The 72089-nt window shown below is 42.0% G+C and overlaps 1 pseudogene; it reads right to left on the bottom strand.

Moving 5' to 3' along the window:
- Positions 1 to 17801: 17801 nt before the first annotated feature.
- Positions 17802 to 64460, bottom strand: LOC147436760 (uncharacterized; annotated as a pseudogene).
- Positions 64461 to 72089: the final 7629 nt, after the last annotated feature.

The raw sequence follows: 72089 nt of genomic DNA, 5'->3' as shown, positions 1-72089 counted from the left end.
TTTTTATAAGATTCTGATAAGTTTTTGGATAATGAAATACAGCGTGCGCTAACGGCGCTCACTTCTCTCCTTCTCGCGCTTCCTACTCCCTCCCCGGTTGTCACATCGTAGTCGCGTCTAATGTGGCGCAACTGTAGGTAAGAGCTCTATGCATTGATGTAAACATTTCATGATATTTCATAGCTTTTGGCATCGCCGACCCACGGCCTAATTTCATCATAAGTAGGAATCTACACTTCAAATTCAAAAACTAAGTATAGGCGGGATATTGGGGCATCGTTACTAAGCATTTAGATGCATTATGGGTCAAAAACGACTAGGTCAAAAACTCACTTCTATTAATAATCGTGATTTTTGGACTTGACCTAAAGTGAGGTTTGAGACCACAAGCATGTGTGCTTAGGTTTTATAAACATTTTCTAGAAGTTTCGTTACGTTTGGATGTCGTTTGATGCTGTAAAGGATGTGATTTGTTTGCCGAGATGAGCGATTGGCTTTTGGTGATTTCAGTCATTTGAGTGTAGCCTGAGTTAGATGTGAGTTGATTGTTGTTTTCCAAGAGATTGACAACCTCTTGTAGCCTCTATGTACTAGTCGAGTCAGCTTCATCCCATGGATTCACAATTTATTCGTGGTTCTCGCTATGTCTGCAATAAGATAGGAGTGATGTTAGACACCCATCCCACAAACATGCTCACAAAATGTCCATTGCATTGTGCTTCAAGGAAGATCCATTTTTCCTCGTCTGCTTCTTGTACTTGAGGGCTACTTCAACAGGTGCAAAGTGTGGATTCACTCGCACTTTAAAAACAGCCTACAAGCTTTGGCTCATGAACTCTGCAAGGTAATGCAGCGAGCAAAAGGCCAAGAGAAATCTTGCCACATCCATGTTAGGCATATCCTACTATTAGAGTGTTCCAAGCGACAACAATTTGGATACTAAGCTCGGGTCATTGAGAACCTTTTGTAATTGTATAAGGCCAAGTGATTGTAGTTGAGGATGTGCCCTCTTGTTGCATCTACCAGAAACACTTAGATATTCCTCAACCCTTGTTGAGCATGTACTCATATAAGAGCACTCCAAGAGACGTTGTGTGGAAACAAACCCTCACTTTTCATATGGTCCAAACATCACAGCACTTCCTTGCCAGTCACATTGGGCATATCGTACAATCAACATGCTCCAAGAGATGACATTTCTATCAAAACACTCATCAAGGGATTTTTGTGCTTTTGTATTGATGGCACCTTGTTTGGTACCAAAGAATTGCAAATCACATGTTTTTCCAACAACTTGAGTAGCAATCTCGTGGTGAATTCTCTCACCCATGTGAAGGACCTTTGTAACGTCACCGATGGTCACATTTGGAGAAAGGCCGTCCCTTGGCATCTTGCACTTAACATGCTCCAAGAGAGGACATTCCAAAGGCAAAAATTTATGTTCTTTGAGATGAAACCCCATTTTTCATACGGACAACACGAAGCACCAACAAGAACAACAATCTACACATCTCAAGAGACAACATTTCCCATACAAAGCTCATTAAGGACATTTTGCGTTTTGACAAGGGCAAGTGATTGTTGTTGAGAACCTGCCCTCTTCTTTCAACATAGCCATTTTTTTTGGAGGTTTTGGTTGTATCTCATGGGAGGGTCTTACATAAGCCTGCAAGCCTTCAAAGTGCAAGCAACATTTGGCAAAAGGTGTCACGCGGGCACTGCACTTGCGCCACGTGGACAAGATTTTGTTATAGTCTAGTGTTAGTCTCCCAATCTAGCTTAGGATCTAACCTTGCACTTTGTGAGCCTCTCGTAGGATGTGCATGCCCATGCAGGTCATGGTTGCATACCTTGTCTTGCACAGTTCAGTCAGTAGGCGTGAGGGCATGTGAACAATGTGACTTCTTGCATTATTTTCCCATGGTCATGGGGCTAGATTGGTGGTTTCCTGAACAAGCTTGGTTTGGGTAGATAAGGGACTGTTGAGCCAGCAAAGGATCACACCCACATTTTTGCTCACACTCATCATTTTGTAACCATTGATTGTAATAAATGTCTTTCCAACATTAATTTTGATTTGAGCCATTCATTAAGTAACGGGACTCAACTTAGTTTCCAGCTTGTAATCCCGAAGTAATTTCACTTGCTTATGTAATTAGTTAGAGATGTTCTCACCTCCAAGGCTGAGGTATATAAGCCAAAGTTTTTGTAACCTAAGGCAGATAATTAATCAAAGTGAGTTTTTTGAGCGCCGTGGCTGTGTCTGAGAGAGTGAGAGAGAGTGAGAGTCTTATCTACTTGCTACGCGAGCTACGGAGCCGCCATTGGAGAAGCGACACCGCCATTGTGTTAGCAACGGCGAGAGCTACGCACAGATACCAAGAGTGCGCGCTATCGGCTTCTATGTGTGGTAAGTTCCTACGAGCTTCGGTGTGAGTTTTCTTCCAACTCGTGTGTTGGAATGGAGCATGCAGCATATCTATAGAACCACAACGAGTAGAGCTACACATTAGTACCATCGGGGTCAAGTTTCGATCACCTGTATTTTTCGGCCTGTCTTCATACGTGTTTACCGCATGGAGTGGTTATAGGTTGATTTTGCAGTTCAAGTCTTTAGGGTGTTGTTCTTACCTAGTGTATAGACTTCCCCTTGAGTTTGAGATCAATTCAATGATTCTAGATCCTGTTTCGTATAGCATTCGTTCGTAGTACGGATTTCAGTCACTTGCGTATTTTAGAACTTAGATTTGATTTCCTTCGTAGTGATTGTCATTAGAAGGTCGAGTAGGTGATTTGACACCCACCTAGTTGTTTCCATGCGCCTGCGGGTCAAGCTCCGTCCTCGTCTGACAAATTCTGTTGTTGGTTGAGTTCTCGCTATTTAGCTTCCGCTAGCGGCGTAACCGCCTTAACATTTGGCGCCGCTGCTGGGGACGAGAGCCCTAAGTAGGTGACCTTAGATTAATCCTACGAGGTGAGTCATATAAACTACTTTGTATACTTTAGTTAGAAAAGATCTAGGAGTGGTGGACTCCGAAGATCTCGAGAGATACTAGGAAGTGGGGTATTCCTGGGTCTTCCGTGTTGATAGTATTTTTAGTTTAGCTTAGATTTGTTTGTTGTTTTGTTGGTGTTGAGTAGTTGTTGATAGAAGAAGAATTTGCTAGTCCGTGAGTGACAGTGGATCTCTTTAAAATCACAATTACCAAACCCATTTTATGATTAGGAATAGCTTAGGTAGGACTTCATTTGATCCTGATCTGGAGCTAGTAATCATTGGAGTATTTGCTTGATATGGTTGATTGCATGATAGATCACTAAACCGTCGAGTTAGTAGTGAAACTTGCAATAAACAAAAGTCAGAGAAATTTTCTGTGTATCTGGGAGCTGCTGAGCACTTGAGAAATCTTTAGGAAGGATTCTGTGCCAAAAAACTGGAAATCTGCAACTTTAGACATCATACGCGTATGATGTCTAAATGACCAAACAGAGACCAAAACAGAAATTTTGACTTTACCAGAGTGTTCAAAAGGGGGGTTATAACCTAATTTCAACTTAAAACAAGAGCATTAACACTCAAACAGAAATTTTGACTTTACCAGAGTGTTCAAAAGGGGGGTTATAACCTAATTTCAACTTAAAACAAGAGCATTAACACTCAAAGAAACCCAAAAAGACAAGCCGGAGTCCAAGAAACGCAAAGAATAGGAAATTTTGGATTCAGATCTTGTTTTTACATTCAAACCTGACAAAAACACTTGAAACTCAATTATAAACATTGGAGAAGGATTAAAACCAAGAATAGTCAAAATCTGGGACAAAAGACATCATACGCGTATAATGTCTTTTAGCACATCCACTGCTTATTTTTGATATCTGACCTGACAAGATTGTTACAAACACTGTAGAAAGCATAAATATCAAGTCTTGAACCAAATTGATGAAAAAGACATCATACGCGTATGATGTCTTTGACCTAATTTTGGACATATTTGGATACTTTGCCAACACAGATCCATTGTAAAAGCTGTCTAGAGGTTATATTTCAAGTTTCATCCCATTTGGATCACAATTGACCCAAAACAAGTCAAAAGCGGAAAATTGCCAAGAAAAGCCTAAATTAGCCATAACTTGCTCAAACAGAGTTCAAACTGAATTTTGTGAGTGGACAGAGCATAAGGGGGCTACTGAGAGTGAGCATAACCAACATAGTCCAAATCTGTGAAAAAAGACATCATACGCGTATAATGTCTTTTTCAGCATAACTGCAACAAAATTCTCACTTGATGAAACAGAAGTTGTCCAACTGACAAGATTAAACAATTGACCAAGTATCAATCAGTTTGGATCAATTCTGACCACAAAAACTTGGGAAAACAAATTGCCGAGACGGAAAAGTTAAAGTCCTTTAGGGGAATTGATGAATTTGAGATCGGGCAGGAATCTCCAGAATAACCAACCAAAACAAGGGGAACAAGCAAGTGTCATATCAACCGAGGGAAGTGTAAACCAAAGTTGGGTGCAACCATTAGAGCCGATCTTTGAAGGAAGTGTTTCTGATACTTCTTCGGAGAGATCTTACGATATTTTCACTGAACACTTGGGACACTTGAACCTGAACAACAGAGAAAATATGGCAGCAGGACCATCAAACCCTTCCGCCACAATGAAGCTATTGTTCATAAAATACCAGTATGACAATGAGCAAGGTGCCAAGATCTACAAAGATGGAATGGACCGCTATTGTGTAAAGATAGAAGATAGACCTAGTGAGTTCAAGGACTTAGTGCCTGTGAGCTATAGCGAAGATAGATATCTAGATGACGAGGGTACCATGTATTTGGTAGTCCTAAACCCTAACATTGTAGACAAGTGGGGATTGATGGGCACCAAAGCCAAAGTAGATGAAGAAATTGAGGAGAAAGCACCAATAATGAACTTCCCTGATGCGAGGTTAAGAAGAGAGAATGAAACTACAAGGATCAGCACTGATAACATCTATGTGGGGCTATACAAATATAATAATGGGGAGAAAGATCTCTATTATAGATGTGAAGAACCCTACACTGGAGAGTTGACAGACCAAAAAAGACTTTATGTCTTTACCTACATAGAGGGATCAGAAGTGAAAATTGCCGCTTACGACAAGTATGGGAGGCAATACTCAACAATGGGCAAGAAAGAATTAGAAGGATCTACATACTTTGGGGGACCACTACATCAGTATTATGTTACTTCTAGCTCACAAAGACCGCCACCAACAAATGGAGTGCAAAACCCAATGACAACAGGAGGACAAAGAATTCAGGCTGCTGACTCTTTCAGTCAACCTCAGTACTCGAAGCCCGGACCAATGGGATCATTACATTCCAGAGAGTCAATGGATACGAATCGAGGTAGTGCAGTTCCAATCCCCACGTATACCACTCCAGGTCCAAGGTTCGAAGCGGAACCATCACATTTACCTCCTAGTAGTAGACTCAGGGCATGGGAACCGACAAGGGTAACCCATGAAGTCCATGATGCTAGAGAAAGCTTTAGCCGGGACACAGGAGCAATGAGATTGGTAGCAGACCATAGACGTATGAGACCATCTCAAGTAGCCAAGTGTATGCCAAAGAAGTATGGTGGTTCAGGAGATCCGTATGCACATGTGTCACTCTTTAAGCAAGTCTTAAGAGCTGAGCAGATAACAGATTTCCATACACAATACGAGGGATTTGGTCTTACTCTAGAAGGTACGGCATTGACATGGTTTCAACCACTGAACAGAGGGGGATTCCATGACATTGACCATTTGCTAAGAGAGTTTGCTGAGGAATTCTCAAAACAAGGGATTAAGCACAATACGGTCTCACAAATATATGCTTTTAAACAGAGAGAACACGAAAAAGTGAAGGAAGCTTCACTTCGCTTCAAACAATACATTGAGAGATGTCCAGTACGTGAACGACCACAAGATGACAGACTATCTGTTCTCTTTATTGAAGGATTGAGAAACGACACTCTCAAGAAGGACTTGCACTTGAAAGCTTGTACAAGTTTCGAGCAAGTAACGAGAGCAGCATTGTACTTAGTGGATAACTGTACGGTTTATGGAGAGGTGTCAGCGGATACAGATTTTGCATTCAGTAGCTCTTCCTCCATAGCGAGCGAGACTACCACTAAAAAGAATGTTCAAACAACAACCATGCCAAATGTAGAGCAAATGATATTAGATGCTCTAAAAAGGATGGCACTATACCAAAAACCATTGCCAAAACCACTGAAATGGTGTGCTATTGAACAAAAATGGACAAACCATCCAACAGAGGAGTGCTATTACAACAAAGGGTATGTAAGGGGTATGTAAGGGAGCGTCAGTATGCAGCTCCTGCTCAATTAGCACCACCTCAGGTACATCCAGTACCTCGATACCCAACGGGAAATGTACCAGGACCTATGGGGATAGAAAGACCGTAACTGGTATTGGGACAACAACCACCTTTACTAGGAGCAAGACCAGTGGGCATTAGATATGCACCAAACTTAGAGAATCAGGAAGAACAAGCCTTAGTGCCCGTTCAAGCCTATTATGAAGAATCTGGTGCACACATGTCTCCAACTGTGTATTACCCACCAGAAGAACCCAAACAACCAGAACCATGGGGCATGATTGGGAATGTTGGAATACCAATAGTTACAAGTGCTTCTGATGAAGAGAGATACAATTTGGACGCAAGAACATTGATGTTCATAGCTCATGGAGGGTTAACAGGATAAAGACCATCCTATCCACAAAGGACGAATCAAGTGGGACCAAGACCAGCACTAGGACCCTGTTACAAGTGTGGAGGTGACCATCTGATGAATGTTTGTCCACATACGGAAATCATTAGAATTAACGCTTATTGCACTGAGTGTGGGGTTACTCACTTCATTGAGGATTGTTCAAAGAATCCAAACAAAGTGCAAAAGACGACATTGAATATGCTAGAAACTATTCCTACCAGCAGTGGGTCTGAAAATGAAACTCTGATACCAACGCAAGTTGTTACTAGAGCTCAAGCTAAGAAAACCACTAGAGAACCTGAGAATGGAAAGTTAGCGATTGAAGTGGTTAGTCAAGGACCGCGGAGTCAGAGAAACACATGGAAAGCTAGAAAAGCACGCATGAAGTTGAGAAAAGAACGTGAAGACGCTATTCTAGCTGAGGAACTAAAGCGAACTAAAGATAGATTAGAAAAACTTGAGAGTCAAAACGGGAAACGAGAGATGAGCCCAGAAAGAACGAAACAAAAGAGTATCAAAGAAACAACGAGCTTAAGCTCAGGGGGATCAGTGCTAGTCGACAAAGTACACGAACCATTGGACGCACTGATGAGAGCTTACGAAGCTAGGTTAAAGAACAACCAAACACAAGAACAGAGGTGGATGACATACCCAAACGTGGAATTGGAAAAGCAGAGACTTGAAATGTGCCAGAGAATGATCGAGACTGCACAAGCCTTATTAGAACCACCAAGAGAAACAATGAATTGTGGAACGGAACACCCAATTCAGCAAGAGACTATCATTTCACGGGTAGCTGAAAAGACTCCCAGTGCACAAAAGCCTGAAAGTACACACAAGGATGACCGCATAGTATTGAACACAACCGATCAGGAGATAGAGAGTTTTCATCCAGTCATACAGAGGTCTTACGGAAGAGAGGAGGATTACAATGAATTTTGGAAACAAGTGAGAGAGGCAAACTTTGCAAACGAGCTAAGTTGCCAAGCTAATCAGACAAATTGGGAAAAGGACATCAGGAATCCTCCCATAGTGGAATTTGAGGCAGGATCTCAAGTGGACTTGGATCTGCAATCTTACTGGGGAGATGGGGGCTCTGTTAGAACAATGGAGAGAAAACCTCATTCACTGAATACCTTACCTTCATACTTAGGAGAGTATGAAGCAAAATCCGAGATTAGAGCACTTCCCTCACGAAGAATCTCATCAGAAAAAGTCATGGACTCGCAAGGATTGATAGAGATCTTGTCAACACCAGTGACATGCACTATCACTCTAGCTGAGCTTTTGAGGCTAAGACCACATATGTGGACCACTGTAGGAAAATGCTTGGAGAAATTTGGGATAAAAGACCCAACATCGACACTGCAAGAGGGTATACAAGAGCTGAGAAAACCACAAAAGAACGCTAATCCTGTACCCTTAAACAAGGTCGGAGGGTATTGCGAAGGTGAAGAGGGGAATACAACCTTACCAGTTGAATTCCAAGGAATGAACACGATGGCAATACTAGACAGCGGAGCTGGGGTAGCCATTGCTACAAAAGAAATCTGGAAAAAATGGGGGAAACCAGCAATAAGGAAGACTAGGTTGAAACTCCAATTAGCAGATGGACACATGGAGAAACCTATGGGGCTATTAGAGGGAGTCGTAGTAACTTCTTGCGGCATTGAATACGAACATACTTTTGCTATTGTCGATTTTGGCAAGGAGAATAACTATGATATCATACTGGGAAGACCATTCATGAGACAATTGAAAATGGTCCAGGATTGGGGCTATGATCACATATACCTGAGAAATATGGAAACCACTACACGTGTGAACCTGAGAGACCATAGCTACAAAGATGTGAACCGAACACCGGTAGAGGAGTTTGATTCAGCTACTTTGGCGGGATCCGAATTTCCAGCTTGGTTAGGTAAACCCAAGGAGTTATGGATGTGTGGAGCCTCGAAATGTGGAATTCTGAGGCGAGAAGAATATGTTTTAGAAAGGGCTATCGAAGACGAAACTTATATAGGAGAACCCTTTCCAGAGGACACGCTTGAACCATTAGAATGGACACACATTCTAGAAACCCTAGATGTTTGTGCAATTCCGGATGGTCCCACAACGAAATTTTGCGACAAGGACGGGTACGACGTGGTTCCGTACTTCATGCTGAGAACTATACTCGAAAAAGAAACTGATAGAATAGATGACGTGGAAAAGCTAGACGAGCTTCGCCTAAAAGCAGTAGCTTCTATCTACGCTCAAAAAAGGTGACAAAAGGAATTTTTTGATAAGCATGTGCTGACTAAAGAGTTTAAGGTTGGGGACTATGTCCTAGTTTACACTCTGAAACACCATGCTAAGAAGCTTGAAAAGCGAGGGATGGGACCTCTGGTGATTAAAGATCTATCACCAAGTGGAGTCGTCAAGCTTGCTACATTAGACGAAGAAGAAATGCCCAATTGGATTAGTGGATGCAGAGTGAAAAAGTATCTTTTGCCGCTAACCCAAGACATGCTTCTCAAAATACATCAAGAAAAGCTGCGTGTCCAGAAAAAGAAAAAGATTGTGGAAGAAGCGTAAGCCGAGGCAAAGGAAAGAATGGAGAAAAGAAGACTACTACGTCAGAAACAGCGCAATGAAGGAGCAATACGAATAAATGCAGTCAGTATAACAGAAATGGATAATGACAAAGAAGAACCCATCATTGAATGCAAAGTAGGAACCAACCAAATCAAAGTCAGAGCACTATTGGATTCAGGAGCTCAAACTAACCTACTTTCATTCATTTTGTACAGACAATTGACAAATGACACTAAATTACAAACTGCCAAGCAAGAGTTAAAGAGTTACTCTGAGAATTCAATCAAAACTGTTGGATGCACAGTTTTACATATACAGATTAACCAGTATGTGTATCCTCATATGTTTTACGTGGTTGAAGACCAAGCTGCACAACATCCATTATTGCTAGGACAACCATGGCAGAAGCAATACAATGCAATGATTGACTGGAGTTCTAAATCAGTGCTTATCAAAGGAGCAGAGCCAATTCCAAAGGAAGAATCCAAGAACAAAGGTAAACAACAACCAGAGAAAAAGAAGAAGCAATGGCAACCAAAAGTTTCTATACAACTGGATTGCTCTTCGACGAGGAACTCTCAACATTGGATAAGGAAGACAAGCAATAATATAGCAGCTCAACCTTGGGAAAAAACGGAGTCAAAGTTGGTATGGAGACCAAAAAAGGTTGTGCCAGAGAACACAAAGGTGGAAAACAGAGTCTTCAATACCAGACAATAGAGTGATTCCAGACAATCAAGGACAGTGAAACAGATCTGGATTCCAAAGAAGTTCATGACGGCACAAAGCTATAGCAAGCAAATTTGGATCCCAAGGATTTGTAAACAGGAACTCCCTTCAATACAATCCACGGAAACTCCTAGGTATTTCAAGGCGAGGAAATCAACACAAAGAACAAAGCAGGTTTGGGTCGCAAAGAGTTTGTGGCAAGCACAAGCGAAGCGGAAGCAGATTTGGATTGTGAAAAAGAACAACAAGGTAAAGAAGAATCCATCCACTGATTCTACTACCGAAGTGCCAAAACCAACCCAAAACCCGACCACCAATCCTTCAATCAAACAAAGAGCAACTTTATTGGAAAGACTGTTGTATCATCGCTTTACAATTGCATTGGGAACTTATGACCAAAACAACTACAATGCTTCGCCCACAGACACTTCATAGTCGTCCGGGAGGACTCAGACTAGGAGGGGGGGAGGTATACAGGTATACAGGAGCTACAAAGCAGCTACAAGCGACAAAAACAAAGAAAAACAAAAATTATATTACAAGGGCAGTGCCTTACATGATTTTGAATTTTTTATGTTTGATTGCGGATATTGATAATATTTATGCCCTTATATACCTTGTTTTGCAACAAGAAGAGATCAAATGATGAATTTGGGTCTCTAGACGTGTAAATATCACTAAATAAGAGTGTTTTTGGAGATAAAAAGTGGTAATCCAAGTCCAAAAATCACAAATAAGTGTATATTCATATACACAGGGTTACCAGCTATTTATTGTGTATGTTTGGAATTTTTTGGCTTCAATTTGCTATTTTTCTTTATTTTTTATGATTTTCTTAATAAAAGTAAAAGAAAAATAAAAAAAAGGCAGGTGAAATGAGATCGGAAAAAAGAAAAGAATAGACGGTGATGGTCCTAATGACAAGGGCAACCCATGGTAAAAATTGGGTACAATTCTGAAAAAGTTGCGGAAAGTCCGAAACGGCAGAATTTTGGCAAGTGGACGGAATTCTAAGAAAACAGGTCAAACGGAGTCCGATTTGGGAAATTTCAGATCCTAATGCGCATCTCACAACGAGATAGGAGCACATGACAAATTTGGTGGCAAGTGAACCGGGAAGTCCGAAGTTAAGTATTTTTCACATCACTTTCAAGCTCATTCACACTATTACCTTCTTGGAGAAGAGCAGAGAGCCACAAGAGCACAGATCTTCTACGACCTTCTACGACTTCCACGAGAGCTCAGAGGACACCAGACATAAGAGGTAGACTCGTTGCCATAAGCTTTTGATGCTTATCATTAGCTTTTGTCGCGAAAACTGACCAAAACCAAGAAACAAGAGCAGACGGGGAATGCGGTAGAATGCTAGGTAGTGGCACAACCACCTAACCAAACCTTGCAAGAACTTATAGGTGGGTTACCCTAGTATAGAAGATGGGTTTCTAACACTCAAAGCTCGAGAAAGAACGACTGGAAAAACCCTAGGTCAACAGAGCCTGCAAGAGGCAAACAGGAAAAAGTTGTCGAAACGACACAAAACTTCTCAAGAAGCTTAACAACATCGAGGGAAATGCAACCATGGAGTACCACCAAAAGTAGGTCGGAACAACCGATTCGGCTGCGGACACACAAAGCGTCATTTTGGAATAACGGCTGAAATTGACGACCGAATGAAATGAAACTTCACAAGCAGCTTCAAATATACATGGATGACTTATGTTTGCAAGCAAAACCCAAAAGAAAGCTGATTCACTTACCGATGGTGAGAAAGACGCTTTCGAGCAACGAAAAGGAGAAAGATGGAGAACGGGGAGCCAAAGTCAAGTTCAACCAAATAGATGGCTTCACAACATATCCAATGAGCTGGAAATGCAACTCTCGAGAAGAAAAGTTGAAGAAATTCAACTCCAAGGCAAAAAGACGACTTCGGAGACTGAAATGCCTATAAGGGGGCTTTTTAGCTAAACTGATGACTTTTTAAGTTGAAAACTAGTTAGCAGGGCTTAGGGCACTAGCACAAAGCATTCTTTGCACAAAAAGACCAACATTTCAAGAAAAGACATCATACGTGTATGATGTCTCACAGCATGAATTTCACATCCATTTCAACATTTGAGTGCATAGCCTCATTCCACATGTTAATCACATCCTATGAACCAAGTATCATGAGAATTGGAGTTAGAAAACCCAAGGAAAACCAAAAAGACGCAAAGTAGGCCATAAAATTGATTTTTGGTCCTAATTTTGTCAAAATAACTTCAAACTCATTGAAACTTTGTAGGATTGTTGATTAACACATCTACAAGCTATCTGGAACCAAAAAGCACCATTTTGACACAAAAGACATCATACGCGTATGATGTCTATTTGCACTTACAGAGCCAAAACTGCTCATTTGTCATCATACATCCATTATATATATCTAATACATGCTACATATGAAATTTGGAACCATTTGGTCAAGAGGATCACCCCATTAGCCCAATTGAGGGAAAATCCTTCACCTAAAGCCTATTTTTGGCCCAAATCCAACATACTCAAGTCCAAACCAAGATTTAAGTAGAAACAGTCCTTCACTAGTACATGGGGAGTCCACAGAACCAATCCCATGCAAAATTGATGAAAAAGACATCATACGCGTATGATGTCTCCAGAGCCATTTTTAACCCAAAATCTATCCAAACTTCATAAATCCACTGAATAAGCCTATCTAAAGCCAAATCCAAGCTTATAGAGAAATTTGGTCCAAAAATACACTAAAAGACATCATACACGTATGATGTCTCACTATGTGATTTTGGCACCTCAGGGCTTTAACCACCAAACAGAAGTGATCTACATGCCATTTGAAAGTGAACCACCAAGTTTTATCCAATTTGGATCATAAAATCCAATTCCCTTTCAAAATTTTTCCAAGAGCCGGAACTGGACTAAACTGGCCAAAACTTGACCAAATGGGATCCAAACTCAAATCCAAGCATATGATAATCATGTATACACTATCAGCTACAAGCACAACCAATATGAAGTCATTTTGACACAAAAGACATCATACGCGTATGATGTCTCCAGCATGATTTTGAGCCCATTTTGCATATTTTTTTCACCTACCTTGCATCCTTAGGCCCTGAATAGCTCATGTTTCAATTTTCAAGTCATTTGAATAGTTAAAAGCTTCACTTCGGCTTTCAGTACTAAAAAGACGCTAACTTCTGAAATTGGAGTTACAGGATCCATGGATTCCGCCAAGTCATCGGCAACGAAGAGAAAAAGACCGACAATCAAAGATGCTCTCGCAGAAGCGGAACCCTTTGACATTCCAGCAGAAACCCTCCAGCCAACCAAAACTTGGGTGGAGGAAGCAGTATTGGAGAAAGAGGGAATAAAGATCTACTAGGAGACTTTCAGAGATCCTCAAGGGCAAGCGGTGGATGTACCGATGATCCCACAGGAATTGGTAGATTATAGCAGGTCAAAAGACATCAACAGGTACCTGGAAAGGGCAGACTTGCATAGTTTCTTCACCTCGAGACCATCAGGTGTGGATACAAGAAGAGTGTACGAGTTGGCAACATCCATTCAGAAGGATGGAAAAGCCACATTGACAGCCATGGATGGAGAGAAAGTAGAAGTACAGATCACTCCACAGCTCATTGCAGACGCATTGAAGCTGCACAACAAAGGGAGCTTGGTCAGGGAAAGAAGGGAGGCCATAGAGGTCTATGGGCCCAAGAAGCAAAATGCAACCTATGGAGATATGGCGGACCCAAGAGCGGCAACCCTTTGCCGACTGTACAACCAATTTCTTCATGTTTGCAGTAAAAGACCGCAAAAGTATACGACACCACCCCATGCCATTGCGACCACCATCACATGGGCATTAAAGAGCAATATGCCAGAAGAGGTGAATTACGCTCAACACATCCATGAGCAAGTAATTGCCATGCACAACGAGAAGCCAAAGTACATAGGAGGAGCGGAAATTCTGACAAGAATAGCTTATGAAGCTATTGGAGCTAGAGATCAGTGGCCAAAGGTTCCCTCCCAGAATGAGTGGCTTAGAGAAGCCGACGAGGAGGAAGAACAGCCCGAAGTATCCAAGAGGGCATCCAGAAGAGCACGCCGGAAACTAGAAGTAGTTTCAGAACCTGCAGAGGATGTGGACGAGCCGCTTAAGAAGAAAGTAAAGAAGAAGGTTTCTCCCAAGCAAACCAAAAGTCAGAAAGCGGCAAGGATGGAAAGACTAATGGAGCAGTTTAGAGCGGAAAGAGCTCTAAAGGGTGACTTTGAAGAAAAGTGGGTGCCAGACCCCACTAAAGTCGGAACTAGCTCAGCCAGGCCACATATTGATCAATACGATCAATATATTAAAGCTTATGAGGAGTCAGAGGCTATTCTGGAGCAACAACCTGTCGAGCCATACACTGAAGAGGAGGTACAACAATTAAAAGCTGAGCTGAAAAAAGACGACAAGGGGAAAAGGAAAGTAGACGAGTCTACTAAGCCTCAAGAGAAAGATGGGCAAGCCGACAAAGGGAAAGCCAAGGAAGCTGAGGACAGATATCCCTCTATGACTGATGTACCAAGCCCTAAGAAGACGGAAAAAATTGTGGAGGAGACCACAGTAGAGGTGGACACAGATGATTTGGAAAAGCCAGAGGCCGAGACCAAAGAAAAGAAGATAGATCCAGTTCAGCAAAAGAGAAATGATTATGAGGATTGGTAGAGATAGGATACACTGAAGAAGAGGCCCTTGAGGCAGTTTATGGGATCGCCCTACAAAAACAAGATGAACGGAGGAAAAAACAAAGAGTAAAAAAGAAAGTGAAGAGAAACTGGATGAACCGAAAGTACTAGAAGAGCCAAAGCCAGTGGAGGTGGTGGCGGAAAGAGCTTTAGAGTTGACAGATGATGATGAAAAAGACATGCACATGGTGCATGAACTGCTCAGCAAGATAAAAGAAAGGTCCAAGGCAAAGGAAGTAGAGATTGAGACAGCCAAACAAAGGGAAGCGGAGTTGTAGAGAAAATTAGAGAATGCTATGACTGAATCTGAAAGTCATAAAGCATCACTCTATGACACGGAAAACGAGAGAGACGGCTTGATACTCCAGCTAGCCGAGGCTTCAAGAGAAGTAACAAGTGCACAGGAAGCAAGGGAGCGGATAGAGGATGAGTTGGAGGCGGCCAAAGATGAGCTCATTGAGCTAAGGGAGAGAGTCGAGCTCCAAGAAAGAACAATCACTAGACTCAGGACTACCCCTAGAGCTAGCAGAGCAGGAACCGAACAAGAGGGAGCTATCATACCAGCTTTGGAAGACCAGGTCCAAAGCTTACAAAGAGGCTGAGATTAGAGCACGTGCAAAGGTTGCACATTGCGGAGGGATCATTGGCCGCAGAGGAGAGGCTCACATTAGAAAATCAAACACTACGGACAGAGAATGAGGCCCTCCGCAAACAGCTCCAAGATCTACAAGAGCAACAAAGAAGAGAGACAGAGACACCACAAGAAGAATCAGGTGGAGCAGCCATAGAGCTACCAGAAACTGGAGAGGCAACCACAATTGAAGATCCAACCCCAGCTCAAGAGGTGGCCTCGACTTCAAGAATCTCTGAAGAAGAAGAACAAAGGCTCCATGACCAAATAGAAAAGTCAGCAGAGGAGAGTGCCAAGGCGGAAATGGAATGGGAGAGGAGACTCCTAATCTCCATTAGACTTCAGGGACTAGACACAAAAGTGCTCCATGAACAGTGGATGCAACCCAGCCTGCCTTTCCCTTTGATGAAATTTGAAGTGCTAAAGACGAAAAAGAGAATAGAGGAGGAGCAGCATGTCGCTCTTTACGAAGGCGACATCACAAAGGATGAACAATCAAAGAAGATAGTAGATTCACAACCTAGATGGAGGAAAGGTTGGCTGAACAAATACCCAGCCTACCTCATCTACTTGGTGGAGGCACCAAAGGAGATTCGGGAGGATGCAACCTTCTGCTCGGTGCCAAGAGTCAGAAACTGGAAAGAGCATGGCAGGATTGCAGAAAAGAAGCCAAATTGGCTTAATTATCCCAGGATGCCAGGACCAAAGGTAGGAGAGAGAATAGGTAAAGCCTACATGGTGAAAACCCTAATGGGCACCATCAAGCTCTTTACTGGCTCTCTTGACCTTTCATGTCAGATGCTCAAGAAAATCTGCAGGACTCTCTTAGCTTGCATTGAAGTGTTCGCGCCAGATAAAGCCACGACCTCGAGTCTACTATCGACGGCCAACACAATGACTGATATGATGTACGATCTTTCATTGCAGCCTTCTCCAAAAGTGTTACACCTCCTATACAAAAGGATTATGTTTTTGCCTAGCTTCCACATGCAAACATTCGAAGAAGCTTTCTACACCGGCTTTTTCACCCACGAAAGCAAAATATTCGGCCCAACCTTGACCATCAGCAACCTACGATACGAATCACATTTGCAGATGCTCAAGACGACAGGACTTTATTGACCAAGCATAAAATTCATGTCAGGGATGACATGAACTCGGAGGGGGGGAGTGTTGAGCCAGCAGAGGATCACACCCACATTTTTGCTCACACTCATCATTTTGTAACCATTGATTGTAATAAATGTCTTTCCGACATTAATTTTGATTTGAGCCATTCATTAAGTAATGGGACTCAATTGAGTTTCCAGCTTGTAATCCCGAAGTAATTTCACTTGTTGATGTAATTAGTTAGAGATGTTCTCACCTCCAAGGCTGAGGTATATAAGCCAAAGTTTTTGTAACCTAAGGCAGATAATTAATCAAAGTGAGTTTTTTGAGCGCCGTGACTGTGTCTGAGAGAGAGAGAGAGAGAGAGTGAGAGTCTTATCTACTTGCTACGCGAGCTACGGAGCCGCCATTGGAGAAGCGAAACCGCCATTGTGTTAGCAATGGCGAGAGCTACGCACAGATACCAAGAGTGCGCGCTATCGGCTTCTATGTGTGGTAAGTTCCTAGAGCTTCGGTGTGAGTTTTCTTCCAGCTCGTGTGTCGGAATGGAGCGTGCAGCATATCTATAGAACCACAATGAGTAGAGCTACACATTAGTACCATCGGGGTCAAGTTTCGATCACCTGTATTTTTCGGCCTGTCTTCATACGCGTTTACCGCACGGAGTGGTTATAGGTTGATTTTGCAGTTCAAGTCTTTAGGGTGTTGTTCTTACCTAGTGTATAGACTTCCCCCTGAGTTTGAGATCAATTCAATGATTCTAGATCCTGTTTCGTATAGCATTCGTTCGCAGTACGGATTTCAGTCACTTGCGTATTTTAGAACTTAGATTTGATTTCCTTAGTAGTGATTGTCATTAGAAGGTCGAGTAGGTGATTTGACACCCACCTAGTTGTTTCCATGCGCCTGCGGGTCAAGCTCCGTCCTCGTCTGACAAATTTTGTTGTTGCTTGAGTTCTCGCTATTTAGCTTCTGCTAGCGGCGTAACCGCCTTAATAGGGACCTTGAGGGTCACACTTGAAGAAAAAAGAAGCAGAATACAAGTACAACACAAGTAACCCTAGTAACCAAAATTTTTTAGCATCAACAAACCAGCATTTTTAGCATGAACCAACCAACATTTCCATCATCATCAAACCACTATTTTCAGCCTTCAGCCCCAATGATTAGCCCATTAGCATTTTCCAACTTCAGCACCATTGTCTCAGCCCTTATCGTTGGAATTAGCTAGCATTTTTCAGCCATTAACCTCAGCATTTTGTCTTTCACCGTCGTTAGCATTTTCAGCATTTAGCTGTAGCCTCACAATATCAACTACCTGCAGCACAAGTACCCTTCATTGTCGTTGAAGTACCAAGCATCTTCTGTATCAAGTATTGTTAGTACCCAATTCCCATCAGCATGAAGTACTCAACATCAACATTCATCATTTAGCCATTGTATCAGCATTTGTGCAAGTAATAAAAAGCAAATACTTGGTGTGACAACAAAGCAAGGGGACCCTTGAGGGTTGTTGGGACCCGACATGCAGTGTCGTCTCTCTTTTCTCCCCCCCCCCCCCCCCTCTCTCTCTCTCTCTCTCTCTCTCTCTCTCTCTCTCTCTCTCCCCCCCCCCCCCCCCCTTTCATTGTTCCAGTTCAGTTTCTCTTTTTAAGTGAAGTAAAGCAACCTTGTGTTTGTGAGAGTACTAGATCCGAGCTAAATCCTTAAAGCCATCCGCTGCACCTGCCAAAGACCTTCACGTTGCATTCAGCTGAGCAGTCCAAAGCTTCCTTTCCACATCCATGTTGGGAGTATCCTGCAATCGACGCATTCCAAGAGATGAAATTTTTAACAGAAAGCTCATGAAGAACTATGTATGCTAAGCACACCACATTTGACATACATAACGACCAAAGAATTGCCAAACATAGCATGTTTCTTTAACATCCCTTGATCTCATCATGAAATCTGCCACGCATGTGAGGGTCTTGCATATGTGCCTTCAAGGTGCAAGCATACGTGCATCCCAATTGCATCTGTCAAAAGACATTCTCTCCGCATTTGGTACATATTTTACATAGTGCATCGCAATTGCATTTGTCAAAAGACATTCTCTCCGCATTTGGTACATATTTTACATACATGCATCGCAATTGAATTTGTCAAAAGACATTCTCTATGCATTTGGTTAAAGCAACCTAGTGCTTCCTTCCCACAATCATGATGGCCATATTTTACAATTTACAAGTTCCAAGAGACAATATTTTGAACATAAATCTTGTCAAGTAGTTTATGTGAAAAGCATTGCCAGTGTAGCACATTTTTCAAGTAGCTGATTGCATCACAAATTTTGTCACCCATGTGAGGGTCTTGCATAAGGTCACATGCCTTCAAGGTGCAAAGACAAAAGGTCTTTCCTTCACAGTTGCTTAAAACCACCCAGAACTTCCTTTATCGTCGTTTCTACCAACTTATCCATCGGGAACTCCTTTTGTAGAATTGTGCAAACATATGGCTCATCTTCCTTTCTATTAGTTGGAATCTCCAATGATTCTATTTTGAAGCACACAGACCAGGAAAAAAGCAGTATCCAATATTTGAGGTCAACCCCACGACGTCAGATTTTACAAGCGGCATTTTGCCTTGAGCCATCCGAGCACGAGTAGTTGCTCATCAAAAGCATCCATTTACATATTGAAAAAAAAACATTTTGTTGCCTCGTACTTCACCACCAAAACCTCATGCTCCCTCCTGTGTGTGCTTGGTGCCTCTAGTCCTACTCTGGCACTCGATGCAAAGCTAGGCAACAACCTTGTTTATTTGTATGATGTGTCCCTGGTTACTATGTGCGCTATCCGACACTAGTTCCCTTTCCTTTTTGAACAGAAGGGGAATCTTGTAACATTCCGATATATAGTTTTTAATATTTGATATTGAGAATCTTTAGATTCCTCTACATCCTTGGCTTATGAACACTTTCTAAAAGCAGAAGGCAAGAACATGATTTGAACTCTCGCAAGCGCCCCCAAATCTCAGGTTGTTTGCACTAACAATCTTGCATGCAAGACGTTCATGCCCGCACAGAGCACCTCACTCTTTTAAAAAAAACAAGTAAATTCCCCTAGCTCTCAACCACTACCGCCCAGGCTTGTTCTTCCACCCTGGCCCTTATGCGCGTTCATCCTATTTGCATCCAATGCCTGCTCTTTTGTGATGCACATCTTGTTCTTTTGCATAGCCACTGCGTATGTCCGTTGCTTGATCTTTTGTGATTCCCATCTCATCGCTCTCCAGGTGCCTTTGCGACTTGATGCTGCTACTTAATCAAAGCAAGTATCTTTGTAGATTCTCCGTAATGAAGTCCTTTTGCAATGTCATCGTGAAAACATCCTAGTTATGCTCATCTTGATTTGATTAGGCAAAATATTTGTAGATTCCGCTCCAATCCTCAGCCAACCCTAGTGTGGGCACTAGCCCAAAACTCTTGAGCAGGATTTGAACTTGGAGAGACAAATTCAGAACTCTAGTCATGCTATAGTAACCACCTCACCCAACGCGTTTCGGTGCTTTGGAAATGCCCACGTATAATGTTAAAAAAAGAAATCCCTCCCATCTCCCCAAAACGCTCATACCTTTTGCAGCAATTATCTCCTCTATGCACGGCCCTTAATCGTTGCCTGAAACCTTACGTCTCTTCCTCATCTTCTCTCCACCTCCCTAGACGTCTCTACCTTTGCTCGCATCAAGTGAGATTCTCTTTTCTTCAAAAGAAAAATTACAGCTAGCATCCCTTACTAGTAGCTTCGTTGTTTTATTACACACACGAATCTTCCCAAATTTGTTAGGGAAGATTTGTTGGTTGCCTACCATTGGTGCACATAGAGCAACAAAATCAGTCCACACCTTCAGAATCAAACCCAAAAATAGTCTCACTGAAAGTACTTACGCTAACCACCTCAGTGAGGAGCTTTGAATGCTATAATGAATTTAAGCAGCATTGTGTCTTCTGCACTTGTTCCACTAGTCTTTATTCTTTATTGAAGAAAGTAAAAAATCTTGACCCTAAAGATTCAATTTATGTCACTTTACTCAATACAACAAACAAATAAATACATTTTTAAGCCACACTCCCATCACTCGCTCTTACCTGCTGTCGTCGCATTGATTGTTACTATTTGACCATCAAAATTCAAATTACGTGTAAAAGTGTCTTGTTTGAGTAAGTAATAAGTTGAAAGTATAGACAAAGTATAGATGAATTTAATAACATTGAACTCCATTACTTAATCATAGGGTAACACTCACGTAAATAGTCTTTACATAGTTACGCAAGAGAAAAAAATATTATTAAAGCAAGTCCAAATACCTACCTTCAAGGGAGAAGGACACAATTTAGAGTGTGATGCCAAAGCATGGCTAGATGCTATGGAAGACTATATCCTAGCTACGAGAACTGCTCAAGAGAATCAAGCAATATTAGGTATTTTTTGCCTATAGCGGAGATGTCAAACTTTAGTGGAAGGAACACTCCAGAGACAATCCCACCAATAACCCATCTTGGGAAAAGATTAAGCAGGAACTCAAAGAAAACCACCTTTCTCCTGCACACTAGGCCATTGAGATGAATGAGTTCTTTGGCTTACACCAATTAGGACTCTCACTCGAGGAGTATTACACAAAATTTGTGTCCTTAAGACGCTATGCTCCTCAAATGAATATGGAACAATAGATTGCTTGTTTTGTCAAGGCCTCAGCAAACCCTTGAGTACACGCCTTGAAGCCATGAGGCCTACTTCAATTCAAGATGCCCTTCTCAAGGCCAAGCCTCTTGCAACATAAGTAACTATAATAATCTTAATAGTTATAGGGGAAGAGCTAGGGGAAATTTCAACCAAGAAAATCAATGACATACAGTAGCACCTGCAACAACCTTGGACCAACCTTTCCCTGATGTTAGATGTTATGGATGCAACCAGATGGGGCATTATAAACATAGGTGTCCATAAGAAGTAAACCCTAGAACTATGGCCATGCCAAATCGCCAACCTCAAGTAAATCAAGAAAATATACAAAGAGGAGGTAGAAATGGAAAACGTGGCATGGGAAGAGGAAGAGGAGCCCAAGCGTATGCAGCAGTAGGAGAGCCTACCCTAATGAATGAGGAAGATGAAAGAGAAGCACTGTTTCCTGCAATTGACAATCCTAGAGCTCGTAAAAAATATGTGGTCATTCAAACTATTTTGTAAACTGACAAGGTGAAAAGTTTGAGTTATACATAGATTGTGGTAGTACCCATGTTTAAGAAAACTCCAGTTGAATCAAGATCCCATCAAAAAATTGGTAGTAGAGCTAGCAAATGGAAAAGAAGTCCTTTCTCAATATTCAGCTGGGAAAGTAGGATTTGAATTAAGAGAGATTCCCATCTCATCATATTTTTGCACCCTACCTATAGGAATTTATGATGATATCTTGAAAAAGGACTGCTTATCCAAAAATCAAGCTCGTATCCATTGTGTAGAGGGTAGTTTATCCTTTAAAAATGAATTAGAGGAGGAATTATTAGTACAAGGACGTAATGAGAAATTGAGAGCTTATTTAGTGAAGGCTAGCAGACTTATAAAGGGTTTATGTAAAGGGCAAAAAATCTATATGGTCAAACTAAACAAGGTTGAAGATTCAAAGCCCAACCAAATTCCAGAGTGCCTTAAGGAGTTTTGAAATGGATTTCCAGAGGATCTCTCAAATTTACCTCCCCCAAGGGATATAGATCATGAAAAAGAAACCTTTTTGGGAAGTGAATCTATTTCAAATAGGCCCTAGAAAATCCTACCTGAAGCCATAATACTCAAAGAACAGCTTCGTCAACTTATTGAGCAGGCGTTCACTTGACCAAGTATTTCTGCATGAGGAGCACCTGTTTTGTTCTAGACAAAGAAGGATGGATCCTTATGCCTCTACATAGATTATCAAGGTCTCAATTAGGTATCTGTGAAGAAAAAATTTCCTATCCCTCACGTTGACGAACTACTCAATAGATTACACGTGACTGAAATGTTTACAAAAATCTGGATCAAAGAAGTAGACATTTACAACACTGCATTCAACACTTGATACGGGCACTATGAGTTCATAGTCATGTCCTTTGGTCTTACCAATGCTCCAAAAACTTTTAATCGGCTCATCCAAGATATATTTTGGGAATACTTGGATGATTTTGTATTAGTATTCTTTGATGCTATACTAGTTTATTCTAAAGATGCAAAGGAGCATGAGGAACATGTATGCAAAGTATTGAGTCTCCTTTGACAACATTAGTTATGTACCAAGATGAGAAAATGTGTTTTATGTACCCCCAAAGTCAGTTATCTTGGATTTTTCATCTCTTCTAAAGGGATCTCAGTAGATCCTGCAAAGGTTAAGGACATAAAAGAATGGCCGCAACCCAAAACTATCAATGAAATTCGAGGCTTCCTAGGTATTACAAGATGGTGCATAATATTCATCAAGGATTATACACTCATTGCTACACTCTTGATTCAATTACTCAAGCTTACATGGGAGAGAGAGCAAGAAGATTGTTTCCAAAAATTTAAACAATACCTCACCTTTGCCCCCATACTCAAGCTACCTAATTTCACTCAATATTTTGAAGTAGTAACGGATGCAAATGTACTCGTTGTGGGAGGAGTCTTAACTCAAGAAGGCCGACAAGTAGACTTTACTTCCCAAAATTTAAGAATTCATGAGCTGAATCCAACTCACGACATGGAACTTTTGGCTGTTATTCATGTTCTCTATTCATGCTCTCAAGCTATGGAAACATTATCTTTTAAGACATCAGTTTCAGCTAATCACCGATCACCAAAGTCTAGAATGGATCTTCTCCCAACCGACACTCAACATGAGGCATACCAGGTAAGGAAAATGTGGTTGTTGGTACCCTCAACAGAAAAGCCTTCCTTGGGGCCATCTCCATGGCCGACAATCCAATATCTGATAAGGTGAGGGAATGTTCATAAAAGATAAAGCTTATCTTCAGATTTTACATATCCTCAGCCAAAAGGATGCAACGGTAAAGGAAAGAGCACTAGTTAAGGACCATTCTATAGAGGATGGCCTTCTTTACTACAAGCATCGGCTTTACATTCCTAAGGATACCTCCCTAAAGCAATTAATTCTTCGTGAAGGTCATGACACCCTAGTAGCAGGACACCCTGGATATGCAAAAACTCTTAATTCCTTAAGAAAGGGTTAATTCTGGATGGGAATGAAAGGTGATGTACTTCGTTACATAAGACAATGTATTTCTTGTCAAAGAAACAAGGATGAACGAATAATGATGCTAGGAGCGCTACAACCCTTAAACATACCTCAAATGAAGTGAGAGTTCATTAGCATGGATTTCATCTCACTGGTCTCCCCAAGATTCAGGGAGGTTATGAATCCTTGATGGTAGTTGTGGATATGCTCACCAAAGTATCTCACCTAATACCATTAAACCACTTACACATCATCAGATATAAGCTGTCCCTTTGTTAAAGAGATCTTTAGACTTCATGGGCTCCCAAAAAATAATTATTAGTGATAGGGATGCAAAGTTTACTTCCAAGTTTTGGAAGTCTCTATTCGAAGCTTTAAAAGCACAACCATATTTCAGTTCAGCATATCATCCTCAGACAGATGGACAAAGAGAGCGGGCAAGAGATCAAAGATATCCTCCGAGCTTATTGCAATAGAGAACCACACAAGTGGATTTAATTTCTTCCCTTGGTGGAGTTTGCTTATAAATATTCCTTCCATAGAAGCATTGGGATATTGCCTTTCAATGCTCTTTATGGGCATGAATGTATATCACCCTTGGATTTCTATGATCCTACTATAAGGTAAGATGTCTCAAAGATAATGCTAGAGGAAAGGGAAGCCCAAAACAAGGCCATAGGGCAAGATATTTAGGCTTCTAAAGATCGTCAAAAGCATTAAGCGGACCAAAAGCGATCCAATCGAATCTTCAAGCAGGGTGACAAAGTATTTCTTCAAGCCTGTCCAAAAAGAAGCAACCCATCCTTAGGGAAATTCAAAAAGCTCATTCCCAAGTATTGTGGTCCTTACGAGGTAATCAATATATTCAGTGACCAAGATTACAAATTGAAGCTTCCTGAACACATTAAAGTCCATGATGTATTCCACATCAGCCTTCAAAAGCCTTACATTCCAAATCCCAATTATGCCTTGGATGATGGACAGATTGTAATGCAACAGCAAGGCGTGCTTGAACTCCAACCAGATTGTATCCTTTAAACCATAGAAACAGCCCTTAGGAATAGAGTAATAAGAGAACATCTATCAAAATGGAAAAACTATCCCACAAAAGACGCCATTTGAGAAGATGAAACCTCTCTTCTCAGAGACTTTCCTAACTTCGGTTGAGATGAGGACATCTTAAATTCTTAAGTTGGGGTGATTGTAAGGTTCATTTTTTGTAATTAAGAAAAAAATATAAAAAGTCTATTTAAAGAGGCTTGATTCTGAAAATCAATGAGAACTTGCCCAAATATTGCAAAGAATGATCTTTTTGAAATCTTAAGCACGGCAATACTATAGCTAGAAATTTTCAGAACTCAACCCAAACAAAAACCGACCCCGCTATTCCCTCTGAATTTTTACACAGTTACTTTAATTTACAAAGATAGTTGAAAGCTTTTAGTAATCATTAAAGCACAAGACTTTTATCATAACCTACTAGATATTTTGTAGACATTTACCATTAAAGCATAAAATGGGCTTAAAAATTAGCAGATTTGAAAATTAAAGTGGACAAGTGCTAGGAGGGGACATCATGGACTGCTCAGAGCCAATTTTAGTAGCAAGAAGTGCTAGTAGGAGCTAGAGGGCTTCTTGAGGTGCAAGAAACTGCTAAACACAGCCCCTGTGTGCTAGGAAAAACTATAAATAGGCCCTATGCTTCTCATTTAGAGTTAGATTTGGAGACCTTCGCCAGAAATCTCTCGTGCTTAGAGAGATGCTTCCCTAAAATCACAAAGAGAGAAAACCTCTTGTGATTAATCAAGGTAACTAGTGCTAATCTCAATCGATTAGTAAAAGATATATTAATCTATGTCTAATTTTCTTAATTACCTAATTAATTAGGAAAAATTAAATCTCTCTCTGCTATTAATTATATTCTTATATGCTATTAGCATGTTGATTATTTAAATCGTAATGATGATTAGTAATTAAAGTAATTATTAACCTATATTAGGATTGAAATTGATTAATTTTGGTCTTAAGTAGAGAAAATATATCAAGTAAAGTTAATTAATTAACATATAATTTTTAAAGCTGGTGCAAAGTATTAGGAAGTTGTGGAAATTATGTCATAATTTTCTAAATGATCTTACTATATAATTGAGCATAATTTATCTGATTTTTAGACTAAAATTGATAAGAAAATTGGAAATATAATTTAATGAAGCATGAAATAAAGTTTTTCCAGAAATATCTAAATGTTAAAAACTTGTGATAATTAGATCATAATTAGTTAATTAGTTTTAGTAACTATATTGATCTAAAAAGTCTATTTTTGGCCGAAAATTAATCAAGATAATTAGCAAACATGCTTAAAAGTTAGTGAGATGATTATCAAAGAAATATGTAAGTGTTAGAAAGCCATTGTAATTAACACAAAATTAGTTAATTAGCTCTAGTGATTATCTTCGCCTAAAAACTCTATTTTTGATTGAAAATTATTCAAGATAATTATCAAACAAGTTAAAAAGTTAGTGAGATAATTATGAAAGAAAGATCTAAGTGTTAGAAATCCTTGATTATTAGCTCAATTGGTTTTAGTAATTATCTTGGCCTCAAATTTCTATTTTTTGCTAAACTTAATGAGGATAATCAGCAAACATGTTTAAAATTTAGTGAGATAATTATCAAAAAAGAATCTAAGTATTAAAACCCGTGATAATTAGCTCATAATTAGTTAGATAGTTTAGTAATTATCTTAACCTAAAAACTCTATTTTTGGCTAAAAATAATGGGATAAATAGTAAATCCACTTTAGAAGTTTTTGAGATAATTAATAAAGATTAATTACCTTGTTAAAAAGTTCACATAAATATATCTCCATGGGATAATTACTATAATAATTACTAAGCTAATAATAAGTCATTTTTGGATTTAATTAAAAGGGAAAATTTAGAAAAATGACTCAAAAAGTTTTAAGATAATTATTAGAGTGTAGAAATCTTATAAGGAAACTAGGATAAAAATATGTTACACATATAAACAATGGGGAAATTACTATGTCGAGAAATTACTAATTTTGACTACATATTTAAAGGGAAATGCTAGCATATGAATTTCCGAAAAATTATTCATGGATTGTTATGGCTAAATTAAGTCTGCTTACAAGACTAAAAACAATTAAATATCCCATGATTCTAGGAATTAGGTTAAGTCATGGAAGTTATGTTATCGAATTTATATGATAAAGTGAAGTTTTGATAAATTACCTAATGGTCAAACATCCTTTTTATAAGGATAGAAGTCATGGATCCCAAGAGGACCCGAGAAAATCCGCCAATTGAAGAAGATGATAACAATACAAAGAGGGCCAGGGCCTCACATGATCATCACGAGACCGGTCCAAGCAGCAAGCCTACAGACAAGAGTGTTTCGGCCCTCGAGCTTCAGCAGATACCTTTGACCAGTCACAGGTGGGTCTCGTTGTAAATTAATTTCATAAATTCTTTTTAAGTGATAACACTACATCCATTACAGAGTAGATAAGGACGTAGGAAATGATAAAATTGGCCAAAAATCAAAAGGGTATCTTCCAAGAAACCATCATGCAATTGTTTGTAATCGAGGAAATAAATGGTTGAGTTAGCTTGATTGATCTAGGAAAGAAATGGTTGATCATCCTTAAGACAACTTGTCTCAAGACACGTCTTGTTCCTTTAAATATTTTCACTTCGGGCAATGAGTAATGATCCTTTAAATATTTTCACTTCAGGTGAGGAGGAATGATGGATTTCTGCCACGGATGAGTCAGTCACCCCCATGTACGAGGAGTTTTTACCCCGTATGTGTGTATGTTTGTTTACATATCGTAGGATACCGTTTTTATCTTAGGGGAACCACTCGGTTGTATAGGAAAATGGTTTTAATGTATGGGCGCCCAAGAATTTGGGTGATGCTTTTCCACCTCGGACTATGAATAAGGAAGGGTGTCATTTTTCACCCATGTATAGGTGTGTTTGAGACAAGTTGAGTACGGGTGAGGTTTTTCAAGGAATATTATAAGTGACCGTACCTTGTCTTATGTTTAAAGATATTTGTTTGTTAAAAGACTGTTAACCCTCACGGCACACGGACACCGATCACCTACGACGGACGTGTATTATGTATTTGGTAGAGTCAGGTACCGGGCTTGTCGGACCAATAGGGAAAGGTAGAGTGATCGCCGATGAGAGGCGCACTTTAACTTGGACATTCAAGGGATTAGTTGGTTAAGCATGGGCGCCCAAGTGTGAATGGGGTGAGCTCCTATAAAAGCCAACTAAACCTAATTTTTACTCATTCTCTCATTTGTGCAATTGAAGAGTGCTCTTGCTCCATCTCCATCTTCTTCTTCTTCACCTCCTTGTGTGTGTGTGTGTGAGAGAGAGAGAGAGAGGGAGAGTGTGTGTGCGATCGAGCATTGCGAAGGCACGACGACGGCGAAGCGGTTGAGCGCGGCACGACTGCAGCTTCTTCTTCATCGCGGCGAGGAATCCACCACGAAGGCGAGCGTAGAGCGGTGAGTGACACACCCTTTGTTTTCTTGAGCTTGCTAGTTTAGGCTTGTTGTGTGCTTGGAGCCGTTTGTGGCTCGCATACGGTGTATTGGCAAGTCCCTTGCTTCGACAGTGCGGCAAGGAGCGCACATTTTTGGCGCCGCTGCCGGGGATATGCCCTACACTAAGCTCGGTTAGCACTTTACGCTTCCTTGTGGTGCAATCTCTATCATAGGAAAGGCAGGGAAGGAGTGTGTGGAAGGTTTCTGTTTTTTGCGTTTTCTGCAATTGCTGTCAAATTTCAATTTCTGCTATTGTCTGTGTTTTTTCAATTTCTGCAATTTCTGCATTTTCAAGTTCGGCGTTTTCAATTTCTGCAATTTTCTGCAATTTCTGCGTTTTTGCTGCATTTTCTGCGTTTTTTTTGCATTTTCTGTCATTTTCTGCAGTTTCTGCGTTTTTCTGCATTTTTTTCAATTTCTGCATTTTTTTCAATTTCTGCAGTTTCTGCATAAAAGATAGATCGGGATCATTTTCCCAAGCCCAAGCCCAAGCCCAAGCCCAGGCCCAGGCCTCAGTCCTCAGTCTTATGATATATACTAGACTCACTCTTATATATATACCCTACTCCCTCAAGAGAGAATGAGAGCATGTGGGACAAGTCCTCCACTCTCCTCCTTTCTCTTCCCACTTGCACCCTTAGACTTTCTAGTTTGGGCCTAGTTCCCTACTGGAAATTGACAGTTTTAGGGATTTCGAGGGCATAGAGTGACCAAACGGAGGGCTGTAAAGCACGGCACGACCCTCTGACCGATACGCTCGTTTCGAGCTATCACACGGCCCATTCCACGACACGCTCTAAAAAATCTAGCAAAAAAACAAACAAAAAACACGCTAAAAACTAGTCACAAGGCCTCCTAGAGCAGCTTTTTGACACCTTAGGGTATCAAAAGCACATGCACTTACGCTCTGGGCGGGTGCTAGAACACAAGCATATTGAGGGTACCTTTGTTCATACGGACACCCATTACCCATCCACGATAAGCTCTATACCCTCAGCGGGGACACAAGGTAGCACCACCCAAGACCCTAAAATAGCCGCTAGTGATTCCTCCTCCGACTCAGAAATCATGGAAGCATACCCTAACCAAAACACTGAGAGAGAAGGCCATGCACCTCCCGAAGCTCCACAGCCTAGTACTAGTATGTTTAGCCGTTTCATGGAAACATTAGGTAGAGCTACTCGCTCGGAACCTGATGCAAATGAAGCACACGAAGGGGGTGGGGAAGTGGACTCTCCTTTCACATCGCACGTAGACCCCACACCCCCAAAGAGTGTCCATGTGGATATCCTGCCAACTTCTTACCAAGAAGGCCCTGTTGAGCTGCCTCCTTCAGAAGTTCCCTTTAGAGTACCGTTGGTGACAAGTAAAACCACGGGGAGCAACATTGCTTCTACCTCACAAGAAACCGTTAACACGTCGACTCTAGAAGGATTGTTCATTAATGATCATTGGACATACGACCGCCACACTGAGGTGTTGACGGATCTACACTCTGGCCACGCCTACCATGTAGGATGGATAGAGATTGTACAATCCACTTCTAGTGCCACGAGCATCGAAGATCAACAGAAAATGATCTGTAATGTTATCCATGGCATTATTCAATCAGAAAGGCAAAACCGAGGGGTAAATATACTCTCTAATGGCCCCATGAGATTTCTGGATACGAGCAAGGCTCAACAGCCTACTCTATCACAAATGGAGACTCCTCTACTGAGCCCCATGGACCCATCTTACGTCATTTCACCTGGGGTCTCTATGCAATCTGAGCCTCCGAGCGAAAACTTTAGCTTCCCTAACTTGGCTCAACCCTCTATCAAGGAAAACACAGTGCTCACTCCAGGGATAAGCCTAACAGAGAATGTACCGATGACATCTACGGTTAGCGCAGTGCCACTACCTAGTGTCGTAGTACCTAATATGGGGCCTCGACCATATGTGCCTCTAGCCCCTTATGCACACATGGCCCCCACACCTCCAATTGTACCACTTGCTTATGCTCCTCGAGTGCCGCTCCCTAGCTCTTATCCGAGTGGACCTATGCCCGGTTATGTTCCATATCCTGCATCATCTACACATATGCCAAGACCGGTACCCGTCCCTCTCCCACATATGATTCCAAGAGTACCTCCACCGGCCCTGCCTCCTCACATAGGTGACTTGGCAGCGTTTGCTCAAACCATAGGTCGATCTATCGCGGAAAATATGCGTCATGCATCTGATAGAGAGCCTAGAAGTAAGGCAGTACAAATTGCCAAACTCACGCAAAAATTCAATGGGGATGAAGATGCTAGGAAACACATTGAAGTGTTTGAACAAGTATGTGATTCCTTAGGGGAACGCAACGAACTACATAAGTGCAATGCCTTAAGCTTGACATTAAGTGGGAAGGCTGGAGATTGGTATAGGACCCTAAGGGTGGACGAGAAAACAATCTACCCTACCCTTCGAAGGTTGTTTCTAAAGGAGTACATACGAGAAGGTGTGCTTTGGGGTGTAGCATCTCAGCTACAGAAGGCCGAACGTAAGGAAGGAGAGTCAGTAAGGGACTTCATTAGTCGTCTAAAGCACTTAAACTCTCGCTGCCCTGTAAATGAGCGCTTCAACAATAACCAACTGCTTGATCGATTCATTCGAGGGTTGAGGAATGAAGGAATCTATAATGGACTAGTGATTAGAGGTATCACAACCTGGGAAGATGTCACTGCCAATGCAATCCATTAGAGGACAACTTGATGATAGCAGGCATGAGGGTGTCTACTGACACGAGATCCACTAGCTCACAAGCCATTGAGTATGAACCCATGACTGCAAAGCCCATTGCCAATGAGCCAAAGGTATTTGAGACATTCTTGACAGACCTCACCAAGGCAATCCAAGAGTCTCTTAAGGATAATCGACCCCCTCAAAATAGTCACATGTATCCAAGAAGGGAGCAACAATGGTGTTCCATTTGCTTAGGTCCACATAGCACTAGTGAGTGCCCTACGTTTAGAGTAAAATTTAATGGAACTTGCAACGCATGTGGTAGGTATGGTCACCAAGCTAAGGATTGTTTAATGATCAAACGTATGATGGCAAATAGACCACCTGTAGCCTGGACGGATGCGCCTCGAGCTCCTGTATTGATGCCTACTCCACCCGTTGAGCAACTACCGCAACACATGGTCCCTAGATCTCAAAATGTTGTACAAGCTACACCGCTACCACCTCCTGTGCTAGGACCGCAGCCCCCGCATCCAAGAGTCGCCCCTATGAACCAAGTGGGTTGCGAGCCATCAAATGCTTATGCAGATGGTTGTGAGGAGGAAATAGACACTAGTATTGCCTACGGACTTGATACATTGGAAGAGTGTCCTATATACTACATGGAAGATTGTTGGGGACAAGTCAAGCCGGTTTATCAAGCTGCTGCTCTCGCATCCAGAGGTCAAAATATCAACACCCAGGCTAGGAGGCCACCTCTTCAATGCTACGAATGTGGGGGACCACATCGAGTAGCGGAGTGCCCTATTAGGCTGCAAAAGAATGCTGCACAGATGCAAGTGAATCAAGGGAGCACGTCTGCAATGCCAATACTCACATGTAATCGTTGTGGCATAGATCACTTGATTGCCCAATGCCCCTATAACCCAAATGCACCTAAAATCACACCCCTGAATTTGGTCGAAATTGCTAGTGTGACGTCGCCAATACCACCCATCGCACCCGCTTATGCGATTACACGGTCCATGCTTCAAGGGCCAGGACATATCCTCGAAGAGAGAGATACCGCGTCAGTTATCCAAGCAAAGAAAAAGAAGACACGAAGGAAGAAGTCGCAGAATACGGAAAATTCAAAGCCAAGTTCCAAAACAAACATAGGAACAGGAGATGACCCCGTGTATATGAATGACCTCGAGGATGATTCAGATTCAGTCGAGACAATGGAGACTAGAACCAATACCACAAAGGGAAAGACCGACAAAGAAAACCGTAACATGGAACCAAATGAAAACCGAATAAGAGAAAATCATAAAGAGCCTCTGAAAACACCACAAGTGTTTCCAAATCCAATCCAAGACCCCCAAGATAAACCGCAGGGGCAAAAAGGAAAAAATCGTAAAAAGAAGATTGGGACGTATCCAAACCCAGTAGACGAGATTGAGCAGGTGAAACATCTAAGAGGTTTAGTGGAGGAGACTCAAAGGAAACTAGAACCAGAACCCATGCAGGTCAAAATTCATGACACAGTGTTTCCCACGCAAGTTCATCCACCCCACATGAACCATAGACCGTTAGCCATATCTAGTATCATCCAAGAAGGGAGTGAGGACAGGACATCAGAAAGTGAGCATACACCCTTCTTGTTGGAAAGGATGTTTAACGAAGGAATACCTGATCCCATTGAGGAATATGAGATTCCATCCTCACCAGTTCCTAGTCAAGGACCTACACCCTGCAAAACGCCAATGAATGTTGCCAAACTAGTGGACTTCATGTCTTCTGAGGTCCGAACCACGATCATAGCAAAGCTGTATGGAGATCCTGAGTTATTCCTTGCACTTCGAGCATTCCTTAACGGAGAGCTACGAACGGGATTACCGCAGTTTGCGCAACCAAATAGGCCTGACTCGATTATGATTGATGAGGAAAATCATGTGCAATCACTTGACTTAGATGGACACGAGTCTGTGATCGAGGTACCCATTAACGAATTAGGGCAGTATTTTGAAGGCGACGAGTCTAATGCGACCCTACCCATCACTACCAAGGGATTAACTATAAAGGGAATTCTTGATGGTGGTGCGGGAGTTAGCATCGTTACAAAAGATTGTTGGGAATCCATGGGAAAACCCCGCCTCAGTGTTACTAACATTGTGGTAAAGATGGCAAATGGTACCATAGCCAAACCTATGGGGATGCTCAAGGATCTTAAGATCAAAGTTCTAGGACACAAGGTACGACATACGTTCATTGTAATGGATTTCTCTAAACACCTTATGTCATATGAAATGATTTTAGGACGACCATTCATGAGGGAAGCACAAATGGTTCACGATTGGTCTAAAAATCATGTCTATTTGCAATTCCAAGACTCTGTCCTTAGAGTGGATTTGGTGACTGGTAAGGTACACCCCTTAGGGAGTAAAACCATTATTGATCATCGCTCTGACACCACAGTTCACTCGGCCCCACTACAATATTGTTACACTTGTAAGAAGGATACAGACATTGGCCAAGATTCTCCTTATATGGATATCCTACCTGGGATGACTGAGTCGGACAATGTGGATTGGGTACACCTAGCTGCAACCATAGATACCTGGGGAAATAGAGGAACCACTTGGGTCACACCAGAGGGGGAAGAGGTACCACAAATTGCACCTCTGAACATGATAAGTGCCATACATGCATCTTCTAAGGGCAAGGCAATTGTGGACCAATCTGACAGTGACACTGATAGCTCAATAGAAGACTTTGACCAACACGACTTGGACACTGACTCCCAGAGTGAAACGGATTCTGAATCTCATGAATTAGAGAGTGGAGCAAGTTCACAGTCAAAACATTCGGAAGGATCGAGCACATCAACCGATGATAGCTCCTCCGAGAGTGAAGAGGACACCAACGAGGACTCCTTTAGTGAGCCAGATCTAAATGCAAATCAAAAGCAGGTCTCAAATAAGAAAAAGAAAAACCTTAAGAGGCGTCGATATCGAGCCAATGTACGTGCTAGGATAAACAAGAAGAGATCCTCAGCAGAATGGCTCAGTTATATAGGAGCATGTGATGCTCATCGAAAATTGGTAGACAATTGGGGTGAATATCTCCAAAATGTTATGTGGTGTAGACCACGACCCCATGACATAGCCCAATTAGAGATCATAGACAAGCCAAAGTTGAGCCGCACTGCAAGGAGGCGTCAAAACCAAGAGTTAGCTCGACAACACAAGAAAGCAGAAATGGAAGCACAAACCAACGCACAACCAGAATCCACAGACTTGCATCCTGCACCAGAACATTTCAAATCTTACACCACAGGGGAAGCAAAGGTTGTGTACACAAAAGCCCAAAGAATACCTATCGATGGGAATAATGGAATCTATGATGGTCCGGCAATAGTTAAAGAAATAGAATTAGCTGACCCCGGTGAAGAATCAAAACCTGTTTTTATTGCCCAAGACCTCACAGAAGTTGAAGAGGCGGTCCTCAAAGAGCTTCTCAAGGAATTCAAGGACGTATTCGCTTGGACATACCATGATATGAAAGGTGTTCCGCCTTCTGTGGTCCAACATACAATCCCTATGATTAGCACTGCGAAGCCCGTACAACAAAGACCCTACCCGATGAATCCTAAGTACGCAAAGATCATTCAAGAAGAACTAGAAAAGCTTATCAAATGTGGGTTCATATATCCTATTGAACACTCTGAATGGGTGTCGCCAATAGTTATCGTGCCAAAAAAGAATGGGAAACTCAGGGTGTGCGTGGACCTCAAAAAAGTTAATGCAGCTACTAGAAGAGACCATTACCCCCTACCATATTCCGAACATGTACTCGAAAGAGTTGCAGGCAAGGAAGCTTATAGCTTTCTAGATGGGTACTCAGGCTACAACCAAATCACGATAGCGCTAGAGGACCAAGCTAAAACTGCCTTCATCACAGAATTTGGCGTGTTTGCATTTCGTGTGATGGCTTTTGGCTTAACAAATGCCCCTGCTACATTCCAACGATTAATAAACACTGCTTTTAAAGAATATTTGAGAGAGTTTTGTGAAGCTTTCTTAGACGACCTTTGTGTTTACTCTTCTTGGAAAGAACATCTATCATGTTTGCGGAAGGTGTTTGAAAAATGTAGGTTATATCGTATCTCATTGAACCCGTTCAAATGCCAATTTTGGGTCAAGCATGGAGTTATTTTAGGGCATATAGTATCCAAGAATGGTATCTCAACCGATGAGAGCAAAATTAAAGTGATTCTAGAGTTACCACCACCAACCAATTACAAGGGAGTTCAAAGGTTCATGGGACACGTGGGTTATTATCGACGGTTTATTTTATTTTTCGCTGAGATAGCACGTCCTTTGTACAAGCTTCTCATTGAATTTAAATGGACTGAAGAGTGTGACCAGGCCTATGAACAATTGAAGAAAACACTAGCAAGTGCTCCAATTTTAAGGACACCTAACTGGGATGTCATTTTCCATGTGCATATTGATGCATCAAACTTTGCTATTGGGTGTGTTCTCACTCAACCAGGAGAACATAAATTGGACTATCCCATTAGCTTTGCAAGCCGTCAATTGAACGATGCTGAAAGGAACTACACCACTACAGAGCGAGAAGGTTTGGCAATGGTTTATGCAGTAAAGAAATTTCGCTACTACCTTCTGGCAAACAAGTTTGTATTTTATGTGGATCATCAAGCGTTGCTGTATCTGGTAAACAAGCCATGCTCCACAGGAAGAATCACACGATGGTTGTTAATTCTTCTTGAGTTTGATTTCACGATTGTAGTGAGACCCGTAAAAGGCACGTCATGGCTGATCATTTGTCTCGCATACCCAATGGTGAAGCCCCTACAGGAGTTGATGATGAATTACCCGATACTTCCCTATTCATAGTTGAGACTATGCCTGAATGGAGTGAGAACATTGTTAACTTTTTAGTTAATGGTTTTCCACCCAAGGAACTTCGTAAGGATATCGCTCGAAGGCTAGTAAAAGAATGTGAACCCTATTGTTTGATTGCCGGAACCCTGTATAGATTAGGCAAGGACGATATTCTTAGGCGTTGTGCCCGCGAGGATGAATATTTGTATATCTTGCAAGAAGCACATATGGGCATAGCAGGAGGACATTTTTCAGGGGACCTGACTGCTAGAAAGGTGCTGCAATCAGGCTATTGGTGGCCAACTTTATTTAAGGATGCATCACTTTTTACAAAAGGGTGTGATGAGTGCCAACGTTACAAGACCACACAGCGCAAGGACAGAATGCCCTTACATCCTATTAAAGTAACCCAACCATTTGAAAAATGGGGCTTAGACTTTGTAGGTCCAATTAGTCCCGCAGCTCGCAACACTCAATCTCGATATATTCTAGTTGCTACGGACTATGTAACAAAGTGGGCTGAAGCTAAGGCTTCACAAAAAGCTGACGCGAGGACAACAGCTAAGTTTCTTTTTGAGAACATTATCACAAGATTTGGTTGCCCTTTTGAAATTGTTAGTGATAATGGTACCCATTTTATAAATGAGGTAATAAGAGAGCTTACCACGACCTTTATGATATCCCACCATAAGTCTACACCTTATTACCCGCAAGCTAATGGACAAGCCGAGAGCACCAACAAGACTCTAATCTCTATTTTAACCAAGACGGTAGAAGCTCATCGCACTGATTGGGATTTGAAGTTGACATCTGCTCTATGGGCTTATCGTACTGCTTATAAAGTGGCTATTAATTGTACGCCATTCAAAATGGTATACGGCCAAGAAGCGGTTATGCCTTGGGAGTTTGTCATTCCTAGTCTTAGGGTAGCTTCGCAAGAAGGATGGAATGGTAACCCCTTAACCGAGCGTTTGTTTATCTTAGAAAAACTAGACGAAGAGAGACAGTTGGCTGTGCAAAATGCTCTTGTGGAAAAGGATAGGAGAAAGAAGTGGTTTGATCGCCATGTGAAGGACAAGGATATCAAAGTTGGTGATAAAGTCCTTATGTATGGAGTACGTAAAGAGAAGAAAAAGTTGAAATATGCTGGTAAAGGACCATATAGAGTATGTGAAATTACCCCACAAGGTACCCTTCGTGTGGAAACTCTTGATGGAGTTGAAACCATTGGATTCCTCAATGGGAGTAAATTCAAAAGATATTATGATCCTTTAAGCCAAGAAGAACTACGGGCCATTCATCAAAAGAAGGCCGCCAAAGCACAAACCGAGTTAAACAAGATACAAGCTCAAGCTGAGGCTAAGGAGCGACAACAACGTATAAGACAAAAACGAGAGGCTAACCTTGGGGTCACAAATGCATTCCACGTGGAAATCGAAGAGGATGGGTTGGACTCTGACACACCTCTACGATACCCCATTGAGTTAAATAGTGCCTATGGAAAAGTGCTATATAACGCCTTATTGGACACGGGTGCTAAATACAATCTGCTATCCTATGGGGTGTGGTGTCAGTTAGGGAAGCCACCTCTATCTGAGAGTATTATCCAAGTCAAGGGTGTCAACAAGAAAAAAACTGCGGTTTTTGGAATCTGGCACACTTCTGTCAGTTATGACAATGGGGTGGTAGCTCAAGACTTTTTGGTCATGCCTACTGGAACTATGGAGGGTAATATAAACCTAGGCCGCACGTGGATGATAGCCACCAAATGCACTATTGATTGGGGGACTGGGGGTGTTACAACGCAAAAACCAACTCTTAGCCCTACCACTCAAGCCATAGTCCCTGAGATATTGCCCAAGGAAATAAAACCCAAGACATTGCATGTCCAGGAGGTTGAACCATACGTCCCCATAGCCCAACTCTCTAGAGCTTCAACTGATGTAGTTGAAAGAAAGCTTGAGACACACAAGAACCATCCTAATATAACAGAGAAAACATACAAGTGGGTCCCTAAAACCTCTGTAGTGAGCATGGTTGATGCAAAAAAACGGAAACCTAGTAAGAACCGTACCACTCACTCCAAGAAATGTAAAGAAACGCTGCGTTGGATTCCTAAACGACTATTGGAAGCCCAAGGATACTATGAAGGAAATGATCAAATCTGGGTGCCCAAACGTAAAGTGTACTCTTACCTGTCACCTGGCCCATGTAAACCCAATCCTGTGGCTCCAAAAGAAATTGAAAATCGCGGAAAGGAAAAAATCATGGAATATTACACACCCGTTCTAGAGCTAGTTTGGGTACCAAAGAAAGAACGATTTGTTCCACCTAGCTCAGGAACAGGGAAATCAAATGAAGCTTCTTGCTCTTCATGTAGTTCCTATATGCAAATAGAAGCTTCGACACAACCTCCACCTACCACTGTACATATCCATCCAAGCACGAAAGAGTTTGCACCTTCCGGGGTAAGTTCACCACCTACAACAACGTTGCAAATAAAATCCTGGGAGAGTACCTTACCACCCTTACAACTTGACGAGGCACCTAGGGTAATAGAAAACTACTGGCAAAAATCCTCACCTATTACCAACTGGAACAATTGGTTTCAAAGGGTGACAAGCTCATTTCAAACGGTATGATCTACCCAAGGAAGGGGGGAGTGTTTGTGGACATCCATCATTCACTTGCTTCCCTCTCAACCTTTTTCCCTGACCTCTTAATCTCCGATCTTAGGGAATGTATATATATAGCCTTATACTCACAAAAAAACAAAAATAGTAAAGAGCAAGAGCGCCTAGCAATGAGAGAGCACCCTATCAGATCTTACATATAAGTCCAAATTCACCGTGTCAAGTCAAGCAACACACAAAAACAACTCTTATGTTTTAAAGGCCTAACCAAATCTATCTGTCTTGTCAGAAATGGCTACTTCACCAGAGGCATGCACTTCTATTTTTGATGAAAGGTACCCCTTGTCTTTTCAACAAGTGTTCTACGTATGCTACCCTATACTTTCTTGCGAATGGGATTTGATAGAGAGCCTTGCATGTGAGAGAAATTTTGAGGAGTTAGAATGGCTGATACGTCTATGGCTAACTAGTGATCCCTACCCAGTGGCGAATGTGTCTCCAATGGCACATGCTTATTCTTTTGCACAAGATGAGTATCCACGCATCACGAGGTTCTTGATTAGCATGCTTGCACAAGAGGATGATGAAGAGGAACTAATAGAGACCGAGGAAGACTATGGCCTCACGGACAACGATTTTATTTATCTAGATGATGAGGATAGAGGCCTAGCCTTAGGGTGGCCACCCGGTTTATATAATATCCTCTTTCCTTGATTCTAAAAGGGGTGACAGATAGGTAGGTTAGGGGTCTAGATTGTGTTTTGAGTTTGTTTTTTAGGAGTTTTAATTTTTCCCACTGATGTGCCTCCTGGAGGTATTCCTTTTGTTTCCTAGTGTGTACAGGAGCGTGTTGCTATTGCTAGGATTTGGACCTTCATGGAACCTTTCTCTCGTTCACACTTCATATCAAGCGCGACCATCAACACAAACAGGTGTTTCTTGTCCATTAGCATTGCCCTTATCTTTTTTGCATCCATGTTTGTCTGCTTTGATTGTGATTGGTAGCATACTATTCAGCGCATTGGCTTAGTATCCAACATTTAATTCAATGCAATCTTTTGTCATAATCACTTGTTTAGGTGTAAAAATCAAGCAGTCCGACTAAGCTAGTTTGACCAAGCTAGGTATTAGAAATCTTCTCTTAATACCATGGGGAATGCATTCCTAATAAGCAATGGTTACTTAGGTTCTTAATCCGATTTAGGCAGCATTGTATGAAATGTACTAGGGCTTTCTAGTGGGCTTAACCCTATCGACCTTTAGCTTAAGTATTATAAAGGGAGTTTACTAATGTGAATGAGCCTGGGGAGGGTAACAGTGTTATATGACCCCCCAAAGTTACAAAATTAAAATGATGAAAATGAACAAACAAAAAATCAAAGTGCCACAATGTAAAATTTTAAGCTGGAAGAGAAATCTCAGCTTGATTTGGTACTTCACTCACATGTATTGCCTATGGTACTAGAGCCCTAGAGGTTCCCAGTGTGGGCGCTTTTCCTTGAAAAGCAAAAAACCCAAGGCATACAAAATAAGCACCCACTTCAAAATTGAATCAGTGTGAAAAGACCTTGGGGGGTCAAAGAAAAAGTAATCAGCCAGGCGATGATTTCATGAGAAATTCCTTTTATGGTAGCTTAACTACAAGGTTTTCTAGATATAGCCTCTAGTCAGCCCTTGAACATGAATACTTGGCTCTCGCGATTAAACAACTTAATTGACCACTGAAAATTAAGAAGCTTACCCATGGTATTAATATTCGATCTCTAGTGCTTTTCGACCGTCAAATTAGCGACCCCAGACTTGTTTAATTTTTTGCCTTTACATCTGTTTATGCATTTGATTACATTGCAATTTAATGTTCATTGCTAACAAATTGTTTGAAATTCTTTGACCAATCAATTTTTCTACCTAAAACTGCATATGCTTTTTAAGAGAATGCCATTACTGTGCCAATGTTGTTTGATTTTGCAGTGACTGAAGAAGGCTAAGGACATTCATCTCAAATGCTCTTCCACCTCGACGAACCAGCTTCAACTCAATAGCTTCCGAGGACGGAATCTACATCAGGAAGGGGGGCATGTTAACCCTCACGGCACACGGACACCGATCACCTACGACGGACGTGTATTATGTATTTGGTAGAGTCAGGTACCGGGCTTGTCGGACCAATAGGGAAAGGTAGAGTGATCGCCGATGAGAGGCGCACTTTAACTTGGACATTCAAGGGATTAGTTGGTTAAGCATGGGCGCCCAAGTGTGAATGGGGTGAGCTCCTATAAAAGCCAACTAAACCTAATTTTTACTCATTCTCTCATTTGTGCAATTGAAGAGTGCTCTTGCTCCATCTCCATCTTCTTCTTCTTCACCTCCTTGTGTGTGTGTGTGAGAGAGAGAGAGAGAGAGGGAGAGTGTGTGTGCGATCGAGCATTGCGAAGGCACGACGGCGGCGAAGCGGTTGAGCGCGGCACGACTGCAGCTTCTTCTTCATCGCGGCGAGGAATCCACCACGAAGGCAAGCGTAGAGCGGTGAGTGACACACCCTTTGTTTTCTTGAGCTTGCTAGTTTAGGCTTGTTGTGTGCTTGGAGCCGTTTGTGGCTCGCATACGGTGTATTGGCAAGTCCCTTGCTTCGACAGTGCGGCAAGGAGCGCACAAAGACTATTTTTTATACTAATTTTGATACTCGTTTTAATGAATCATTGTGCTAGAAAGATAAAATAAACTATTATTTTTTGTTGAAAAATTATACTAGTAATTAGAAAAGAAAGAAGCATGTGTGAGTGCAGGGTGCTAAGTGGGGATTGACTAAGGTTGCCAATCATGGACAGGCGGACCTGATTAGTCAAGTAATTATACATTACCGTGCACTAAACATTAGAAGGCTTCTTTATTAGAAGAGGAGCCCACCAACGGCTGTGCCGTCACTCACGTAGATGGAAAAAAGCATTGGACGAAGACACATTAGCACATTTACAGAGATTATAGGGACAAAAAAGTTTTTGAACTTTTAGAGTTTGTTCCATTTTCGTTTACGAGACACGAATAGGTCATTTTCTAGAGCTATAGTCCTAAGACATTGCCAATGGAAAAGTTCTATTTGTTGGGTGCAGCGGCCTATGGTGGGTGCCACCTTGAAGATGCCATGGCGAGTAAGAAGGTGTGCTGCAGAGAACGAAAGAAGAGAGAGAGAGAGAGAGAGAGAGAGAGAGAGAGAGAGAGAGAGAGAGAGAGAGAGAGAGAGAGACTCGGTACTCAAGCAAGAAAATATAACACGTTTTGCTTATATGATAAATATGTAAACAAACTTACATTATATAAAGCCAACCTTGCCATGCACAAACCATGAAAACTACAAAAGTAACTGGGTCTTATCTGCATGCCTTGAGACTTGTTCTCATGGGCTTGGAAACCTAACAATCCCCCCCTCAAGCCCGAACTAGACAAACCACTCTCATGATAATTTGAGTTTTTGGTGTACTCGTCAACCGTGTTTTTAGGTTCTCTCACAACCAAGGATTTTTGGTGTATCTATAACCTGGTGCTATGATAGTAGAACCCCCCCCTTGAACAGATAGGGTGTAGGTCAAAAAGTTAGCTACCAATGATTGGAGTTTTTGGTTCACTACCAAACCTTGTGTTTAAGGTGTACCCAGTAACCTCATGAGAAGCGGTAATAAAATAGGACTTGAGAACAAAAACTAACAATCTGGGAGGTCTTACCACTTGATTTTTGTGGCAGTGTCTGAAACCCGTACAAATTTTTATCATGGCAACATCTGACATCTGATAAGAGAAAACAAGGCTTTTGACTGGTTATGTTGACAATAAACAGACAAAACAAATCTATGATACTTAACAAAAGAAAAATAGCTTTTTGAACTATGTTGATGTATCGAGTGCTCGAGAAGCAAATGGTTTGCACCATGATTGTAATGATTGTGCATCTCCCAACAATTGGCAACCCATGTATCTTCTCGCTTCATCTAGTTTCTTTGCCGATATCAAGCTCTTGACGCTACCGTTTATTTTACCTTCGTGTGTGTCACTAACAAGGGACCTTGTGGCTAGCAGCCTTTTGAAATGCTCGCAAAACTACCAAGAAGTTTGACCAAAAAACTATGTTGGATTGCAATACAAACAGCCAACTTATAGTAGCATTTTTAAATGCATCCTTGCTGTCAATCATTTGCAGCAGCATTTTGATATGCTATTGAAAGGAACCACCTTGTGCAGAAGCTTTTTGATATGCTAGTTGAAGAGAGACCACCTCTACTACAGCTGGATAGACAACATCTCAATATGCTCGCAAAACTGCCCAAAAGCCTTCAATGCCTTTTGATATGTTGTTGTTTCTTGCAAGCTAGGGATGACAGCGGTTTGAGAAGCTTTACAAAGCTGCCTGTCAAAAATGATCAATCTGCAGTGTTTTGAAATGTGAGGCCGCCCTTGTCTGCCTGGGAACAACCGCCTACAACACTTCAATAGAGCCCCTTTTGATATGCACGCTTGGGAGTCCGCCGCCTGAGAGCAGCGTGTTGAGATGTTGCACACCTGTGGCTCTGATACCAATGTTGGGTGCTGCGGCCTATGGTGGGTGCCACCTTGAAGATGCCATGGCGAGCAAGAAGGTGTGCTGCAGAGAACGAAGAAGAGAGATAGAGAGATAGATAGAGAGAGAGAGAGAGACTTAGTACTCAAGAAAGAAAATATAACACGCTTTGCTTATATGATAAATATGTAAACAAACTTACATTATATAAAGCCAACCTTGCCATGCACAAAGTATGCAAACTCCAAAAGTAACTGGGTCTTCTCTGCATGCCTTGAGACTTGTTCTCATGGGCTTGGAAACCTAACACTATTCCCCCATTTTTTCTTACTTGAAGACTTTAGTTTCTAATATTAGACCTTGATGAGAAATTGCTCGCACTCGATTGGCTCAAGGCAGAATGCCGCTTGTAAAATCTGATGTTGTGGGGTCGACCTCAATTATTGGATGCTTCTTTTTTTGTGGTATGTGTGCTCCAAAATAGAATCGTTGGAGATTTTAGGTAATAGAAAGGAAGATGAGCCATATGTTTGCACAATTCTGCAAAAGGAGTTCCAGATGGATAGGTTGGTAGTAATGAAGAAGTTTTGGGTGGTTTTAAGCAAATGCAAAGGGAAGACCTTTTGTCTTTGCATCTTGAAGGCATGTGACCTTATGCAACACCCTCACATAGGTGACAGAATTTGCGATGCAATCAGCTACTTGAAAAATGTGCTGCACTGGCAATGCTTTGGTCAATATGTATGTGTCAATTGTGGTGCCCTTAAGAAATCACATAAACTTCTTGACAAGCTTTATGTTAAAAAAATTGTCTCTTGGAACTTTTTGATTGTAAAATGTGCCCATTATGGTTGTGGGAAGGAAGCATTAAGTTTCTTTAACCAAATGCGGAGGGAATATCCTTTGCCAAATGCAATCACAATGCACATATGCTTGCACCTTGAAGGAACATATGCAAGACCCTCACATGGGTGGTAGATTTCACGATGAGATCAAGAGATGTTGAAGAAACATGCTATGTTTGGTAATGATGTGGTCGTTATGTATGTCAAATATGGTGTGCTTACAAAAGCATACATAGTTCTTCATGAGCTTTCTGTTAAAAATTTCATATCTTGGAATGCGTCGATTGCAAGATACCCCCAACATGGATGCGGAAAGGAAGCTTTGAACTGTTCAAACCAAATGCAAAGTGAAGGCCTTTGGTAGGTGCCACTGAGGGCTTTAAGGATTTAGCTCGGATCTAGAACTCCGCACAAACACGAGGTTATTTTACTTCACTTGAAAAGAGAAACTGAACTAGAACAATGAAAAGGGGGGGGGGGGGGAGAGAGAGAGAGAGAGAGAGAGAGAGAGAGAGAGAGAGAGAGAGATACGACACTGCATGTTGGGTCCCAACCACCCTCAAGGGTCCCCTTGCTCTATTGTCATAGCAAGTATTCGCTTTTTATTACTTGCACAAATGCTGATACAATGGCTAAATGATGAATGTTGATGTTGAGTACTTCATGCTGATGGCAACTGGGTACTAACGATACTTGATACTGAAGATGCTTAGTACTTCAACGACGATGAAGGGTACTTGTGCTGTAGGTACTTGATACTATGAGGCTACGAATAAATGTTGAAAACGCTAATGGTGAAGGGCTAAAAATGCTGAGGTTAATGGATGAAAAACAATGGCATTAAGGCTGGAAACGATGGTGTTGAAGTTGGAAAAGGCTGATGGGCTGATCATTGGGGCCTAAGGCTGAAACGGTTGGTTTGATAATGATGGAAATGTTGGTTGTTGATGCTAAAAAACATTGGGTATTGTTACTTGTGTTGAACTTGTATTCTGCTTATTTTTTTCTTGAAGTGTGACCCTCAAGGTCCCTTATCTACCCAAACCAAGCTGGGTTGGGCAACCAGCAATCCAGCCCCATGACCATGGGAAAATAATGCAAGAAGTCACATTGTTCACATGCCTATTGACTGAACTATGCAAGAGAGGGTATGCAACCATGACTTGCTTGGGCATGCATGTCTTAATAGAGGCTCACAAAGTGCCAGGCTAGATCCTAAGCTAGATTGGGAGATTGACGCTAGACTGTAGCAAAAGCTTATCCACGTGGTGCAAGTGTAGTGCCTGCGTGACACCTTTTGGCAAATGTTGCTTGCACTTTGAAGGCTTGTAGGCTTATGAAAGACCCTCTCATCAGAGACAACCAAATCCTCCAAAAAAAATGGCCTTCCATGGGCTTTTTGTCAATGATGATGATAGAGGGAGAATAAAGATTTGAAAATGGAACTCAAGCATAGAGGCTATGTTGAAAGAAGAGGGCAGGTTCTCAATAACAATCACTTGCCCTTTTGAAAACATAAAAAGTTCTTAATGAGCTTTGTATGGAAAATTTTGTCTCTTGAAATGTGAAGATTGTTGTTCTTGTTGGTGCTTTGCACTGCGCGTATGAAAAATGGGGTTCCATCTCAAAGCACATAAATTTTTGCCTTTGGAGTATCCTCTCTTGGAGCATGTTAAAGTGCAAGATGTGAAGGGACGGCCTTTTCCAAATGTGACCATCGGTGTCCTTATAAAGGATCTTCACATGGGTGAGAGACTTCACGATGAGATTGCTACTCAAGGGTTGTTGGAAAAACATGTGATTTGCAATGCTTTGGTACCAAACATGGTTCCATTAAGAAAAGCACAAAAATCTCTTGATGAGCGTTTTGATAGAAATGTCATCTCTTGGAGTGTGTTGATTGCAAGATATGTTTAATGTGATTGGCAAGGAATCCACTATGTTGTTTTGACCAGATGCAAAGTGAGGGTTTATTGCCACAGAATGTCGCTTGGAGTGCTCTTATATGAGTATATGCCCAACAAGGGTTGAGGAATCTCTAAAGTGTTTTTGTTGGATGCAACAAGAGGGCACCTCCTCAACTACAATCACTTGGCCTTACAAAATTACAAAAAGTTCTCGATGACCTGAGATTACTATCCAAATTGTTGTCTCTTGGAACATGCTAGAGGTAGGATATGCCTAACATGGATGTGGTAAAGAAGCTCTAAGCAATTTTCTCTTGGCCTTTTGATTTATGCATTGTTTTGTAGAGTTCATGAGCCAAAGCTTGTAGGCCATTTTTAGAGTGAGAGTGACTCCACACTTTGCATCTGTTGAAGTAACCATGGAGTACAAGGAGCAGACGAGCCAAAATGGGTCTACCTTGAAGCACAATGCAATGGACGTTTTGTGAGCATGTTTATAATATACTCTGATACTCTTGAGAAAATAATAGGCCAATTGTAATTTTCTACTAGAGCATTTATGTAGGACACTAACCTGCCTACAAATTGTAGCTAGATCTGCATTTTTGTAGCCATCATTTAGCCATAGATCTCACTCACATTGAGAGGGAAAATCACTCCTTGTTCTTTTCCCTTGGGGCCAGAGTGAGCTGGCCTCCTTCATGTTGAGCCTACCTTGCAATCAGAGAACTTTAGGGAAAAATATTGAAACACAAAGGGGGCTTGCCTACAAAATTTTGTGGCTGAGAAAAGCACACCAATTAGCATACAAACCCACAAGATCACTTGGATGTTGAGATGCAAAGGGAGCACCTCTATAACATTAGGTGGCTGAGAAAAGCACCATAGTTTGCGTACATATCCACATTGCACAATATCATAAGTCACTCCATCCACAAGTATGTTCTCATGTAGAATTCTCTCAAAACACATCTAAAAACTTGTTGGCCTTGTATGTCCTAAGAATAAATCCTATTTGAGGAGGACTCTGCAAGTTCCAAGACACTAATTTCTTTGAAGGATCACCACACTTGAAATACATATCCATAAATCATTACCCAACATAGAATGATGCTCTAGAAATTGCTATCTTTTCAAAGCAAAACATGGTAGATCTAACCTGCCTTGCTAATGATGCTCCAAAGACCTTTCTTTTCAAATAAAAGCATGCTAGTGCCAATTTGCCTTACCAATGTGATAGCCATGTTGGGCATTTCCTACAATGATCATGTTCAAATAAAAGCATGCTAGTGCCAATTTGCCTTACCAATGTGATAGCCATGTTGGGCATTTCCTACAATGAGCATGTTCCAAGACACAACATTTCGAACATATGAATTTTTATGCTTTTGTAAGGGCATCACATTTAGCATACATATTGAACAACACATTTCCAAGCATAACATGTTCCTCCAACAACATTTAGCTTTGCATCTAGTTTAAGCAGAGCTTCCTTGTCACGACGATGTTGGGCATATCCTTCAAAAAACACGTTCCAAGAGAGGAGATTTTGGACAGAAAGCTCATCCAGCAGAAAATTTTTGTGTTTTTGCAAGGAAACCACACATGTCATATATAACAAGCAACACATTGCCAAGCACTACCTTTTTCTCCAACACCGCTTAACCAATCATCTCATTGTGAATTGCCTTACCCATATGAATGTCTTGCATAAGGACACATGCCTTCAAGGTGCAAGAATTGGTGATTTCATTTGGAGAAATGCCTTTCTTTACATCTAGTTAAAACAATTAAGAGATTCCTTGTCATATCCATGCTGGGTATACTATTGAAATCAAGGCATTCTAAGAGACGACATCTAGTACAAAAATATCATAAAAAATTGTTTGTGCTTTTGTAAGGGCACCACATTTGGCATCCAATAGGTGCATTCCAAGAATCCTCACTTGGTGTAAGGGCATCACATTTGGCATACATCTTGACCAACACATTGCCAAGCATAGCATGTTTCTACAACAACCATGTTGGGAATATATTGTAATCAACACGTTACAAGAGAGGACTCTCTCAAGAACTCTTTGTGCTTTTGTAAGGGTTCCGCATTCGGCATCTAAAGAGAGGGTTTGAATTTGTACTACTATCCGCATTCCACCCATTTGTTTTCACATTCATAAATATATAGTCAGGCACAATTTGTTCAATGTTTGGAATACATGTGTTGGACGGATACGCCGCGACGGATGTCAGCACAGCGAGAACTCACCTAACAAGATTTGTCAGCTAAGGACGAAGCTCGACCCGAAGGTGCGTGGAAGCAAGCATAGGGTGTCAACCTACACTCGGACCGACTCCTAACTAATCCTACAGAGGTCTCTAGCCAATGTCTAAGTCACAGCCTTCAGGAGTGCATAAGGGTAAACTTCCTACAACACTTTCTAGAGCTGAACATCCATCAAATAATCTCGAAACACCATAGAACTTGAAGGAGACCCTACTAACACCAATAGGTCGCTCTCCTTAAGGTCTATGAACCAAAACCCCAACCCAAAACACCCGGTGCAAAATCACGTAGGATGTCTGGCCGAAATTTGCAAGTCTTCGTTTCCAAAATCTAAAGTGCCTAATGTGTAGCTCTACTCAATGTGAACGCGTGGATATGCTGCATGAAAAATCGGACAATGTATGCTCACCGAATCACTAGTTGAAGCTTGTAGATGGAGCTCGGAAAACCGGACCGTATGCGCGCAATGTAGGTATCGGCGCGTAGCTCTCGTCGGGGGCAACACGCTGCACTTCTCTGCACTCGATTCCGACCACCGGTGCACAAGTAGCATCAAGATGAAGCTCACACTCTCTCTCGTACACAGTACGCTCACTCACAGACTTCAAACTTTTTTAAAATGACAAAAGGTCCTTTCATTAAGGTCAAAAAGTGGTATAAATACCTTACAATTCTCAAACCCTAAAGTTACAAATCAACCATCTACTCAATCTAAATGTCAAAACTGGGATACAATCTGGAAACTTCTGTAAGCCCCAATATTTACAAGGTGAAATGTCGAGTTTTCTTAATAAATGAATAATTACAAAAAGAATGATAATCTGTCGAGCCGTCATTTTCCATAGGGTGTGTCCAGCTTCTAACACTCCCCCCCTCCTTGCTCATGTCGTCCCCGACATTGCTGTTGAGCTGCTTCTTCATCTTATGGTTCGCGCATCTTGAGGAGCGACTCGTATCTGGCATGTAAATCCAGTAGTGTTGGGCCGAATATATCAGTGTTGATGGTGAAGAAGCCGGTGTAGAAAGCTTCTTCAAAGGCCTGGAGGTGATAGGATGGCAGAAACATGATCCTTTGATACAATGCATGTATCACCTTCTTGGAAGGATGACCAGACAGATCATAGGCACATCTATAAGTATCTTGAAAGAAGAAGATATTGTTTGTCACTGGCCTGGTTTGAACGTCTCGAAGACTGCCAAAAGAGTTTTGCAGATCTTCCTCATCATTATGCAAGAAAGGTCAGGCGAGCCAATGAACAATTTGATGGCGCCCATTAGGGTTTTCACCATGTATTGAACACTTATTCTCTCGCCTGCCTTCAAGCCTGGCAGCTTCGGATAGTTCAGCCAAGTGGGTTGGCTTCTTTGTAGTATCGCATGGGCCTTCCACGTCCGCATCCTTGGTAGAGGGCAGAAGCTTAGGTTATCTCTAATGATTTTGGGTGCCTCTAACAAATGGATTAGGTACTATGGATACTTCGTCAGCCATGCCTTTCTCCACCTGGGCTGGGCGTCGACTATCAGCTTTGCCCCTTCAGACTGGGAGATATCTGCTGTGTAGAGTGGCATTGTCGGCTCTTCTCTTATCCTCTTGTTGATGGTGGCGGCTTCGTACTTTAGCAAAGTATATGGGAGAGAGGGCTGTAGCCATTCATGCTGGAGGTTGCTGGCGTCTATCTTCTGAATGGTCATGGATTTAAAAACCCTCTGCTCCCATTCCAAGGCTTCCTTGGTTGTTTCTTTGATTTCTGCCTCTATGGCCTTGCGCAGATTCTCTTCCTCTTCTTGTGTCAGATCTTGTGGCTCTTGAGAGGGTCCTACTAGGATTTCCTCTTGCATGGGTGTGTCCACAGGATCTGCCACATTCTCTAGGTCTATGCCTTCCATGGCTGCTGGCCCTGTGCCTGCCTGCTCTTTTGCCTGTTGTCCTCTCAGCTCTTCTATCTGCTTTAGGAGTGTCTGTTTCTCTGCTTTAGCTTCTTCTCCCATGTTCATGAGGAGGTCGTTCAACTCGGCGTTTATCTTTTCTGCCTCCTCGAGCTTTCTCTTGATATTTTCTAGCTCATCTTGCATTGATTTCTGCTCTTCTTCCATGCATGTTTGCATAACCACTGACCCTTCTGCCATCATCAACCTTTGCTTCTTCTCTAAGTTCAACTCTTTCTGGAGCTCTTTCATCTATTCTTCATAGATCTAAATCTCTATAGTGGTGTGAGTCGAGCTAGTAGCCCTGACTCTGGCAAGAGATGCCCGTAGCCGTTGGATGGTTTGATCTTTAACTTTAAGCTGGTCCTTGAGCTCAAGGACCTCATCCTGGCTAGCCTCCTGGTCTATTTCCGCCTTCTCTTTGGCATTTTTCATGGCCTCAACTTCCTTGGACTCCTCAGCAAGTTGTAGGGTTAGGTTATCCCTTTCCCTCTCTGCATCTGTCAATGACTTGTTGAGTTGTCTATACTCCTCTTCGGCTCCTTGCAGTCTTTGAGCTGCTTCCTGATTTTCTCTTTCCATTTCCTGGCATCTTTGCAATGCCTTTGCCAGACTGGCTTGCAGCTCTGCTTCTCTCTCTATCTGCCTTTGGCTTTGTTTTTGTAAAGTGTCAACTTCAAGCTTTGTCTGCACTTCAGTGGATCTAAGAGTTTCCATTTCACTTTCTGAGGCCATTGACTGTGCTCTTAGCCCGGTTAGCTTTGTCATCACCACATCCCAATCATTGGTGGGCGGGTGGAGGTCCACTGTATGAGTGTCCATTTCTTTAAGCTCCACTAACCGCAGGCTCTGCATTTGCTCTTTGGGCTCCGTGCTTGCCAAGTCAAATGTGACTGTGGCAGCCTCTTCTTTTGTATATCCGGCAGCTAGCAGGTCTAGAAATGTGTTGTACCTTGTTATTGGCTCTGACTGCTCACTCTTAGGCTTAGCCTCTTCCTTTGGTTCTCTCTCTTGGCTTTGTTCTTGCTTTGACTCTTCTTGGTCTTCTGGTTTGTCTTGCTCCTCTTTCTCTTCTTGTGGAGGGCTACGAGGAGGTGGTGAGGGCGGTGGGCTTGACTCAGGGCTGGGCGGTGGAGTTGTCCGCTTTTTTTTTGAAATCTCTGTCCGCCTTTGTCTTCCTTTCTCTCTCTTGGCCTTCTTGCTCTTCTAGCAGTTTCCGTCGGACTTGCTCCACTTCCTCTTCTATAAAGGGTACATGTGGGATATTCTCTGCTGTGGCATCCAGAATCGCAAAATTCTTAATGTAATCATCCAATCTGTCTCTGTGCACCCTTTGGGATGATCCTGACATTGCTTCTAGAGACGGCTTCCATAGCTCGTCTAAATCTCCTTTGAGGGCTCTTTCTGCCCTGAAGATTTCCATCAACCGTTCTAGCCGTGCCGCTTTCTGTGATTTCGTCTCTTTTACTGGCACTTGGGCAGATTCCTTCTTTCCCTTCTTCATCTCTGGCTACTCTTCTTGCACGGTTTCTAACCGGCATTTCAAACGGGTTGCCACCCTTGGTGCTTTGGGCTGTTCGTCTTCCTCATCTTCCTTGAGCCTCAGCCAGTCGTTTTGTGATGGAGGGTCGGGCCATCTTCCCTTGGCGTGCAATGCCCCATAAATCACCTTCGTGATTAGCTCACCCAGCACGATGTATGTGGGGTTCTTGTTGCCCATCTTCACCACATTATCATGTACATAAAATGCATAATAGATGATCTTCGGCTTGCTTTTCTGCATTGCCCAGGTGAATGTTGTGGCAATTGCTGCAGGCAGCATCCTGTACTTTTGTGGCCGCTTTGTACACATATGGAAATATTGATTGTACAGCTCACTCATGATTGACACTTTGGGGTTGGCAATGTCCTCAAAGGTATAGTTGCCTTTCTTTTTGCTGTACACCTTTACTTCGTCTCTTCTTTTGGTTACACTATCCCCTTTGTTGGAGAGGCCTAGTGCATCTACCACTACTCTTTCTGTGATTAGAATCTCAGTGCCTGGCTTGCCCTGCAGATCTGTAACTCGGGCCACTCCATCTTCTTTTATTGTTGTCACAAATTCCCATACTCTTTTTATGTCAATACCTGCCGGCACCACTTCAAAATAATTGTGGAGATCAATATTCTCCAGATACTCTGCCATCTTGCTTCTGAAGAACTCATTGAGTTCCCGCGGTAGCATTGGTAGTTGTATCACGTTTTCTTCGGTGTCTTTGAACACACCTTGGTAAATCTTTAGATCATTGGACTCTAGCAGATATTCTTGGATCTAGGTGCGGGTTGGCTTTAGAGTTCCTTCTGGTATGACGAAGGGCTCTACCTCTTCTAGGTAATCTTTTATGGTCATCCTTTTCTTCTTTGCCGGTGACTTTGCGGCTGCCATAGATCCTGTTGCACTCAGTAGTCCGAAGTTAGCGTTTTTTCCATATCAGCTCAGAAACTGAGTTTTAACTATCCAAATGACTTGAAAATTGAAATAAAGCTTAAAAGGAACTTGTGAAACTGTGTATGTGCTCATAGTGCAATTCTGGTCAAAAAAATTCAGTTAGACATCCTACACGTAGGATGTCTTTTTCATCAGATTTGGGTGATACTTGACATGCTGGTGGTCCTTGGCCTGTACAACATGGCTATGTGCTTGGATTTGGATTTGGGCATCAAAAAGTGGATTTTTGGGTTGATTCAGGCTTTAGGTCACAATTTGGGTAGAAAGTCCACAACTGGTAGCAATTGATGTCCAAATGGGTTGAAAATTGATATATGGGCTCCTTGCACCATGGTAATGGCTCCCATGATGTCATTCTTTGCACAGAAGGTCAAAAACATGCTGGAGACATCCTACGCGTAGGATATCTATTTCATCAAAATGGCATGGGATTTGTTATGTGGGTAGTCCTTGGCATGTGGAACATGGCCATGCTCTTGGATTTTGATTTGGACAAGAATTGATGTTGGTAAGACCCTGGGTAGTGTTTTTGAGCTCAAAAAGTGTATCTTGAAGGTGTTGGGGGTCAAAATTTCTTAGAATGGCTTCAAACTTGATATATGAGCTCTTGAAGATGATAAGAAAAGATATGGAATGGACAAACACCCTCTGTAGGCCAAAAATGTCAAATAGACATCCTACACGTAGGATGTCTACTTCATCATTTCTTGCAGGTGACCACACAGGTTGGTTGGCTATGTGCTCATGAATGTGTTATGCAAGTTTCATGTGATTTGGACAAGATTTGGTAGGTCTATGGCCCATTATTGCCTCTATGTCCTAACTTTGCGTTTTTTCATGCATATGAGGTCAATGTTGGTCCCAATGTGATGAAACTTGGTGGGTAGCATGTAAAGGTTATTCAAAAAATATGTGTGATGAAAAATGTTGGGTTCTGTGCCCAGAAATTCCCTTGAGACATCCTACACGTCGGATGTCTCTTGATGATTTTTTCATGGAAACTGTCACTAGTGCCTGCCCTTAGTCCCCCTAAGTCCCTTTTAAGCCTAATTTCAACAAAAAAGCCAAATGGATAGAAAATAACTCCCTATGTGGATTATAGAGCTTCCGAGCCGTTTTTTGACTTTTGGAGTGCTTTTCGGCGATGAAATTTCTTGATGTTGGTCTCCATAGCTTCCCGATCCCTTGGGGATCCTTGTTGTATGGTTTTTGTCAGCTTTGGCTTCACCGGAGCTCCATTTGGTAGTTTGTCGCTCTCGAACCACCCGTGGTTGCGTTTACATGTCTTCAATAACTTGTGGTGGTCTAACACCATAGGACTTGGTTGTTGATGGTCTAGGAAAGCCGCTCGTGAAGTTTGGTGGCAAACGGACATGCGGTTTGGCCGCGAGAGCTATTTGACGCTTTGTGTGTCTGATGCTGTTTCTGAAGTTTAGTGCCGCTTCGGGTCACCTTTTGGTCATGTGGGCTACATAGACTTGTCGAGCATGTTGAGATGCTCCTACCCATAAATTTTGGTAGCATTTGGGCGCCTTTCCGCTGATTTTCCATTTGGTGGCCTCTTGCGGGATTCTAGGAATTAGGGTTTTTTCCGATGGTTTTCTACTGCCTTTGGACATCCAAGACTGGTCTCCTATGCTAGGATAAGCTGCTGATGAAGTCTCGTTGCTTTTGGGTTAGCCTTTAGGTGGCCGCTTCTACTTGTAGGTCTCTACTGCCCGCTTTGTGTGTGAACCCTACGCTAGTTTTCGCGACAAGATGACAAACATGCGTGAAAAGCTCAAGGTGGTGAGCCTACCTCTCATGTCTGAAGCCCGTCGGGTAGTCATGTGCGTCGTAGAAGCTGCTGGAAGTTTCGCTCGCTCTATGTGGCGGAAGCTCTCTCTCAAAGGACAATAGTGAAAATGAGCTAAAAATGAAGTGAAAATTTCTTATAATGGGGTCCCCGAACCACTTTTATGAAATTTGACATGTGCTCCCAACTTCTTGCGAGATGCAATTTAGGCTCAAAAATTTCTTCATTTGGACTCCATTTGCCCTGTTTACCAGAGATTTGGCATTTCAGTCAAAATCTGGCAAAAACACGATTTTCGCTCTAGTCTCATAATTGCACCCCCACTGTACCATAGGCTGTCCTATAGTCACTGATTATCCCCATTTTTTTTTCATTACGATCGTTTTCCGAAAATTAGCAAAATTAAAAGGAAAATAGAAAATCAAACTTAGAAAATCCCCAAAAATCATAATAAATCAAAAACATCACCGCAAAACATTATATACACTCACATGCAATTTTTATGGCCGGATTTCTCCGTTTTACCAATATTTTGCCCGAAAAATGGCTATTTCTACTTATATACACACACCTAGGGGCTTGATTTGGTATTTGGCCCCATATACCTGTAGATTCATGTTGTATAAGGGTATATGTACTTGGGTTAGTCCAAATTTTTTTGCAATCAAACAAGAACCCTTAAAAATAGTCAAAAAATAGGTCCTTTTTTGCTCTTTCTGCCATTGGGTCCGCATTTGAGAATGCCTCCCCCCCTCCTAGCCGGAGTCCTCCCGAACAACAAGGTATCGCCTCGGAGTATGTGCCGTGCATAGTTTGAAAAAATTGTGCTAATGCTTGGTCATGTAATGTGGCCCTATTTTATGCATACTCGGTCAATGCATGGAAAAATTAATCCTGTGCAAGAGAACGGTATAAGCAAGATGCTTATTGGCATTCGCCGTCAAGGTTTCCTGTTTTCTTTGCAAGTAACAGCTGTAACTCTACTGCTCTTTGTTTGATTGTCTTTCTTGCAAAAGTCGCTTGCTTTGCCGCTACTGTTGATATGGCCATAGTTATCTCTTTGGAGAGAATTGGCTTGGCCGGAATGGCCGTAGACCTTATCTCTTTTGCTTTCCATTGGTAGCTTGTTTTTTCCGGTTTAGGGTTTATTGCTACTGTATTGGTTGCCACTATTTTTTTGCTTATTGGCATCTACATAAGTCGGTTTTCCGGTTGCAAATGCTGCTGTCTGCCTTCTGATGTTGCTTGTACTGCAGGGAATTCCTTTTTCTTCGGTTTCGGTATCCAAATGCGAGTTTCATTTGAGTTGTTGCAGATCATTTTCTTTGGGATCCATATCTATTTAAGCCCTTGGTTTTTGGTTGAACTATCTGCTTCAGTTGAATTCTTCCGTTGTATTGTTTTTGGTCTGCCATGTCATTTCTATCCTTCCGCATCCATACTTGTTTCTCTTGTTTTGGTAACCTAGATCTTTGCATTGCGGTCGGTGACTTCGTCTGTATGTAGTGAGCATGGTTGGCTTTTACCTGTTTGTTAGCCTTGGGTATCATGTTGTTCTTTGGTGGCACCCTTGCTTTTGGCTCTTTTTCTAGTGATTGCATTGCTGGAAGCTGATTATTGCGGGGTTGTTGAGCAAAGGCTATTACCTGTTGTTCTTGTGCATGCTGAATTTTGACTGTATTCACATTCCAATCTATCTGCACATTGTACTCTTTTTGCCAAGGTTGTCCCAACAACATGGGGTGTTGTGTGCTTTCATCCTTGATTACATAAAATTTGTGTGGGTAAATATATTGATGTACTTGTACATGCAATATAGTCCAGCCCCATGTTTTCAATGAATGTGATGTACTACTTTCCAGCACTTGTGGAGTAGGATGAAGTTGACCGGTGGACTTGAGTTGTTTGTATAATCTGTAAGAGATCAAATTTTCTTGAGCTCCAGAATCAAGCAATGCCGTCGATTCAACTTGATTGCTACCCACTTTGACCGCAATTATTGGCTCCACTGTGTCTTCATCGAACTTCATTAGTCGGATGGCATTGATTCGCAATGGTGCTCCACATTTTTGTTGTTGTCGCAGAAGTCTTCTTTTTGCAATGCGTTCTTGTGCTTCTGCTTGAGATTCTTCTCGTACCCTCTGCTTCTCCGTCATTCGTTGTTTTCCTTGATGGATCTGTTGAAGCATATCCTGTGTTAGTGGTAAATGATATTTCTTCAATCGACACCCACTAATCCAATTTGGCATTTCTTCACCTGCTAATGTAGCAAGCTTGACAGCTCCGCTTTGTGATGGATCACTAATCACAAAGGGTCCCATCCCTCACTTTTTAAGTTTCTTGGCATGTTGCTTCAAAGTATAAACAAGTACATAATCACCAGTTTTGAACTCTTTCGTGCGCACATGCTTGTTAAAAAACTCTTTTTGTCTTCAAGGTCATCTATTCAAGCGAAGTTCATCTAGCTTTTCAAGGTCATCTATTCTTGAAGAGAGCTCATGCCCTGTCCATTCTAAGCATTTCGCTACTCGTAGAGTTGGAATTAAAAACTCTATGGGTATATAGCATTTATGCCAAACACCATGTTGTACGGTGTCGTTCCGATCGATGTTTTGTAAGCTACCCTGTATGCCCATAGTGTTGAGTGTAGCTGTTGATCCCAATCTGTTCTTGACTCTGACACAATTTTAGTGAGAACCGTGCATAGTGTTTTATTTGTGGCCTCAGCTTGTCCATTTGCCTGTGGATGGTATGGAGCAGATTTCCTATGTATGACCATGAATTCCTCTAGCAGATATTCAATGACTTCATTAAGAAAATGTGTTCCACGAACACTGACAATTTCTATTGGTAAACCGTATCGTACAAAAAAATTCTCATACAAAAATTGTGCAGTGGTCCGTGCATATGCTTTTTATGTTGCCTTGGCTTCCGCCCATTTTGTGAGATAGTCCGTAGCCACAATGATATATTGGATATGGGTGCGATATGCAGGAGGTGAAATAGATCCCACAAAATCAATGCCCCATTTTGTAAATGTCCTTGCTCCCATCATTGGCCGTAGTGGCATCTCATCTCTCTTTATCGGCACCTTGGTACCCTGACATGCGTCACAACGCTTTACAAACTCTTCAACATCCATATGCAATGTAGGCCACCATATTCCTACGGTTAAGATAATTTTTGTTGTCTTATCGTCTGAAAAATGTCCTCCACTTATTCCTCTATGTGCATGTTGTAGAATCAACAGGTATTCACTTTCACTTGCACAGATTCTAAGTTGATTGTCCTTTCCTCGGTTATAGAGTTGGTTCCCAATTAACTGAAAGTCGTGAGCCTCCAACTCTATAGCCCTTTTCCGTGCTCTTGTTATGTTTTCAAGAAACGTTCTGGTGGTTAAGAAATCAATGATATATTGACTCCATGCACGTGCAATGTTTACATGAAACAATGTCGCGTGATCCACTGGTCGTTTGGTGCTACATATAGTACAATTGGTAACATAAGAATGTGTGTCCGCATACATAGTTGGCCAATAAACCCCTAACTGTTTCAGTCTCTGGTCTGTTTTCATTGTTGAACAATGAAATGCAAAATCCTGGACATGTGCCTCTTCTAGGTAACACTCGAATTCCTCCGGATTTATACATAATCGTAGACTAGATGATACAGCTGTCCTGCAATCAACTAGAAGTTTTTTGTTTGTCGAATTGTTTGTTTTTTGGATCTGTATTCCGTGTTATCAAACCTACCTCCAAAGGAAAGAATGCTAACAATTTCCTCAGACCATTTGGGTATCATTTCAATATTGAAAAGATAAGCATCTGGTATGTCATCATCTACTCCTTTAGGAGCTTCCCCATTGTGTATCCTTGAAAGATGATCCGCTCGTAGATGGGTTTTACCCTTTTTTACCACCACTGTGAAATCAAACTCTAGCAATATAATAAACCAGCGTACAATTCTCTCTGTATTGCATGGTTTATTCACCAGATACAAAAGAGTTTGATGATCTGTGAAGAACACAAATTTTTTTGCGAGAAAATAATGCCGAAATTTCTTTACAGCATAAATCATTCCTAACCCCTGTCTTTTGGTGGTTGTGTAGTTCTTTTCTTCACTGTTTAACTGTCGGCTTGTATAACAAACTGGAAAATCCATTTTTCCGTCTCCAGGTTGAGCCAGAATACTCCCGATTTCATATGCAGAAGCATCAATGTGAACATGGAATATATTTTCCCAATCCTGTGCTTTAAGTACATATGCTGATACAAGGTTTTCCTTCAGCTTTTGGAATGAAGTTTCACACTCCTCGGTCCAGTCGAAATTGACTAGCAAACGATACAGAGGTTGTGCGATGACTGCATACATATATATGAATCTTCGATAATACCCACAGTGTCCCATGAAGGATTGCACTTGTTTCACATTAGTAGGCATGGGTAGGTCTACTATGACTATGACTTTGTCTAGGTCAGTGGTTATGCCATTTCTTGAGACAATGTGTCCTAAGATGCGGCCTTGCTTAACCATAAAAATACACTTTTTCGGGTTAAGATAGATTCGATATGTCCTGCATTTTTCAAATACCTTTTGCAAATGGTCAATATGTTCCTCTCGTAGTAAAGAGTGTACACAAAGATCATCCATGTAGATTTCTAAGAATATTCTCAGGTATTGAATGCGCGCGTCATTAACCTTTGAAAGGTAGCTGGGGCATTAGTTAAGCCAAATGGTATAACTCGATACGCATAAATTCCCCATTCTGTGGCAAACACTATTTTGTGCTGATCCTCCATTGCAATTGCCAGTTGGTTGTATCCTGAAAATCCATCCAGAAAGGAATAAGAACGTTTCTCGGCCACCCTCTCAAGTACATGTTCTGTGATTGGCAAAGGATAATTATCCCTTATGGTGGCTGCATTTAACTTTTTGAGGTTTACACACACTCGCAGTTTTTTGTTCTTTTTGGGGACTACCACAATGGGTGACACCCAATCTGTATGTTCGATTTCATAGATGAATTCAGCTTCCATCAGCTTGTCAATCTCCTCTATGATTCGTTTAGCAAATGTGTCATTATATGTATAAGGACGCTGTTTGCTAGGTTTTGCATCTGATTTCAAAGGAATTGTATGTTGGCATATCGATGGATCAACTCCTTTGAGGTCTTTGTAGGACCATGCAAACACATCTTTATACTTCTTGAGAAGTTGTGTTAGAAGTTCTTCTTCTTCAGGCTCTAAATCGGTTGCTATATAGACCGACTGAGGCTTTTCACCTAGTTCCGCGAGGTCTATCCTTTTTGCATTTTCTAGCCCATCGTAAGATTCTTGGTTGGTTCTTTCCCTGACTAATGGTGTCATTATGATTTTTCTGTCCTGGATGGTGAATTTCCGATAGTGCGATGGTACATTCATGTTTCCCTTCTCTGACTCCCCTTTACCATCACTATCTTCCTCAGTAGTCCATATCTCTCGTAAAGACCATTTCAGTTCTTGGTATTTCTGTTTACGCTCCAGTTTGGTCCACTCTTGGTCTTTTGTTGTTTCTTTTTTTTATTTTTGAGATTTTTGTGATTTTGTTTCTGTTTTAGCTTTTCGTACTTGTCTTTTTTCCTCTAGTGTTCTTTCCCTTCGAACTTTTGAGAATCTTCCTGATATTTGATCTTTTACACAATCCTCTGCTTTTAGAAGCATCAGATAGTGAGTTTTACCTTTTATCCTGGGCATCAGGTTCTATCTCTCTTTGTTTCCTGCTCGTTTTCTCCTATAGCGTTCCTGGCGTCTAGGGTGCTAATTAGCAAAATCATAAAACTTGATATTTTCTGCTTTCTCCCCACACTCTCTTGAGTTGTTTGAAAACTCATTATTTGCATCATTATTGACCTCCAGATGTTCAGAGGATTTATAAAACTCTTCTTGTTCTGGTGGTTCTATCGTCTCATCTCCTGCTGGTATAATGCTTACCATGTAGTAGGGTAGCACATCATAGCCATCCTTGTCGCAAAATTTTGTTGTTGGAGTTCCCATTCTAGAGGTTCCAAGGCATCTTTAGGAAAAGGTTCTGGAATATACTCCTTGTCCTCAATAGCTCTTTCTAAGACGCATTCCTCTCTTTTTAGGCTTCCACAATGTGAAGCTCCGCACATCCATAGCTCTTTTTGTTGCCCTAACCATGCTGGGAGTTCCGATCCTGTGACTGTAGCCGAATCAAACTCTTCCAATGGTGTCTGGTTCACATCCTTGTAACTATGGTCTTTCAGGTGTATTTTGGTTGTTGTCTCACCATGTCTGAGGTATATGTGGTCGTAACCCCAATCTTGGACCATCTTCAATTGTCCCATGAATGGTCTTCCCAACATGATCTCATAATTGTTCTTTTTGTCGAAATCGACTATTGCAAATGTATGCTCATACTCGATTCTGTAGGAAGTGACAATCACTTTTTCTAAGAGTCCTAGAGGCTTCTCCATGAACCCATCTACCAATTGAAATTTCATTCAGGTAGCTCTTAAGGCTGGTTTTCTCCGTTTTTTCCAGATTTCCTTGGTGGCGATGGCAACTCCCGCTTCACTGTCAAGAATGGCTTTGGAAACTACTCCTTGGAAGTCTACTAGTAGCGTGGTGTTTCCATCTTCTCCCTCGCAATACTCTCCAAACTTGTTTAAAGGTACTGGCCTAGTATTTAGTTGAGGCCTGTCCAATTCTCTGATCCCTTCCTGAAGCTTCGAGGTGGGGTCTTTCACTCCAAATTTTTCTAGGCATTTGCCTACTGTGGTCCACATGTTTGGTCGTAACCTTAGGAGTTCGGCTAATGTGATTGTGCATGCCACCGGGGTGGACAATAACTCAATCATCCCTTATGAGTCCATCACTTTGTTAGAAGAAAGTATTTGAGATGGGATTTCCCTCACTTCAGTCTTGGCTTCATACTCTCCTAGGTAAGAGGGTAGAGTTTTCAACGAGTCTGGTTGGCTGTGCCCCAAACTAATTGATCCCTGGTCTCCCCCTTCTGAATGTATATCAAAGTTCATTTGTGACCTTGCCTCAAATTATTCAATAGGAGGTAAGATCTCGTGTTTCTCTTTTCTCGTGTTGTTCATGTGGTTACTCACCCTGTTAGCCTCGTTGGCCTCATGGATTTGCTTCCACAAGTCATCTAGACCGTTACAGTCCTTACCCATTTCTACCAATGTTTTAGGCTGGAACTCGTCACTTGCCTTATCTGTTGTATTTGGCACTATGATAGGCTCTCCCCTAGACTCATAGGCATTCGTGAGTCTTTCCTTCGTTTCTATTTGTTCCTCTAAAGTTGGTTGGATAGGGGTTGGAGTTGGTTCTTCTTACCCATTTGCAGGTTTACCAAGCGGGTTTTCCATCAAAGATTGAGCTGTTTCAATCATCTTTCTACACATTTCCAACCTCTATTTTTCTATTTCAGCATATGGATAAGTCATCCATCTTTGCTCTTGGGTTTGGTTCTTTTTGAGTCTGGCTTCATAAGCTTTTAAAGTGCATCCAACTGCGCATTTACCTCGTCTGCCAGTAATGATCCTCCTGATCCTACACTTTTGGGTTCTGCTATTTCCTTAGGTGCTATGGTTTCCGTGGTGTGTGAGCTTACGCTAGCTAGATCCTCTAACCACTCTAATCTATCCTTTGTGTGTTTTAACTCCTCGGATAGAGCTGTTTGCTCTCGTTCTTTCCTGGCTTTCATACGTGCCTTTCTAGCCTTCCAAGTGCTTCTCCGATTTTTCGTTTCTGAACTTGGGGCATCGGTTTTTGGTTCTTCAATGATGGGTTTGTTCGTCATTCTTTGAGCCTGGGCTCGTGTCACCGCCTGAATAGGTATGATTGTTTCATTTTCTGACCCTCCACTGGAAGGCACGGTTTCTAGTATGTTCAAGGTAGTTTTTGCTCCTTTGCTCGGGTTCTTAGGGAAATCAAGAATCAAATGAGTAACTCCACACTCGGTGCAATATGCGTTGACTCTAATGATTTCATCATGAGGGCAGTCTCTTAGCCAATGGTCTCCACCACACTTGTAGCCGGGTCCCTTGGGTTGTTGAGGTGCTCCTTGAGCTCCTCTTTGTTGGTATGCATGTCTCTGTCCGCCCATGCCTCCATTGGCTATGAACAACAATATTCATTCATCTAAGCTATATCTTCCTTCTCCTGCTGCCTGTGCAGTTGTTGGTGGTCCTGTATTTCCTATCATGCTCCATGGTTCTGGTGTCGAGGGTTCTTCTGGTGGATAATAGATAGGGTTTGCCGCATATCCATTGGGATCTTCATAATATGCATGCATAGGCACCAAAGCCTTCTCTTCTGATTCAGTTACGGTTGGTGTGTATCTTATGCCGACTGGTCGTAATCCCGGTAGGGGTGGTTGTTGCCCCAACACTGGTTGTGGTCTTTCTATACCTACAGGTCCTGGTAGGTTGCCTTCTTGATACCTAGGCATCAGTGGAACTTGAGGAGAAGCTACCTGAGCTTGGGGAGCGTAAGGTCTCTCTCTCACATATCCCTTGTTATAATAGCATTCCTCCGTCCCATGGTTTGTCCATTTTTGTTCGATAGCACAACACTTGGGCTGTTTAGCCTGGGGTTTGGTGTACAAGTTAATCTTTTGTAGCACTTCCTCTACAAGCTGCTCCTAGTTTACAGCCACTTCTCCTTTCGGTGCTGTCTTAGAAGACTTGCCTCCGCTTTGTTGTGAAGATGAATCATCGTCAAGATCCTTGAACTCACCCTCTTTGTAGACCGCACAATTTTCCACAAGGTAAATAGCCTCCTTGGTCAACTCATTCAATGTCGTGCTCCTTTTCATATGTAAGTCCTTCTGGAGATCTGCATTCCTTAGTCCTTGGATGAATATAAGCATAAGTCTGGACTGAGTTGGCAGTTCTTCCACAGGGAAGAATTTAACATACGTTTTTAATCTTAGGACTGCCTTTCTCATAGATTCCCCGTCTTTCTGTTTGAATTTATGGATTTGTGAGACGGTATTATCAGCTATCCCCCTTTGTGAGAATTCCTCGATAAACTCGTCAAAGACCTCCTCCATAGACTCAAAGTCTCTATGCTCCACAGAGTCAAACCAAGTAGCAGCGTCATCCTCGAGGGTTAGTCCAAACCCTGCAAATTGGGTAGTGAAATCTAACACCTCTTCAGCTCTAATTGCACGCACAAAGGCTGCTACATGATCTCTTGGATCTCTGTTTCCTGTGTATTTCTTGTTTACCCATTTTTGCACTTGAGAAGGTCTAATTCTACGATGGTCTACAAACCTCATCATTGGATCTCCACGTCCTAATCGATATACCTCCTCTGGTCTTCTGTAGTAAGGTGGTTCCTCTCTCAATGGTGCTCCTAAGCCATAATTTCTAATAGTTCTTGCAAGAGATGGTTCATCTCTTCGAACTCGTTCTATGGGTGGTCTTCCAGGCTCCGTTGACCCTTGAGTTTTTGGTTTACTCTCTCCTTGATACCTTGAATAGAGTGGTGGTTCTTGCCCTCGTGCAGCTTGATAACCATCTCGATTTCGTTCTTGTTCCAATGTTGCACTCTGTCGAAGCCATGCCTGCAATGATGGCTAAGTTTCTGGTTGGTTTTGATTGTTGAATGTCTACGGTCGGGTAGAATGTGACGTAGCGTCATACTCCTCTGAAAAGGGATTTGTCGACTTGCTAGGGATGTAGGTGTCTCTTGGCACTTCGTCGAGGGCATATGTTGATGCTCCTGGAACTGTTGCCTTTTCTACCTCCTCTGGGAGAACGCGTTGGTATTCTCGCCCGTATCTATCAACAAAAATAATATCCTTCCCCATTGCAGTTTCATAGGAGAATAAGTAAAGAATTTTGTCTTTGCTTAACTTGGTTAAGTATGGTTCTTTGCAGTGAAAGTAAGCAACTATTCCCTCACTCTCATGCTTGTAGATTCCCACATTCTCATTATAATTTGAAACCCTAGTTGTTTTCTTATCATACATAAAAATTGCTCCAGGTCGATCAATGTTTGGTGGCGGTTCTTGAGATTTTGAAACCATTTTCCCTTTCACCACGTTATCTCCATATCTGTTGTGATCTTCAGGGTTACTAACTATCAGATAGTGGTTCCCCTTTTTGTCTCGGAATCTATCTCCATCATCATAGACTCGAATTATCTCCAATCTCTGAGCCGGCCTTTCTTCAATACAAATGCACTTGCGTCCTCGATAGTCATAATAGACTAGGGCTCCCCTCGTGTTTGTTCCTTCTAAGAAGATCACAGTGAACTTGGAATAATTCAAAGCATTTAGGGAAGTGCTTCCTCCTGGCATTGGTCCATCTCATAGGTAAAACCTCCTGGCTATTGACTACCCATCATGAAGAAAAATTTTTCTGACGACGTGTCAGTATCACTACCTTCCTCAATAATCGGTGCTAGTGGATCTAGCCTTGCCTGGTTACACTCTCCTCGGTGGACACTAAGCTACCTTGGTCACCTGCCACCTTCTGGTCTCTAAAAATATATCTTCCTGATCTTAAATTCATCAAACTTATCAATGCAATTTATCACAAATCCAACCACTCACCTGGCAAAGGATCAGTCTCTGCACAACTTCTTGCTTTGCTGCTACTGAATATACCTTCTTGCTTTGCTGCTGCTGAATATACCTGTACACAAGCATTTAATGTCGGCAATCGAATCAAAGCATTTAACTGCTAGAGGTTATCTTAGTGATGATTGGTATAACTGGAGAATTAATCTCAACCACTACTATATTTTATAACAGCTGATGTTCTGGATTAGGTCTGCTAATCTGAAACTGTACTTCCCTCGATGTTGGTCAATTTTACGTGAAAAAGTCTGAATTCAGTCTTTGCTCCGTCAAATGGACAAACAAGATCCAAATTCACTTCTGAAAGAAGTTCTGGAACCCTTAAGCCAAATGGAACCTCACTGTCTAAGCCCATTCAAATTTTCTCTTCAGTAGGTCCCAGTAGACATCCTACGCATAGGATGTCTTCTGCTCTGTTTTGCCTGGATTTTTGCACTATGGATTCCCCTTGATGTGCTGAGTCCACGGTTGTTTTCACTTTTTTATTTGGACACCTATAAGTTGGTCAATGGATCAGAAATATTTTATGACAGCCTGTTGCTGCTGGTCTTGATCAATATAATCAACTCCAATTTGGACCAAAATTGACTAGAAGGCTTGCCTCAGGCTATACAACACCTTGCTATGCCCCCAGTTAGTCTCTGGATTCAATTTCTTGCTTTAGACATCCTACGCGCAGGATGTCTTTTTCATCAGAATGGCTTCAAATTCAAAGCACAGGCTCCCCTTGAGGTGCTGATCACTTTGGTATGCTCACAGTCAAGTTTGGAGTGCAAAATCACACATATGACATCCTACGCGTATGATGTCTTTTTGGCATGTGTGACCCCAGACTTGACCCACAGCTTCCCCTTGATGTCAGCAACCCAGTGGTATGCTTAAATTTTGGTTTGGATTTCAAAAGTCCCCAATTTTAGCTGTTCTAGCCTTTTTCAGTCAAAAGTGCTAAAGTCTGCTTAGAACCCAATTTTTTCACCCAAATGATATGAAACCTCTCTCAGTCACTCAATATATCATGCAGATCATACTCATGCAGCCATCCTATGGTTTTGGTCTTAAAATAATGCTTTGGTACAATTTGGGTAGGATGTCTCGAAATTTCAGTCTATCTGGCCTTATCCTGTCAAGACATGGTCAAATTTCCACTTTCCAGGTGAAAATAGGGTAAACCCCACCTTCTAAACACATTGGTCAACTCAAAATCCCAAAATTCCCACCAGATTAGCCTGTAGACATCCTACGCATAGGATGTCTCCTGGCTTAAAAGTAAATTGTTTCTTGACAAAAATGCTCCTGATGCTCTCCAGCTCTATCAAAAACACTCACAGTAACTTTTGGACTTCACTTCAGCTTTCAAACACACTTTTGCGTCTTTTTGCGTCTTTTACAACCTTGTGATGAATCTACCAAGCAAGTATACATGCATGAAGTGTTCTAGATCTTGAATCATGATGTCCTACTTACTCTACTCCTACTCATCATATGAAATGGTGATAACGGTGTTTTGGTTGCTTCCTGACCTCTCTGGCCTCTCAAGCTTCTACCACTCCAACTCCTACTCTAGAACTCAACTAATATCTAAAACTATCTCAGTCTACCTAAACCTACCTAAGTCGAAGGATCTAGGCCACCTACCTAAGGTCTTCGTCCCCAGCAGAAGCGCTGCCATGTTGGGCGGATACGCTGCGACAAACGTCAGCACAACGAAAACTCACCTAACAAGATTTGTCAGCTAAGAAGGAAGCTCGACCCGCAGGCGTGTGGAAGCAAGCATAGGGTGTCAACCTACACTCGACCAACTCCTAACTAATTCCTACAGAGGTCTCTACCCAATGTCTAAGTCACAGCCTTCAGGAGTGCATAAGGGTAAACTTCCTACAACACTTTCTAGAGCCGAACATCCATCAAATAATCTCGAAACACCACAGAACTTGAAGGAGACCCTACTAACACCAATAGGTCGCTCTCCCTAAGGTCTATGAACCAAAACCCCAACCAAAACACCCGTTGCAAAATCACGTACGATGTCTGGCCGAAATTTGCAGGTATTCATTTCCGAAATCTAAAGTGCCTAATGTGTATCTCTACTCAATGTGAACGCGTGGATATGCTGCAATGAAAAATCGGACAACGTATGCTCACCGAATCACCAATTGAAGCTCGTAGATGGAACTCGCAAAACCAGACCGTACGCGCGCTTTGAGCGGGATGGAAACACACAGAATGCCTCTATAACGACCCGACACACACTCTTGGGATGATGCACACACACACACACTATGGGGCACCACTCGGCTTATACAACCCACCTGGCCGAGACAGGGAACACACCGATGGAGTGAGAGGAGAGAGACTATCCACTTGCCCACTCCACACAGAGAGACACACACACACACACACACCCAAAAACGCAACTCAAAAGAGGAAAATTTCTGATGTTAATATACAATCGAGCTTGGGCCAACACCAATGGGGCAAATAACTCACACAATATGGGTAAAATATGCCAGATACAATCACAAATTGGAACAGAAGCTTCGCTCATAGGAGGAACTTACACAGCCAAAACAACAGAAAAACAATGAGGAATTTGGCAAAATGGACAGCGCCATCACGTTTGGAACGGCCCAAAACCCCAGACTACAATGTCAAAGTGCTCAAATCCAACCTCGGATGAGCAGTTTACAACCAAAACAGGCTCCAAAATGAGCAAAAACATAGTTGCAGCTATTTCTCCTCTTCTCTCCACTCTTTTTCTGGTCTTCTCTCTGTTTTTTCACTTCCCACACTTAGCTTTATTACTTGGTCACCCTTGGCCTTTTAGATGACCTCAAACGGACCCCGAAGAGGCCAAAAACTGACCTCGCAGTGCATAGTTGTCACCTTTTTGCATCATCCGCACACCTGGCACTCAACTTTTCCCAATAATGCATCCCGCCACCACGTGAAGTGGCCCCCAAAAGATGGTTCTCATGATGACCTTTTTGCATAATTATCACAAGAAAACACCCACGTTGTGTCCGTACTCATCCACGTGCAAGTATTGACCCCATTCGACCTCCTGACGCCACTAGATGCCATCTGACGCACCTGCTTACCTCATGTCGTCGGCCCGCGGATAGCTTCCTCGAGAAGTTTTACGCGCTACCAACTCCTCATTATTCTAGAAAAAACACATTGGTACTAGTGATAGTGAAAATCGATGCACTATGTACACCCTGTCCTACCTGTACACGTGTGGGCCCCACGTAACCACCTGGTTCTGGAAAATGGGAAATCCTTTATTCGATGCACCATGCATGTGTATGTACATATGCGCAATCCCTTGCTCCAAAAAAATCCTAACATAATTTGCCCATCCCCTAGCCTGCTAGAGCATTCATGCTCAACAGCAGCAAAAAGAGATATTCATTCCACCTGGATCCCACACAAAAACACTTGGTATTCCCTGCATCAAAAGCTTAATCAAGCTTCCACCTGGTTCCCAAGGAAAACCTATAGAGATGCCATATATCAACTTTACATCAAGAAAAACATCAATTACTTTGGCATAGACCTGCATGTGCAAATATATCTCCTTCTCCATAGATGAGAGGTCTCCACGGATCATTTGTGTCATCAATTCCTGCTTCTTTGGCAATTCAACCTTGGTTTGCATCAGCCCTTCAGTCACTTGATAAGGCCCTTCACTTTCATCCTCAACCTCTTTTGCAAATGCAACTAAACCAGACTCCTGGATCCCTTTGTCCATCAAAAGAAATGCAACATCAGCATCCTCATCACTGCTGGTAGTACTATCATTGTCCTCTTCAAACACTGTGGAATACTCTTCATCACTAGACTCATCCTCATCCTCATAAAGCTCCTCCAATCGTTTCCTTGTGTCTATATTATATAGCTTCTTGGCACCTGTCTTTCCATAGAGGCTAATTGTACCACGTCGCCAATCTTGAACAACTCCCACTGCACGTAACCATGGTCTACCAAGTATAATAGGATATGCTCCCAATCCCGCTGGCATCACATGAAAATCAACCACCGCCTTTGCATCATATGCCTCCACTTCTAAGCTCTTTACAACACCCAAACATTTTACTTTTTGATGATTGGCCAATCTGATCCGAAACCCTGACACCCCAGTCACTGTAAGAACCATTTTCTCAACGCATGAGTGTGTTATCACACATAATTGGGCTCCACCATCAACATAACCTTGTCCCAAATTTTTTCTTTTATGCCACACATCTACTATTGGGCAAATGTCTGGTAGCTCATCCATTGCCAACACCTTCACTGAACCTCTCTCTGGCTCTTTCTCCATTGGATTAACCATCCTCTTCCACTGTCGCTTCAGCTTAGGCACCATCTCTATAAGATGCCCAAAAGTAAGATCTGCTTTCCTACTTGTCAGATCCTCCTTCAAGTCATAGCTTAATTGCCCATCCCCTAGTGGAAAATCTGAAACATGAAACTTGCGATGAGCCCTTCTTTTCCTCTTGGCCTTGACATCCTCGCCTTCATGGCTCTTTCCTTTCTTCTTACTAGGACCTGGGGCACTTCTTCCTTCCTTGTCCTCTATGGTCCTCTTCCCAATAGGCATCACTAATGTATCCTCTAGCTTTGATGCCTTCTCCAAGGTGACTACACTTAACACTTTTGTCTTTCTCTTTTCCTCTTGGGTTAATCCATTGGTTCCTTCATCTCCCTTAATTTCGATGCCATAATCATTTGACCTAGTTAGCACATGTCTTGGCAATGGATACATGTCTCCCCCCATCCTTGGTGGCTTATCACATTGCAGGCTGATGTGTCTCAACTCTCCACAATTATAACATGTGGGTGTTTGCCTCCAGAATCTACCATTGCTTTGTCCACCACCATTCCTGGGTCTTTCCTCACCTCCTGGCTGATTTGCAAACCTCCCTCGACCTCGATTATTTTCCACAGTACCTAGCAGATTTAGGCTAAGATTCTTCATTAAATCTACCACTTGCCTCATGTCTTGCCTTAGCCCATCATCTTGCACTGATGTAGTGACCACTGTTGGCATAACCTGAGGAGTAATAGGAACCACTGGTTCATGATGAACCCCTGGCATGCGACCTTGTAAAGAGTCCATAGGCTGAAATTCAGACCTCATGGGCAAGGACTCCACCCCTAACTGGCTCATTTTCCTCAGCTTCCACTCTTTGTTCCTTGCTACCTCTAGTGCATCTTCATATGTCCTACGCTTCTTTAGCTCCACTCTCCAACGTATATTCTCCCAAAGACCAGCCAAGAACCTGTCCTTCTTCATCATGTCAGGTGGGGGTACTTGTGCTGCTAAGGCCTTGCACATCCTCTCCCATGCCAATGAGAACTTACGTATGTACGCATCTACTGGCTCACCTTCCTTCTGCACCAAAGCCTGTACTTATTGCCACACTTTGTCAAGATCTTCTGTCTTCACAAACTCCACTTCCAATCCATGCCTTAAATTGTCCCAACTCAATCTTACAGGTGGATCAGCCACACGCAACGCCTCTTCAAATGCTTTGGACCAACTCGTGCATCACTCTTCAAACAAATTTGGAGAAGACGTAACATTTGCGCCGGGTCATGGATATGGTTGCTAATGCAGGCAACCTCCATCTTTTCCAAAGTCTTCCACATCTTCATCACTTCTTCCATGAAACTCCGGATAAGAGAAAGCCATGGCTACCCAAGCTACAATGCTTTGAGAACCCCTTTGAACACACATGCAAGAACCCAAAACTTTTGACTCACTCAATCCCTTAAAACTTCAATGGAGCTTGTCTTTAGATAAGGACAAACACGTGCACATCAAATGATTTTTCATAGTTAATCATCGGAATTACAACAGGAAAAGGACATTCCAGTATCTCTCTTAATCTTCTTGGCCCGAACATAAAGACTATGCGCTGCTGGAAAAAAATCTTCCTGGACACGTGAACATTTATCTGGATTCTCTAAGTTAAATGAAAAGGAGTGAATTGAGGTCCATTTTGATCATCCATTAAAGCCAACCATGCAGCTCCCAAGAAGGCACACCTGACTTATCCTCTGATTTTGCCAAAATTTATGCAGCATAATAGCTTAAATGGCTCAAAAGACCAAAAAACCAGCCATCATAACTTGGAAAAATTTTGACAGAGTTTCCCCAGAATTAGAGCAGTGAGAACCCAAAATATAGACTGTATATGTATGCATAAACTGCCAACAATAGAACCCGAGCATCAAGTAGAGCAGTTAGAACCCAAAATATAGACTGTATATGCATGCATAAACTGCCAACAATAGAACCCGAGCATCAAGTAGGAATCACTAATACATAGCCTATGGCGAGCTCACGAAAAGGGTGCTCCAGCTACCTGTATCACCGAAAGGATCTCCACATTTGAGAATCCCCCTGCTCAATAAAACCTCACGCTATCGACCCTCACACGAAGGCTTATTCAAATCTCGTATAGTCAAGTCTCAGAAATGACTATCTTCCAGACCAAGTCTCAGAAATGGCTGGGACTGCCAAATAAAACCAAGTATGGATCCACAAAGGCATACAATGGAAGTTTCCACAAGTAACGTACAATCCAGTAGACAATGCGCTCAAACATGTGCCAAATGATGCATACCCACAACAACTGCAAGTGCCTCCCACTTGCCAGTGTATTACTGTACTCCAGCTACATGTTCTTGTGTGAATCACCTGTACCTATACCTGTCCCTGTAACCTGTAGCCTGTAACCTGTAACCTGTAATCTGCAATCTGTAATCCCGAATCTCAAAGCTGGAAGCTCGAGGCCGAAGGTACTCGAAGAAGATCCTTCGTGCGGGCGCCAGAAGAATGTGAGCGGGATGGAAACACACATAATGCCTCTATAACGACCCGACACACACTCTTGGGATGATGTACACACACACACACACACACACACTATGGGGCACCACTCGGCTTATACAACTCACTTGGTCGAGACAGGGAACACACCGATGGAGTGAGAGGAGAGAGACTATCCACTTGCCCACTCCACACAGAGAGAGACACACACACACACCCAAAAACTCAGCTCAAAA

This window comes from Adiantum capillus-veneris, chromosome 17 (genome assembly GCF_014529385.1).
Source record: "Adiantum capillus-veneris isolate H3 chromosome 17, ASM1452938v2, whole genome shotgun sequence".
NCBI lineage: Eukaryota > Viridiplantae > Streptophyta > Polypodiopsida > Polypodiales > Pteridaceae > Adiantum > Adiantum capillus-veneris.
This window is presented reverse-complemented; position numbering and strand designations above follow the sequence as displayed.